General features: G+C 33.5%; 2 protein-coding genes across 2 annotated transcripts; both read right to left on the bottom strand.

Moving 5' to 3' along the window:
* Positions 1-4,138: 4,138 nt before the first annotated feature.
* LOC149572573 (uncharacterized) lies at positions 4,139-31,984 on the bottom strand. Its single transcript, XM_089813672.1, has 3 exons — positions 31,582-31,984; positions 31,399-31,504; positions 4,139-4,831 (listed from the first exon to the last, which is right to left on the bottom strand). The coding sequence occupies exons 1-3, from the start codon at positions 31,765-31,767 to the stop codon at positions 4,749-4,751; spliced, it is 375 nt and encodes a 124-aa protein (XP_089669798.1). The 5' UTR covers positions 31,768-31,984; the 3' UTR covers positions 4,139-4,748.
* Positions 16,214-18,415, bottom strand: LOC149572574 (uncharacterized). The gene is made up of 2 exons (XM_089813671.1): positions 17,693-18,415; positions 16,214-17,583 (listed from the first exon to the last, which is right to left on the bottom strand). Exons 1-2 carry the CDS (start codon positions 18,011-18,013, stop codon positions 17,236-17,238), a joined length of 669 nt encoding a protein of 222 aa, XP_089669797.1. The 5' UTR covers positions 18,014-18,415; the 3' UTR covers positions 16,214-17,235.
* Positions 31,985-64,702: the final 32,718 nt, after the last annotated feature.

Here is a 64,702-nt window from a genome sequence, read left to right as displayed (position 1 = left end):
AATAGCGATAGCTTGTCCGACAGGCAGTCGTCACCTTGACAAAATTACCGTTGCCATTGCGACGACAACCACCAACGGCTGGTCATCGCTCCAACAACATTGTAATCGCACACCCGTCATCATTCCAACGTCACTTCGGTTGAATGCCCATCGGGCCTGCAACAATGTCATTGGACCTGCGACTGCCAACTAAAGATGTAGGTCATCATAGTTACAATGGTATACCGTCGAACCTTCGACGGCTTTAAGAGGAACTCTTCACCTTTCTTTTTTCAAAATTGTGCCTGCTTTGTCCATCACAATTTTGTGATGGAAGCCCACGTCGTCGCAATTTGCAACAGCAAAAGTCTAACACCCATCTGACAAGGCTCAATTCCAGTTACTGTCGCTCATCCAATGGGTGACCATCGTAATTGGGGCCCAAATGTAGTAGTGCCTCTTCTTTGAATTGAATGGCAATGACTAATTCTTGTGTTTATTGGAAGTGGTTTTACAATGAAATTTGAATGTATTTATTACTTATGGCCATGAGTGATAAAGTAGTATAAGCTAAGCTATTTTGAAGGCTTTTATTTCCTATATAGATGAATGGTATTGAACTCTTGGATATGATGCAATGACTCATAGTGGTATTTATTGGAAACTACTAGATAAGAAGTTTTAAAAGGAGATGTTAATTCTCTTTCATAGATATAAGAATTTCTTTATGTAAATGGTGAAATGCTTGAAGAAATATCGGTAGTCCTTACAAGTGTGTATTCCTGTAAATTAAGGATTATGAGATGTGTCTTCATTACTCATTAAATTTCCTTGTGTGAGAAATTTTGTGTAGAATATGGAATTTAAAGGGAAGAAGTATACTTTTGTTTAAATTTTTCTCTTGTAAAGTACAAGTCCAATTTATTAGAATGTGATTTGCATAATTCTGAATAATAGATGTTATTGTTTGCACCCATAGCAGTGTTCGTCTTCTTTGGATAAGATAATTAGAAATAATGCACACAAAATTTAGCCTTGTAAAGCTTATTGACAGTGTGGTCATTATTTAGGTCTATTGTGACATACATTGAATTGACCTATGGGTCACTGTGAGAGTGATTGAACTATCTGATTATTATGAAATGAAGATTGAACTACTTGATGAAGTTCTGAAATTGGAACAAGTTTTTCTTATCTTGTGATACACTTCCTAATGGACATATGAGAAGGAAAATATTGGGTCAAAAATGTTTTTCTGATGGAATTGATTGAATGTGTTTTCTTGCATTGGCTTTAAAAGGTTGTGTTACTTACCTTGCTGAACTTTGAATGAAATTTTTTGATTATATTAAAGAAAATGTGTACACAACTCCATTACTCTCCTCTTAGTTTTGCTTGTTTAGTCTTCTTCGATGCAAGGTTGGGTATCTTTCATGTCAGGAAAGATTCCTTGGAAGCTTAACAACTTCGTGGTAGAGTGGTATCTCGCCCTTATGTTCTTAAACAGGTTCTAGAGCTTTTATCAAAAAGATCGACATAATTGGTTCTTGGTATTATGGCAATTGAATTATGGTTTCTTTTAGGTTTGAGCATATATGTATATCTATCATTTTTGTTAGCTTTAATGATAACTAATCAACTAATGTTGACTGGTCAATATTCAAATGACTTTGACTCTCCTTGACTTTTGCATATTATGGCGGTTGTTGATGTGGCATTTTGTTTAGAGGCAATTCTCACAATATGTTAGACCTAAAAGTCAATAAAGCTCATATTGGTAGTGACAATTTAGATTCCTACGAATATTGATCAATATAATTGAAAAGAAATCTCAAATGATAATTTAAAAAATGTATATTGTACTTCATATCCAATTGTTTGTCATGTCCTAATATCTTAATCCTGAGATAAATTGAAAATACTTGACAAAGTCGTATGAACATTCAATAAGAAATAAGTATAATTTATTTATCAAAAATATAGAACATGTCATGTCCACAAAAATTAAAACTACAAAACATAATAAAAATTTGAATTTAACCATTAGTTGTAAAACTACTTGGATCCAATTATTTTAAGGTATTAGTTTTTTTCAAGATTTATTCATCCCAATGTAACTAATATCCACAATTTCAAAAGCATGCAATAGATCCCTTTGAAAAAGCACAAATAACAATCGTGAAAATGATAATCATTATTAATCACATTCTGAGTACTATACCATGAAGACATACCCACTAGTCATTAAAGGTCTTTCTTTGAAGGCTTCCTATTTACTTTGAGATGCTCCACTTTCTATATTTATTGCATGTTTCAATTCAATTATGGGTTATCTAAATCTATCTTCTTTCAATCAAAAGCCATTGACAACTCTTACAATATATTGCTATAGAAACTATTTAATTTTAAATGAAACTCGTTGACCCATGTTTCATAACTAGTGATTTACAACACATCTCTCATGAGCATGAATCAAACAATTAGCCCTCATTGCTTCCAGGTGTTCCTTGCAAGAATGAGCATCAAGCCTTCTTGAGAGGTCACTCATCACAATATCACTCCCAACTCAAGCACACTATAACATTGAGTTTTCTCCAAGGTTAAGCTCATCTAGCTCGCTACTTCATTTGGATAATCTTCAACATGTATTGTGCTTTATGAGCCATCCATTAGCCCCTTTGACTCGACAATTGATAAGTACATAAATTCTACAAGATTCAACTAAGTAATTTTCAGGTGTCATGTGTCATGATTACTAGGTAACAAAAACTCATCTCCCATAAGAATGAATGAAACATGTACAACTCGTTACATCTAGACGAATTAAGAAGCTATTAGTTTGTTAAGAACAAGTCCAATACAAATTAACTCTATATTTAACCAACAAAAATATGATGCTAACACCTTCTCAGCCTTGTCCTACAAATTATCAAGCTTAAAACAAACTTCAATATAGAGGGTTATCAAGATCAGATAACAAATGTTGTTTCATTACTATTTTTTATCAAAATTAAGTTACCAATTATTTTTATCAGCCTTTTTCTCTATTATTAGGTATACATACAAATATTATGTATTTCACTTCGTAAAACAATCTCAAAGAAAAAATGCAGCACAACCAAAAAAATTAATATTACAAAAATGAGTATAAATTATGAATCTCACTTACTTATCCCTTATGCATGTGCCTATACATAAACACATCAACAGCAGTTTTATAAGCAATATTTAATCCCATCCCAACTACTAAACCTGCAATACATACAACACTCGTTAAACAATGCCAAATTACAAAGTTTGGATGAAGGGATTCATACATGATAACATCAAAGTAAAGTTGAGAAACTCTCTTTTCTAAAGTTTCATTTTTCAGCTGATCCCAACTAAAATAATACTGTTGATGTTCATGCAAATAGTTATACATTTGCTTGCAAAAAAGATCATGCGGCCCAATGGCAATACAGCTTAGCGATAAGCATTGAACGATGCTTATCGTTTCTCTCAAAAAGTTGTTCAAAAACATATTATTAGCAAAATTTATACATGTTCGAATTGGTTGTTAAATTGTGATTAACTTATCCAACAAATGCCTTCAAATAAGAAGTGGTCCTCTCCTTAAATCTTTATACACTTACTGTCTGCATTTCTTCTTATTCACAAGTTAATCTTAATTTTGAACTGTCGCTTAGAATTGTAAATAATGTTTGAGTTGCTCCAAACTTTGTTCATGACCGACCTTATTAACACATATTTAACAACTTTAGAGCCTCAATAGCTTCAAGGACTTGACCTCGACTCCTAAAATTATACAGAATATATATGATAACACGTCTAAACTAACATGATGTTCATTTGCATGCTTGTCACATTTTTGAAGTTGACAATATGCATTTTTCATCCAACAGAAAGGCAAATAGTATTTTATTTTACAGAAGCACTAACAAATTTCATTGACATTCTTAATAAGTTCCAAATCCTCAAGAATTAATCACCCTCTTTCATTGAGAAGACTAAATACATTTACATTTAATGTTTTTTTCTCATAAAAAATAAATCATGGTTTGGTAGCAGCACATGTATGCTATTGATTAGAACTGAAATTTATTGCAAACAATGAAACAGCGGTAGTCATCACTGGAGCTCATATGAAAAGAAATAATTGAAGCCTTAATCTCAAACACTAGTCAAAGCATTTTATAATAAGCCAATGTCTGATAAGTCAGAGAAACGTTCATTAAAAACATGACAGTAGAGTTGGAGAGAGAAATAAGGACCATAGGAGAAAGGAAAATGCAATCGCAGTAAAACAAGCATAAGCACAAGCAGTCTCACTCCAGTAGAACATGCTTTTCTAGCACAAGAAATCTCATCTGGCAAGTTTAACCCAACTTTTACAAAAGCCTTAGATGGTAGTAACTTGTAAGCACCACTATATCCATTCCAAATGAATCCACAATAATGTGGAAGTATATGGAAACTAAAAAGTGTTCTATCCATCACTTTCTACCCATCACTAAGAGCAATTGTATTTTACAGCATCCACTAAATGTACATTAGCATTCAGGCAATGTCTGCCTCCCAAGATTAGGATCCATAATTACAGTCATTCACTGAAGCCCAGAAGCTCACTGAAGGTAGGAAACAACAGGTACCTTTTCAATGTATATGTAATATAGAATATACCTCGAAATAGGATACGGCAATATTCTTCCAATAAAAGAACATAGCAAGAGAGGAAAAATATATGGCTTTGTCAAACTCCCATTCATTTATCCTGATTTGAACAAGAGAACTGCCATCTGATCCAGATAAAAGTAGATGAAGTGCTTTGTTTCATGAGTAACATAGGAGCCTGAAATATCATTATCTTACACCATGTTAGAAACTTAAATGCTCTGTCTGTGAACAAAAGATCTGAACAAATCAAAAGTGAGGCTGCAAAGAGCAACATCTTTGAAAAGATTCCATAACATCTGCTAAAATTTGATGACCTAAGAGAAGCAGTTGGACCAAACTAAAACAATTATCTAGATGCTGACTTCCTCGTACCAAGAAGAAAATTAAACCAGTGTGTTTGTGAGGAAGAAGAGCTTACATAAAATAAAGGCTGCTCCAGAGAGCCAAGACTTTTTTGAAAATCTTAGCATTTCATTAAAAACTCATTTAAAAAGAAACAGCTATAAGCCCTTAGATTCCTCGTGCCAGAGGAAAAATTACATATGATAAGGCACATACAATAAGATGATTAGACTCGATCCAATACTCAGGTGAAAATGAGTGTGAAATGATAATGTATAATTATATTTAGGAAAAAGAAATGTCCAACGGAATACTTAAAAGTTACGATGAATAATAATTTGCATATCCCATCAGTCAATAAGATATTATTAAACAAATAACAAACCAGATGATTCATATTGAAGATCAAACAAGTTGGAACATTTAAAGAGATACTACTAAAACCGAAGGACGAACATTGATTGTGTATTAATTAATTCTACAAAACCTAAGGAAAATTAACGCCAACCTTTCCTTTTAATAGGAATTACCTGCAAACTGCAATATCAAGGCATGGGTAAACTGTTCTACCACCAATTCTGATGTTTACTCTTCCTATCAATGCATAAATTTCAGGCCTTTCAGCAGCATTGCATCAGAAAAAATCAGAGTATCACGTACAGATTAATAAATCGGGAGCATAAAACATGGAAGAGGATTCTTCAACACCCAGAAATGGCCATTACTATGTGCACAAAACCTCTGCGAATAGATGCTCCACTGGTCCCCTCTTGGGCATCTTGGGAAAAGGAAGGAACACAAAAAGGAGAGGCCTAAAGATATACCCAAACTCCTCAAAATGATATTTGGCTTTGAGAATAGCTTGCAGAATTGCTTGGAGATTGAGATGGGAACATACACTGTCTGTGTGTGCATGTGTGTGTGAAGTGTATATAGAGTACAGTTACAAAATGACACTTGGCTTTGAAAATAGCATGGAGATTGGGATGGGAACACAAACACCATGTGTGCATGCGCCTCAAAATGATATTTGACTTTGAAAATAGCATAGAGATTAGGATGCGATCGTTGGCAGCATGTGCATGTGTCCAGTTTCAAAATGATATTTACCTTTTAAACTAGCATGGAGACTGGGATGGCAATACAAATGTGTATCTGTGACTGCATGTCTGTGTATCTGTGTGTGTGTGTGTGTAGGAACAGTTTCAAAATGGCATTTGGTTGTGTGTGTGTGTCTAGGTACAGTTTCAAAAGGATATTTGGATTTGGAAATAGCATGGAGATTGGGATGGGAACACAAACACTGTGCGTCTGTGTGCATGCATGTGTGGACATGAAAATTGTGTAAAGTGTGTGCAACTGTTAAGCAATTATAGCACAGCTTTGATTAGCATACAAGAACCATTGCTTGTGGATTATAAAACGTCTCTTATGACAGTTGCAGAGACTTAACCCACTGTAGGCATTGTCTATTTCCATTCCTTATAGCGAACAGGATAGTTTAGACATTAGACAAACTGTTTGTGATTGTAAAACATGCACTGTGAGGTTAGAGAGACTTGAATGACAGGACAATTCAATCCATGAATGAGCATACAAAAAGGTAAATGTAATCTGAACCACAAGCAAAATCCATATTTGAATGCAAAAGGAAGCCAGCAAAATCCCAAAGAAACAAAAGCATCTAAATAGCTGTCCATATTTGTTGTTTTGTGTTTGATATGGATTAGGAACCAATTTGTATTCTGAAATAAGATAAGAATGAGGGATTGTAAAAGGCTAAAAGCACAAAACAACAGGCCAGAGCATAGTATAGGAGCAAACAAAAATCTGCAGTGATAAAGTATTGCAATTTGTATTCTGAAATAAGATAAGAATGAGGGCTTGTAAAAGGCTAAAAGCACAAAACAACAGGCCAGAGCATAGTATAGGAGCAAACCAAAATCTGCAGTGATGAAGTGTTGCATGCTATATTAGAAAATTGAGAGGAAAAATTTTGGAGATAACCCCAAAGCATCAAGAAACAGAACAATTCCATTGGGATGACATAAATGCAATAGATTTTGCTTTTGTTTATTTCTTTGGTCTTTTAGTTCTTTTTAGCTTCTTGTCACCTTCTCCTTTTATTTTATTTTCCTCTTTTTTCCTTTTACATTTTTTGTCGTCTTAATTTATCTTCGTACTTGGTACTGTTAGAATCTGAAAAGATTAATAACCCAGAAAACTAGTGCAAAGAGTAAATATCTAAACTATGAATGCAAATGATACAAAATCAAAATAGCATCATAGAGTTAGTCTCCAAGAGAGTAATGCAAATGCTGGAAGCAAAATAGCATTAAGAGGATGCAAAAATAAGAGATACAAATACAAGCCAGGTAGCATGCTTATATAGGCAAGGAAGAGAGAGGAGGTGGCAACACCAACCAATGAGGAGCAACCATCTATCGGACTAAAGATAGGAAAGTATCTTCCCAAGATAGCTAATGGATGCTCACATGTAGGAAGGTGACACCTCACAACCATTCACCTAATAAGACATGCTTTATTAACCTAAGCGAGATTATTAAAAGTGTAGGAAAAACCTAGCAAAATAGGAAAAACTAAAAAACTACACTAACACCCCCCCATAAGCGAAGCTTAGGTGGATGTAGAAATGGGTCCCGGCAACGAGGCCATGTTAGGTACCCAAGTACAATGCAAGAAGATGCAACCTCTGAAAGCGGGGAAAGAGAGAAAACCACAAGGGAAAAACCCTCCCCCAAAAAGAGGTAAGAACCTAGTGAAGAACTGAAGAAGTCTCCCGCTAGGGAAATTGTCCCCTAAAATAGGAACAAGGAGTGATCATGAAGAAGCAGCATCACTGAAGCATGAAGAACCGCAAAACTCTGTCAAAATGCTGATCTGTAGAACCCCCATGGAAATAGAAGGCACGAACCATCAACCAAAGGAACCTCCATGTAAATAGAAGGCACGAACCATCAACCAAAGGAACCTCCATGGAAATAGAAGGCACGAACCATCAACCAAAGAAGCATAGAACAACAATATAACCTCCCCTTAAGGTAGGTGAGGTGACAGGCAGCTGAAAAGATGGGCCAAAAATCTCTTACAACACAGGAGCCAAACTCATCAAGAGTGAGGTACAAACACAAATAAAGGCATGTGTCGTCGACACTGCATGAGGAATTAGAGAAAGAGAGCCTATAAGCGGCAAACAACTATCCCCCCCATGGCACTTTATATAATAGTGCGAGTACAACGAATCACAATGATGAAAAGGATCCCAAAACGCAAGAGTGGCACTTTATTTTAGTGCGTTGCATAAAGATGCTTACAGTGAATATCAACAATGATCAAAAAAAACATAAGGCTAAAACAACAGAAATTAAAGCCCAAAACGAAGCAACTGAAGCAACAAAATCAATCTCCGGAGCTGAAACAAACAGAATATCCACCAGAATGCTAAAATGCAAAAGACTGAATAGAATGTGTCTGGAATAGAATCTGGAACAACAACCAGCATCACTAGAAAGAGCACAGAAAGAGCTTTCCAACAATATAAAGAAGTCCAAAATTGGAGATCGAAAGCTCAAGATACGCCTCCCAGAGTGCAAAATAGAACATCCGACTTCGACTGCCATAACAGGCAACCAAACTGAATCAAAACTCAAAAACACTTGTACCGGCATCTCCGTCTCAGAACCAGCTTTCTGGTGCTTTTTTCGGATCGGAAAAATACCTCCATATGCAAAAGTTATGGCCAAAAAACCACAAGTAGGTCTTGATTTCAATGCATTACAAACCCTCATGAAGAGCATATGTTAAAAGTGAAACTTGGGCACAATAATCAAGGAAACGAATAGCACCACTGCGATCTACTCGAAAAATCATGCACTTTCAAAAAAAGAATCGCCTCGATATGAGATCGTATGAGAAAGTTATGATCCTCCGAAGTTTCCAAAACAAGAACTGTGCACAGTCACGGCTGAGAATCTGCAATTTCTGAAGAATTCATGCATGAAAATCAAAAAATAACTCCAATAGTGGATAGAGCACAAAAAAATAGCCAAGTTCATAACAAGAATCATCAAAATCGGAGTCCGTATGAGCAAGAACGAGACATTTGAAAACTGCATTCAAATCTGTGGCTGCCAACGGAGAGAGGTATGGCTGTAGCTTTGCATGCTCGATTCTGAAAAATATACAGCTTGCATGCAAAATCTAAAAGATACCCAAATGGTTTTTCGGGGCTGCGAACAAAACCCAAAAAGCGTTTTTCTTCCTGATGAACAGAAGATGTTGCTGTAGTGTAAATCAGATGCCTTTAACAGAAAAAAACGGCTCCAAAAATCAGAAAACGACCCCAGCAACCAAAATTTGACATGCAAATGTTGGATCAGCTTCTCAAGTCCATCAATGGCATGCTGGAACCTGCAAAACTGATTGAAAACTCCAAATATGCAAGTTGGTTGTCAGATTTGAGATTGAAACCCCAGAGAAAAATTGTTTTTGTCAAAACTTTTCTGATTCTCAAGGTCATCCAAAGATGCAAGAGAAGAGCATACTTCGTTTTTCAAAAAACTAAAATAAAGTTTATTTGCCCCCCCCGAATCTCTCAAATAAGGAAACTAAAATCTACTCTTGCACATAGAAAAGCTCTGATACCATGTTAGAATCTGAAAAGATTAATAACCCAGAAAACTAGTGCAAAGAGTAAATATCTAAACTATGAATGCAAATGATACAAAATCAAAATAGCATCATAGAGTTAGTCTCCAAGAGATAAATGCAAATGCTGGAAGCAAAATAGCATTAAGAGGATGCAAAAATAAGAGATACAAATACAAGCCAGGTAGCATGCTTATATAGGCAAGGAAGAGAGAGGAGGTGGCAACACCAACCAATGAGGAGCAACCATCTATCGGACTAAAGATAGGAAAGTATCTTCCCAAGATAGCTAATGGATGCTCACATGTAGGAAGGTGACACCTCACAACCATTCACCTAATAAGACATGCTTTATTAACCTAAGCGAGATTATTAAAAGTGTAGGAAAAACCTAGCAAAATAGGAAAAAATAAAAAACTACACTAACAGGTACGTCCTCTACCAACCCCCCTTCCCTTCATAACATTTCTTGGTCTGCAATCTTTCTACTTTCTCTCTGCAGCTCTCTTATCCTGATGCTGGAACAGCCACTTGATACAAAAACTCTACATAGCTAAATCCAAAAGCTCTGCACATTAATTGTTGTCGACTGAGAAAATCTATTGTTTAAAACTAAGTTACCGATTTGGATGCGGATTCCGAAGCGGATACGAGATGCGGGGATTTTTATTTTTTAAGGATGCGGATGCGAGAGGAAACGTGTGTGTGTGTGTGTGTGTGTGTGTGTGTGTGTGTGTGTGTGTGTGTGTGTGTGTGTGTGTATATATATATATATAAACATATGCAAACAAATGCATCTGATTTAGCTCAGGTGAACAATATACGAAAATAGATAAATTTCTAGCATATTACACAGGCCCAATTGGGGGAAATTCGAATTAGGAACTGAGGCGTTAAAACAGAGGAAGCAGAATAATATCAAAAATTGATTTTTTTAGTGACTCAACATTCAACATAAGGGGAGAGTTTTCCAACTGGAGTTTACGACAAGAGGAAAGTAAGCCCAATCTGAACCTGTTATAGAAATGATGGAATTTGGAGGAAACCACCTTGTGAATGTGGAAGGACCCATTGAATGGAGGAACAATCAAAATCATGTAAGATTTGTTGGAAACAACTCGACATGGAACTAGAAGCACTATTTGCGGGAAAAGAGTCATCATACCATATTAAATTCGGTCAGCAGGAAAATACTTACAAAGATCACATTAACATAGGGACCTCAGAAATTTGCGAAAGATGGAGATAAATCCTATAAACAATCGCAAGGAATGGGGTAGAGAGTATTGAATATATTGAGGAGTTTTGTTTTTTAACAAAGACAGGAAAAATCGTACATGCTCAAATACACAATCCATGCTCGGATGCTCACGGATTCGCCCGGAAGCCACCCGCAGGCATCCGGGTGGCTTCCGGTCAGCACCCGTAGTGCATCCGGAGGCTTCACGTATCCGTCCGCATCGGATGCGAAAGCCAGGCCCGACTGGCACGAATCGGTATCTGAGGTTTAAAATGATATTATAGTCAAATTAGTATAGGTAGCATGTTGTACCATGAGCTAGCTCTGCAGAAACAATCTACCCAAACTTAGACTAGATCATAACTTTGACACTCACTATTCTCAATGAAGAACAAGAGATCCGGCAACTGCATCACCCAAACCCTCCCCCTTCCACAGGTCAAGGTGACAAAAATGTCTTGTATAACGTTTGTTTCCCTTGTACAATATTTGCATATAGTCCCACTCCCTAGATTTCGCCAAGATGATGCATCACATGGTGACAAAAACCCTCTTAATTGAAAAAGAAAAATAGAAGAACCAGATTTTATCTTCTTTTTCAGTAATACAGAGCAAAATCTCATTTCTTAAAATAGGTCAAAGTCAATTCAATTAATCCATATCAAGGTTGCAAGGGGATGGGGGTACTTGGGGTACTTGGGGTACCAGTACAGCTATTTTTCATAACAGGGGATGGGGGTACTTGGGTATCTCAAACTTTATTTTTAATTATAATTTTATATTTATAGAAAATCTGAAATTATGCGTCATGACAATGATTTTTCAAAACAAAAACAGTGATAAAGTTTGCAAATGTAATATGTTGTTTTCAGTTTCAGATTTGCTATATGTTCGTAATAATAATGTATGATAAATGTTTAGATGCATAACAGAGAAGGCAGACTTTAAACATGAACAAGAAGATCATAAAACATATGAAATGACATATTGCAAATGATAAACTTCTGACTTGAAGAGTGACAAAGTTTATTGTTTTAGATTGAGATAAAAGCAAGTTTTGAAGGGGCCCCGAAACCCTTTACATCAAAAAGAAAGATAAACCATTAAGCACAACCACGTTTTAAAAGGACCTGAAACCAACTAAACAACTAAACCAGGTTTTACAGAGACTTGAGACCAATAGATGTGACCAAAAAAAATAACCATAAAAACACTGGAACCTGGAAAGACAACAGACTAGAGCAAAGCAACCTGAAAAGCCTCCCAAACCAGTAACGCAACCAATTCACCAACAGAAAAAAACCACTCAACATAAGGGAACATAAGATTTTCCTTTTGATTTGAAGTTTCCCTTACGCGATCGAAGGGTCATATCTAAAGGGGGAGCAGAAGGCTTAGCCTTCTTTCTTTTAACCGCAATCCAACCGTCCTCATTCTTCGTTGCCTCAGCCACCCAAGCCTCAAAGGGCAAAGACTTGTGGAACCCAAGGGACACAAAAGTCGTAACAAACTCCATGTGACAATCAGACGACGTCTGGCCCCTAGGAGGATCATCCAAAACAGGGGAAGAGACCAAATCCTCAACCACCGACTCGGAATGATCGCCATCCTCAGCCACAGAATCCGCAGGAGCATCCAAGGAATGATTCACCAAAGCAACCTCCTCAACCACCGGCTCAGAATGATCACTAGCCTCAGCCTCAGAATCCACAGGAGCTTCCAAGGATTGTTTCACTGTGTAGTGTTCAGAGGAGGCCCCTGACCACCAAGAAGGTGATCGCCTAGATTTGGATTTCCCAACAACACAATGAGCAGCAATGTGACCCGTCAAGTGGCATTTCTTGCAACGAAAAGGGATACCCTCGAAATCCAACATTTGTGTCCAAGAACCCCTCAGGGAATCCAAACAAATCGCCTCAGGAAGGCCCTTAGAAACATCCAAGTCTACAAAGAAGCGTGCACAGGTTGAGTGGAGAATATCTAAAATGTCAGCATCCACCTATAAGAAATCCCCAATAGCATTCCCAATAGTTTCAAAAACCGAGTCATGCCAAAGATGTATCAGAAGATTAGGGAGCCGGACCCAAATAGCGAACTTATTAAAGGATTCCGAGAGTGGATTAAAATCCATATGCCACGGTTTGGCCATAAGTGGATATTTGCCCAGCCAAGAGAAATTATTGTGACATAAAATAATCTTCCTGTCATTGAAACTTTGAAACTTAGCTATAAAAAAAATTTTTGCACACAGGAAAATGTGGACATTATTATCTATCAGTGGCATCTAGTTCTTGGAGATCCAGTCATGTAGATCAACAAGAGAGGGCCAATAGCCACGGAAGTGAAAAATTGCAGCAAAAGAAGAAAGCTCTTCTACCGTATGGAAAATGTCTTCAACTGATTCTAGATCAAGAGAAACCTTAATAGGCTTTAAAGCACTTACAGGCGAAACTTGAGAGGGCCCAGATAAGATGGCTTGAGGGAAAGCACCATGTAACCCGGCTTCAAAGGCAGCCACATCAGCAAAAGTCCTTCCCCCAGAACCAAAAGAGCCTAAACTAGGAGCAGGAGATCCAGAAGCCGAACGAGGGGCAAACGGAACCCTACCCCCACCCACAAAAGAAGTCGGACGAGGGGCAGACTAAACCCTACCCCCACCCGCAGAAGAAGCCCCACCCACAGATGGAACTGAGAGAACGGGAGCATCTCTAGCAGCCACCAGATGAACTCTGGAACAAGGAGGAAAATGGGGAGATGCAAAAGAACCGTCGCAGGCGCCTTCCACCATGCTCACAGATGCAAACAACGCATTTTGAAAATGCGCCTGGGCGAGAAAGCGGGCAGAAACCATTCCTGATATCAAGAACAAAGTTATCTTACTTGTAAATAAAGTTTGTTGACAAAGTTTATTGTTAATCAATATTTTATCAAAGTTTCAAACTGATTAGGTATTGAATAAGCTTGATAAACAACAAGCTGATACACGCAAACAAAAAACCGAAAAAAATAATCAGAAATCTTAATCAAGGTCCTTAGCTCTGATGCTATCCACCGAGTACCTGGACTTGGGATATGTGCACCCAGTACTTGGGTACATAGGTACGAGTACGAGGAGCGTGGGTACGAGTACCCATGCAACCTTGATCCATATAAATCAATTTATATTTTTCTACTTTTATTGAGCAACTCTTGAATCATAACCATAGTTGGAAAACTCTGACTTGGCAACAACTCCCAAGGCCCAAAAAGTTTTTTCAACAAAAACTCAACTAGTTTTTCAAAAAATCTCAAGAATCTTAAAAACCACTTAAATTTAATTAAAAATACTTTTTTTTTTTGCAAAATTCAATAAGAAGATGTGTCTAATGAGTTAATTAAAGAGAACACAAAAGAAACGAGCAGATTCTATATATATAAATGCATAGTGGGTACAAAATTGCATTCTCATGTGGAATGCTGATGGTAGGAAGCAAAATAGTAAATAGTTTGTGTAAAACTAAAAGTAAATACATCATTACAATTACATCTCTCTTCCCAGCTCTACTAGCATACCGTAATTCTCTATTTTATATAATATATATATAGGCTTTTTGCCTTTTGATTTTAACCCCAAAAAAAAAAAAATTAAAGTTTTATAAAAAATTAAACAAAAACTTATAAAAAAGAGCTTTTCTCAAAAACTTGCGGAGTTTTTACACTAGTTTTAAGGTAGCTGAGTCGCGATTTTTTCCGGCAAAAACTCTGTGATTAGTAGGAACTTGCCGATTACTGAGCGATTATGCCAACTATGATCATAACAACTATAACAAAAAAGAATACGTGCTTTGGGATATTGCATCAACAAATTTCTTGTGTTTTCTAATGCGTTTTCCTAAAAAAATGTGCTCAACATCCTCTCCGACACTCCTAGACACCTCATATTTTTTTCAGTCATCGTTATCATCACTATGCAACACTTGCCGCTGCAGTTTATTGTGAAATCCACCTTTTCTATTGAACCCAGTACATGTCACTGAAAGGGAGCTTCAATATGGAAAGTATTGCAGATATAGACTTCAATCCCATACAAAATATGAAATAGCTGAGAGAGAACAGTAACTTACAAAAATAAGATCTAGTGTCTCCTCCTGAACACAATGAAAAAACAGCAATTGTCTTAGATTGAAGCTCCTGAAAAGTCCATGCAAGAAATCATGACAAACCCTGACGGTTTTCAGAATGGAGCACATCAATACAGAAGATAGTGGCATGTGTTGTATCAAGGCATGTTGTATAAATCTAGGGACTATGCATCCATGGAATGGTAAATTGAGTTATCCAATAACATAAATTTCATTTAATACAGATGTCACATCAGCCTAGAATCTGAATAACATAAGTCCTAGTTATGAGGGTGCAGAGAAAGCCCCAACATTGTGGTAAAATCAAGCGGGCAATCCAGGATCCAGTCATTACAAATGTTCCCTCACCTTGAAAACCATGATAAAAGGATTGTTTCCCCCACTTTGAAAACCATTTAACAGCAATGAGTCTTCTCAGCGGCATTCAAGCTTATCCCAGCTAGGCATTAATCCACTGAGCCCGGTTTTGACAGTGCCCACCATTGCCCACTGAGCTCAATCTGGTTTGTCTGGTGTTAAATTTGAATAGGCGGGAAAAAGTTAATTAATCAAATTCCAGGTGCAACAGGTCCAGAATAACTAATCCAGAATATCAAATCCGAAATATCAAATCCAGAAACTGACAAAATCTGGAATAGCAAATTCCAGCAGCCAAATGGGCCCTAAATGGTATGGAATCCAGCAGGAAATAATATGGTGTATGGATGAGTGATGATGCAGGATGTCAAATATAAATTCTAGCAAACTGAACAAAAACAAGTGCAGCTAGTGTATGATGATGAACTCAGCCACAGCATATTCAATGACCACTCCAATTCCCTAGATGTTTCCTATTCGAGAAGCAAAGTTCATGATATCTCTAAATTGTTCATTCAACCACCTTCCACTCCAACCTCTCACAAATGCTTTCTATTAATGTTGCAAACTTAGGATAACTATAAGGAGTGGGCAGGAACTGAAGCTAAGAAGTGGCTGAATTTTCTCATTTAAGGATTCACAAAGCATTTCAAGCCACACCTCAAGTCCTACATCCCTGTCCAATTCATTAATGATACAGAAACACAGTTCACGTCCCTGTAGGTGCAGGCATGTTATATGTTTTGCAGTACAAATTCAGCTGGGTGCATCCATGGATATGCCCCAGGCAAACCAAAGCTGTAAAAACACAAAACTAAAACAACACAAATTAGAAAGAATTTTTAATCTTTAATGTCAGTTCACTGTGTGATGGCCATGCTGGAAACCCAGGTGAGCATGGCACAGTGGTGTGGCTCTCTGTCACTGTGCAATGAGGTGGCAAGTGCAACCACTCAACCAACCCAATATTCCGCATTATTAGTTGACCATCCAGGCTAGTGCCAGGGCTTTTGCTTGGCCTCCATGTCAAAGTTACCCCATGGGACAAGCTTTTTTTTTACGCTCTATGTGCAGAAGGCCATCTAAACAATAGTTGTTGGTGTAGAGTTGGTTTGCCCTCTACAAACTTTAAGCACAATTATGTTCTCTGCCTTCTAGGAGTCCTGTTCATATAGTTGGTCATCCACATGCAGGATATCCTGCAAAACATCAACTAACCTACTCAGAACAACCTACATTATAAGACACCAACAGAAAACATCATACACAACTTTCCAGGCACCTTACAATTCAAGGTCACATTCAGAGACCATTTAAAGCATGACATTATAGGATTTAAAAAAAAATCAACCATAATTTATTTGATTCTAAAAAGTCAAGAGGTTTTAAACGACTTTTACTGTAATTCATTTTAATTTAATCTGTTGTGGTAGTTTTAACCATGTCATCTACCTTAATTCATATTTGATTTCACTTTCATGCTAAGTAGCCAAATCGGGTACGGGAACGGCTACGGGTACATGGGTACGAAACATTGGTACAGCAGAAAAAATTTTAGGGTGTTGGGTACAGGTACAGGTATGTCCACATAGATATATAAAAAAATTATAATATATATATGTATATGTGCTGCTATAAAACATACCAATATCAAAAACAAATTAAATTTAGAAATCACATACCAATACATATGCTGGCAGTTAAAACAAAACCATTACAAATTTCAGATTTTGAAACATATGTAATTTAATTTAAAATTCAGTTTTCGATATCAAAATGATCGAACTAGTGTCATGAAATATAGTCATTGTTTGAAATAGAACTAAATACTAGAAATCACTGATCAGCTCACTAATCAGAACCATATGGGTCATCATCAGTATCAAGATTGTCATCAACATTGACATTAGACGATTGAATCCCACTAGCACTTGCACTAAAAATATGATGGCTACTTAAATCCTCCATTGGTAAAGTTGATGCACCAATAGAAAGATCCAAATCAGTAGACTCCAGTTCTACATCCCATAACTTTGCTGCCCCTTCCTTGTACTCATCACTTCTGTGAGTAAGAAGGCGCAAATTTGAATGTGCATAGACTAAATCCTCAACTTTGCTTGATGCCAACCAATTGTGCTTCACTGAATAAATGAAGGAGTATATACTCCAATTTCGTTCAGCTGAAGATGAACTAGCAACCTAATGAAGCAAAGGAAGATCTCAATGGAGTCTCTAAAATTTAAGTAAATCAAATGAGTTTGTTAATTTCAAAATGACAACCAGATTGTAAACAAATTCATAAACTTACTTGTGATAAAACTTTGATTGCTAGAGTTTGGAGGTTTGGGGATTTGTGGCCATTGAGGTACCACCAAGAGTGAGCATCATTCCAATACTTGTCATGAATAGCAGCAAGACTATGACCAGTGGATGATACAAAATCAGCAAATTCACTGGTAATTGCATCCTCCATTTCAATATCAGGAAAGAGTTTAGCAATAGCTTTCCTAAAACCTTCACCTACTTCTACATCACAATATGGTGGCACCCTTGTTGGCAAAGCAAGAATCTCTTCACTATAATATTTGGGACTCAATAAGAAGGCAAGAAGATGGAGTGAGGTGGTCATTTTGTTCCATCGCTCAACACAAATTGATCACACCTCTTTGAAGAAAGTTTCTTCAAGGTTTTTCCCTTTTGCATTTATAATGGATCTCATATTCTCAATTATAGGGTCTATTCCATTATAAACCTCCCCCAAGCATGGCTTATCGATGTCAGTAAAGCGTATCATACTTAGGATGGGCTCTCTTGATGAAGAAGGTATTCTGCACAATTCTACCAAGTTTCATCCAGAATTCTTATCCTGATATTTGTTGCCCTCTCACTATTGGACTGCCTCCATATGTTCCATTGTTGGCTGATCACCATACTAGAAAGTGCATCTCGAACATTCACAAACCGTCTCAACACAGTTGTATTCGATGTGAATCAAGTCTCAGCAACCTATTTGAAAATTTAAAAAAAGTAATGAAGAATAAAAAATATGTACATATGTAATTTTGCTGAAATAAATAACTAAAGTAAACATAAATTGTAGTATTTGAATTTTGAATTACCTTCAATAGCTCCAACAGCGAGAATGATCTCATTTTAGTACCCAACTTTTGCAGCTTGAGGTTGAGTGAATGCGCGGCACAAGGTGTCCAAAATATATGTGCGAATCATGTCTCAACTAACATACCAGCTGCTCTGTAGTTCTTTGCATTGTTTGTTACAACTTGGACAACATTCTAAGGGCCTATCTCATTAATGCATTGTATAAGAATGTTAGCAATAAATTGTGCACCCTTCACTTGGCCCTCACAATCTACAACTTTTAGAAACATTGCCCCTTTAGGGGACTTGCAATCACATTAATTAAGGGTCTATTTTTGCATCCTTCCACCCATCAGAAATAATGACACACATGTTTCTTTCCATGAGGCCTTAATAGGAGCTAATGCAGCTTCTATATGTTTGACCTCCTTTGTCAATAAAGTGATACGAACCTTCTCATAACCTGGGCTTGTGTACCCCTTTGGAGCTTCATTTATTTTTCTTACCATGTCTTGCCAATAGGGTGATCTAGCAACATTGAATGATAAACCATTTGCATAGAGGCATCTAGCAATCGTTTCATCAACAATATCTCTAGCATCATTATTAAATGCCATCTCCAATGGTCCTCTTGCTCTCTTTGGATTACTAGTCTCATCTTCATTTCTCCTCATAAATGGATGGCTTTCTACCACAATATCAAGAGCAGCACTAGGTGTATGACTATGAGATGATGAAGCATGCAACTTCTATGAGCCCCTTCCTTAGCCTTTAAGCAACAGATGCCCATACCTACTTCCAACCCTTGCATTTGCTTCCCCTTGTTCCTTAATATATGTTGTTACTTTAGAAGCTAGTATAGGTACATTATCTTTTTTTGGACAAGATTTTATTCCCTTTCCAAGAATTGCACACAAATGCCCTTTCACCCGACTATACGAACTTGCATACTGCACATCACACCTAGGACATATCCAAATACATGTCCCTCCACCAAGAACATGCTCTAAAATGTTCAAATGCCTCCATAATGGTGAAGTTGGGTCCATAGTGAATGAAGGAGTAGTGCTTGCCATAATAACTACTAGAACAAGAGCATCCTACAATTATATAGAAAAGCTTTTAGAACAAATAATTTCAATTAAATTTAAATGATTATACTTAATAAATTTCTGATATTAAATGTGAAATTCAAATATTATATTTTTTACTCTTAAATTCACAAAAAAACAATTCTTTACCATTTAAATTTACTTAAATTTATATTATCTACTTGTTTCACTTATCAATTTAAATTTTAAAATTATATATAAGAATTTTTTTTTAAATTAATACTTAAATAATAATAATGATAACAAATATTAATTTTAAATTAATTATTTAATAGATACTATTATTAGAAATTAGAGGGTATAATTTTTTCAATTGTAAATTTAAATGAAATTTAATTTACTAACATTAAATAATTTATATTTAAAAATTAAACTTAAAAAAATATATAAGTTGCAATTTATTTTGTTTTCTATTTATTTAACTAAAATCTATAACTTAGTTTTAACTTTTTTAAACTTAAAGCTTATGAAATAGATAAAACAAATAAAATAACTTTTTAATTTTAAATCTTCTTAAATAAAAAAATGACCTACCTTAGACCTTTGTGGCAGGCACTGAACGCAATCAAGAGCAACGACAACACCATCGTCAGAGAAGCAAACGCAAACACCACCAAAAACGAAGACGACAACACCATTGTTTGTGCATACACAGCAAACCACCAAAAATGGTAACATGAAACACCACTGTCTGTGCAAACCTATCAAAAAGTTGAAAACAACAAGTGGAAACACTGTCTGTGCTTGCACATAGAGCCGTTGTGGGAAGGAAAAGCAAACGCAGTGAATGAAATAATAACTTAAGTCGCATTATTGAAAAAGCCAAATTTTAGGTTTTCCTTTTTTCGTCAAAGTCAAATACACATTAGAGTCGACATGGAATCGCCACGTCAGCAACCACAATACTCCCAAAACGAAACCAAAAAGGCAGAATCGTATTTCATTGTAAAATTAGTACCCTAGTTGATTCCACAGTCGATTCCATATGGTTCCCAATTCAGAATCAATTCATTTTCGGGTACAAATGGCTTAAGGTGACAATTCAATAACATAGCTTTCATGATAGGTCTTTATTTATAAAATATGACAACAATTGTTGATTAACTAGTTCTCTGAACTATACTCCTATTTTAAGGCTAAAATATCCCTATATTTGTACAAGTGTTCCCAAAACAACCCAAACCAAGAACTTAGTAATTCCAACAATCAATATTCCATTGGTTATTCACATAGCTGTAATAAAAACGAGGTGTTATATTTTGCAACAACTTTCCATATAATCCCAATCATATCTTTGGAATTTTGAACAATCTTCAAGATTTTCCGAGGCTTTTAAATGTTGTAACATTTTTTGTGTATAATTTAAAATGCTTAGAAGTTTCGGCCCTTAGTTACCGATTAGGGATATGAATCCAATTCAGGCAAGTGAATCGGATTTGTGTATTTGTGAGTATGTGTGTGTGTAATGTGTATATATATGTATGTCCATATATATACATACATATATATACTTAGATATATACATACATACATATACATATATATACATACATATATATAGATATATATATACATACATATATATACATACACATTATATATATTTATTCCAAATTTGGCCTATGGGTCCTTGGGGATTCATGAAGGATTTGTGAGGATCCGAGTGGATTTGTGCAAGATCCTTGTTTTGAACTGTGGATTCGTCTGAATTTGCAAGTAAACAAGGATCCTACACAAATCCACACGGATCTGAATCCGAATCTAGCCTCCTAGTCACGAATCCAATAACTAAGATTCAAGACAAGCATTATATCAAAGCAATCAAACCTATTAAGTGAACGAAAGGGCAGGCAATATAAGAAAGAACATTTCTGCATGAAATAAACACCTCAAGTCCATCAACATCCATAAATAACTTGTGAAATCCTGTAGGCTGAAAAAGCTTTATGAAGCACTAAAAGAAAACATTCCCTTTTTCTTTATATCAAAATTCAAATCTTACCTGGTCCATGCAGTTACCATTAAGAGTTTGAGTAAAAGCATGGTGGAAATGCCCAATCGTGGAATTGTAATATCCCCTCGGATAGTAAAACATAATCAATAAATAGCTAACGGATTCTTAGATATAATAATTTATTTTTAATAATTAGAAATAAATTATTGTCAATATATATCATAAAAGACATTTTATATACTGAATATACATGTTCAATATTAGAACATAAATACTAATTCATTTTAAATATCAAATTATAAAATAAATATATAAATCATAATGATATGACATAATCAAACATTACAAGTACTAAAGTAATGAGTTACTACTTAAACACATTGCATATTAGCCAACGAAGTGACAATTTTACTTATACAAATGAGACGTTGTGACTCATCAAAACATATATATACTTGATTGTTAGAAGTGAATAAGGTATTGGGGAAATACATTAAAATGGGTGGCAAAGTGATTTTAATAAACATCGAGATATGGAGAACGGCAGATCAAACAGTGCGCAAGAAGGAAGAGCAGGTGTGAAGGACAAGGCAAGGCAGGGGTGAGGGACAAGGCAAGGTGTACAAACCCATCCATTGCATACTAGACACACCCAGTCAAAGTATTGTCAAGACTAATGGCACAACATCAAGAAAAGAAAAATCACAGCATTCCATTTGTGACTTTGGAAATATTATAATTGACAGTCATTTGTTCAAATAGCAGATAGCTCGTGTATCACTATTCAGCCGACCATTTACACACAGCAACTATTGAAAGACAACACAAGTCATTAAGATAAGGAGAAGAAAGTATATTTTTAAAGGGCAATTGCAAATCAATACAATGGAGGTGTCCAGAACGGAATAGGACAGAAGCATATTTACCTTCACCTTGAAATATAATCCACAGACCCGTCAATGTGTCCTGCGTGGATTCCACGATGGAAGAAAACATTGAAGACCGATTTATGTTATATGGACTAATCTGGCATGAATAAAAAAGAATATTAATATCATCGTGAATGGAAAACTGTGGATAATGAAATCATACAATAGATCACTATTCGTCAAAACTGTGCCATAAAGTCCACGCAGATCTGAGCCCATGCATTACCACGCCAGCAATATATTGCATGTAACTATTCATACTAGGTGGGCCAGTGGATTCCACGACATAACAAGCAAAGCCTTGATCGAACATAGTATAAACATTGGGCATCAACGATGGGATAAGGAACATAACCCAAGGCATTCCTTTGATTCAACCCTAAACATACCCATGTTGACATACCTTATGAGTATGATGTTGTCAGCCAATGAAGATATAAAGATCTTAATCACATACATTATAATTGAGTAGATACTATATATTTTAGGGTCAATGTTCAATATCAATCTCATTAATGATTTTTAAGGTATTTCTTAACATCATTATAAATGACTATTAAATATATTCTTATATGATATTATATAAGAATAACCTTTCATCTTTCGATCATAAATACAAAGAATATATATCATTTGATAAGTAACACTTATTATAAACATTACAACTCGATATAACGAGATACAAGCATAATGGACCCGATCAAGGGACATTAATATATATATATATATATATAATTTACTATCATTTCTTATCAACATTCAGTAATATGGTGCATTCAGAAAAGGAAACTAATAAAATGGTGATATCAAATTATTATACCTTTAATCACTTATCCTGGATTCTATAGAGGATGAATGTAATGTTCATTAGAGATAAATTCTCAAGAATGAGTTGGGACTCCATAGAGGATGAGTGTAATGCTCATTAGAGATGGATCTCGATATCTTTAGGGGGGCTATCGATGATTGTCATGGTCACCATAGTCTCAGGGTTCATGCCCAAATTTAGGCAGATATGGTTACCATATAAAATGAACCATATATTCATTAGAGATGGATTCCTATCTAAGGGGGATTAAAAGAACTTATGGTTTCCCTAATCTCCCATAGGCAATATATATACTGAAACCCAATCATATGCATATGCGTAGGCTTGGATAACGATGTCCGTATCCAAGAGATCTTGGATTAGTGTTCTATAGAAAGACGACATGATGCCCGATCTAGAGGCAATCCTAGGATCAATTTCCCTTACTAACTTAGAATAGATTACATTTCTTACTCATATATTTGATGTCATGCTATACTAATACTGGTTTTGCAAGTAATTTGTGAGGAGAATATCCAAGGACATTACAGGAATGCTTAGAACCATTTGTTAAAATTATTTTTTCAAAATAAAAAAACAACTATGCATCTACAAGGTTGTGTCATGCCTATGACACCAATGACAAATATGTTCATCATACGCATGTAGCATGTCACTGTTGATGCGAGTTTTGTATCACTTACAAAACATATTAGGATTTGACTATTCGATATGGGATATCAAACATGCAACTCCTCTCTTGAAAAGTTATTGCTCATAAGACATGAGTATAACTCCAATGTTCCTTACACTGTTGGATACTTGCTTAGTTTTATCGATGGGATTTGTTGATAATCACATAGGCAGCCTTACGCTATTTATTCAAGGATGATTTAGACTTTGGTGGGATGAAGGTGATGGTGGCTTGGTTTGTGAAATGTGCGGAGGCAAATAATGTTAATGGTGGTGGTGATGGAGGATGTGTCTGCCAGTGATGATGTTGATGGGAAAGCGATGGTTGTGGAAGGTGGATGGATGTGCTCTGATACTTAACTTACTCCTCTAACTCCCTCCTCTAAACTTCGACTACCCAACTACTCACTATTCTACTCCTACTCCTATGAATGGAAGGTTAGCAAATGGATGGGGATCGAACCTAATGAGAGCTAACGAGCAACCTCACTTCCACAGGTGCAATGATTCAAAGGAATAATAAACTAGTTTACCACACAAAGCTTCTCAACCAACCGCTAGGATGCTAGTGGTCTAGTACTGATCTCTATCAAACATTTACCAATGCTACCATACAACTATCCATCTACTTCACTCCTACTTAGCAACTTGAAATGAAACCAACTTTAACAACTTGAAAGGAAATCTAACTAAGTGGGAGTAGAAAACATGCAATAATACCCTATGTTCTTAATCAACATGCAAATCGCAACAATGAAAAAGAGAGCAATTTTGGTATTATCTTCGCAACAATTTCTCCAACCACTTTACAAATGAGAGCAAATGGCCTTTTATAGGGGCTAGAAATACAATGAACGATGGAGATCAAAACAAGATCAACGATCCAGATTGGATCCTCAAAACCCTAATTAGGGTTCCCACCCCATCGGCCAATGAGAAGTTGCCACCTCATCAATGGACCAATGAAAAAAGTGCAAAAAGTGGCAACCAATGAGAAGGCACCAAAATGGTGGCCAATCAGAAATAGACACTTGTCCTATTCTAAAAGAAAGAGAAATTTGCCACTTGGGCTTACATCAAATGATCTTCTAATATAACTCTTCCCTCTTCTTTCATCTTCTAAGCTAAGGCAATGAACTTAGCTAACCTTTCATTAACTTCTTCCATAGGAGGGCAAGGTGTGTGCTTTGCCCTAAGTTTCGTTGACTTCACCTCGCTACTTGTTGTTTGTAGTATCTTTTCGTGGTCCTTCTCATATTCCTTCTCAAATCCAATAAAAGCATTGAGAGAAGAAAGGGTGCCCAAATGCTTCTTCTTGATGGCAACCTTTCCTAGCTCATCCAATCTCGATCCAAAATCTGTCTCATTGATATCCTCTTCTCTTTGCCAAGGGGGATTGTCCTTCTTTCAATCTTTCCCTCATCTGTATCATGTCCACTGTACTGATATTGGTGTCGGTTATTCTCTTCATTTTCGAGAAGAAGGGAGTTTTGGGCATCATATCCTCTTTGTCTTTCTTAGTGTTTGCGCGCTTGGGATTCTTACTTGCACTAACATCCTCCATACTCGTCACCCTATTACAGGATGGTAGAGTGGTGGCCCAGAAGGCAAGTAGAACCAAGAGGAGCAATCCTTAGACTAGAACGAAAGAAGGATGTCAACTTAAGGACCCCTTGCAACTCTAGATGATGAAAATTCACCTTAACCAATAATCTTATAGCGACTTTTCGGAACTTAGGATATGACTTCAAGAATTTCAAATCCCTTTGCAAATCAGAAATTTATCATGCAATTCACCTCCAAATAAAATTACCCAACCTAGCGCAAAAATCGCAACCTCTTGAAAAAATCAAAATTTTATCTTCCACAAAATTCGGCTCCCACAAATTTCGGCTCCCACAAATTTTGCCTTCCACAAATTTCGCCCTCCATAAATTTCGACTCCCACAAATTTCACCCTGCACAAATTTTGCCAAGCAAGAAGAGTGCAGATCTGCTCTTGCAAAATCACCAACACCTTGAGAAGAAGTGAGAAGTGAGGAAGAAATGGGAGAGAGGCCTCCTCTTATACCCAACTTTCTTCTTGGACCCTAGGAGAAAGAAAAACAAATAATTAATGCAAAATTATGGCCCACAATTAAATACTTAACCAAAATTAATTTTGCCATGATGAAAATTAACTTTCTAAATTGCCAATTAGTTCTAAATTGCAAAAACAAATTAAATAATGCCTTGAGGGTGTTAAATATTTCCATTTAATGGGGGTTTAGTAATTAATATGTCATTAAATTTGGATTTTGGCTAACCAAAAGCCATTTTTTCAATATTAAATTACCAATTTCATTAAAGGCAAAAAGTTTTCAAGGCAACTTTAATCTATTAAAACCAATTTTTTTGCAATTTCTCTCCAAATCGATTTAGCTAAGCAATTTTAGCTTTTTAACACAAATAAAATTATTTCTCTAGAGCCTAAAATCGATTTTGCAATTTTATTTCACCATCACAAAAATTAATCCTTTTCACAAAAATAATCAAGATTTTCCAAAAGACCAGATCTAACAAAATTTTCATTTTTTGAAAATTATCCAATTTTATACAATTATATCCAAATTTTCAAAAGAAAACGTCTAAGTACAAAATTTATAATTTTATCCTGCCAAGTGTTGCTCTTTTAAAATTTGTTCGACCTAAGGATGAAGTTGGTGGCTCTGGAAAATCAAGTTGAAACTGGGTGAAAATAAATCTAACCCTCTCCCCACTGGCCCTGAAGGTGTCCAAGACGTGAAATCTTCAAATTTGAAACCTCTGGACCGAAAATTGCTAAGGCAATCGAAAAAAAAGGAGATCCCCAAAATTTTGGGGCGATGGTGTGAAAACCTCACAACGGTCACCTCTGTTCAATTTATCCCAATGTTTCTCCAAGTTTCAGGTATTGAGGGGCGGATGTGAAGGAGGGCCAAACAACCATATTTGGTGACACTAGAAATACAACAAGTATAATGATATATAAAATTTATATGCAAGTTTTTTATATTTAAATAATTCAAAATCACCTAAATAAAATAATAACTTGGATAAATTCAAAGGAGGTTGAAATTCCAACAAGACAATAATAGCAATCTATTGATTTCATGCATCATAGCCCATTGAGAGACTGAAAATCATAGACATATTGTGGCATATGATTTATAACGAGAGATGTCTTAAAAAGAAATATTGCATCAAGGTCAAAATTTAGGTCAATCATATTTTGGAAAGTTGCTCCTATCTTCTTCTCCTTCTCCTTTCCTCTTGTCCTCCATTTTACTCTTCTTCTCCTTCACTTTTCCTCTTCTCCTCCTTTTTTCCTCCTCTCCTCCTTTTTTCCTCCTCTCCTCTTCTCTTTTGATGAATGTATGGCAAGCATTGGCATGAGTTTTATAAGTTGATTTGAGTTGGGGTGATTGAGGGCCAAGGAGGATAAAAAGAACCAGTGCATCATGGTACAAGTAAACACACCTGCTTAAATTGGGGACCACATCCACATGTAGAGATAATTTGTGTTGATCACAATGCACTGATTGTTTTCAGACAGCATTGGCAAGCTACCCTTGTAGAGCTTTATTCACTTCAAAAAATTTATTTTTACTTGTTTGTTGTTTTTTATGCATTTAATGTGGACAATAGCGATTCATAAAATGGCCAAGAGGAAGAAGGAAGTCCCTAAAATGACCAAAAAAAGAAACACTCCTTTTAATGACACATGTCATGGATGTCTCCTTCGAGTGCCCCTGTCCCCTGTACCCCTATCCCCTGTACTTCACACAAATCCATGGAACACTGGCTTGTTAGAATTTATTTGCAACAACCAGCCATGGTACTCTTTAACATGTAGATTTGTGTCATTTGGATTCTAAACTCCATGCAAATCCAAGGAAGATGGAAAGTGTTCCTATCATAGTTGTCAAAGGGCTCTAGTCATTGGAAGATAATAGCCCTACTAATTTGTCCACTAAGGAATTGATCTTGAGGTTTTGCAATGGTGATACATTGTAGATATCGTAGGGTATCATTTTTTATTTTACATTATTTCTTGCTAGGAATTAGTGGTGCCTTCTTATTCCCATCAATCTCAGAGCTTTGAGTGTTTTATTTGCACTTTTTGTAGAGAGAAGGTATTTCAACTAGGTTGCATGGGTACGCATACCCACACACTTGGTACGTGTACCCATGTACCCAATTACCAGGTACACATAGCTCGAGTACTAGGTGCTCAGTGGATAGCATCATAGCTAAGACCTAAGTCACAAAAGATGTCAAATTTCATCCAAAATTTTTGAATTTTGGCAAGTTTTTACCCTTCCCGAACTCCATCTGAATTTTATGATATTTAATATAATACTATTATTTGATAGAATATTATTTGATTTTAAAATGATAAGAGGTATTAGTTAAATTCTTAGTTACCTAGTTCTCCCCTTGGCCCTTCGAGCCAGGTGAATATCAACCTGGTTCTTGGTCCTCGTCCCAATTCCTTTTTGGGTCCCACTTGGGTTTGAACCCAAGCAAGTTGGTTCCTTTGACTCAAACCTAGGTCAAATTAGGGCAGACCAAGGTAGACCGAGTGCAAACCAAGTGCAATTCCATTGAGAACATTCTATAATTTAGTGCAAAAAACAATTATTACAAAATTTTAATTAAAATTTTTAGCATTACAAACAAAATTTACTAAAGTTCAAATATTTATTACATTAAATTTTTTATATCAATTTTTTTATAATGGCCCTTGTCCGAATAATTGCAAGCTCTATATAGTGATAAATCATTTTTGAAACATTAAACAACATCTTCAATAAGTGAAGGGAGTTGCAAGCTACTTATATAACATTTTTCAGGTAGGATGTTAATCACAAACAAACAAGTTATTTGAACAATGAAAAAGTAGTAAGCGTTGGACAACTTTGAAAGCAAGAATGTTATTAGTGCAGTTGATCACAGTAACATTGACAATGTTTGTGAACCAACTAATGCCTTTGATGAAGAAGAAGATGAAGATTTAGAAAATCCATTAGATGATTGAAACTTTGCATAAAGTTAAAATTGTTGAAAGCCTAAACAATGCTACTTTAACTCCATATTATTTTAATATTTTGGTGTTGCTAATAGATATGATGCTAAGATTACAAGTTTATAGTGTTTTTATTGTTTTTATGCTACTATGTGGGATTCTAATCTTAATTCATTTTTCTAGGCTGCATACATGTGTGTGTGTATTACATGTTTGTACTAACAAACCCAAACCCCATTTCAAGATTTTGACGTACTAGCGAATCGGTTCTTAGAACCCAAACTCGAACCGGTAACTTATGTTAAAATATTTAACCATGTTAAACTATTTTGACAATTTAGTGGATATATTACAAATATTTAAAAATACTTAAATATATATAACTTGAATTTAATGTCAATTTTATTTTCTAAATCTTTACCCTAGTCGAATTTCATTCAAATTTTATGATCCATGAACTCGAATTTGAATTTGAACCTTGTGAGTTAGGCTAAGACCCTGATTAAGATTTTGGTTTTTTGTTTTGGTTTTTTGTTTGCATATCAGCTTGTTATTTATCATGTTTAATTCACTACATAATCAATTTGAAACTTTGACACAATGCTCATTAACAGTAAACTTTATCACTGTTCAAAAGTCAGCAGTTTATCATTTGCAATATGGCATTGTTATATGATTTGTGATCTTCTTGTTCATGTTTGAAGTTTGTCTTCTCTGTTATGCATCTAAAAATTTATCATATGTTATTATTACAAACATATTGCAGATCCAAACTGAAAAAATTCATCACATCTGTAAACTTTATCACTGTTCTTGTTCTGAAAAACAATTATGACTCGTAATTTCAGATTCTCTATAAATATTAAATTATATTAAAAAAATATTTGACGTAACCAAGTACCTCTATTTTGAAAAATAGTTGTACCCTAAGCACCCAAGTGCCCCCGTCCTCGTGCAAACTTGTATTTCAGTTGTAATGGTGCAGAGCTTAACTATAATTAGCTCTTAATTTTTAATACATATTTTCATTAGCTCACTAAATGTTATCATCCCTTTTTTTTCTTGTTAAATGTTCAAATCTAATATATTTCAAGTTTTCAAATGTTAGCTTACACAACAGAGACATGAAAAAAGCACATCGGTAAAAAGATATCACCAGGAGTGCCTAACCATATGTGACTGCGTATGCATGTATATTACAAATACATGAAATAAATCAAAATACAGTCAGCAAAATCAAGAAGCAAAAATGACCAATTATTATGGTTGAAAACTATAATAATGTTAGCAAAAATATGCTAAGCTGCCACTGTAGAATCAGGTTGATGTCTGATCAAGCTTTTGTGATAGAAAACTGTGTAACTGATCTATTTTATACAATTTACTCACACGGTCCTTTGCTACATGCAACATCCATCATCCAAAAGAGAAAGGTAAATAGTCTCTAACTAACAAGCAATATGTGATGATTTCGATGATTAAGCTCTAAAATCTCACAGTTGAAGTTTAAAAAGCCATAAAAGTTCTATCCTTATTAAATGAAGGTCCTAAAAAAACATATGCAGTCCCTAATAGCGCTTAGAAATTACTGCCAACCAAAGTTTCAAATGAAAAGTTTGAAAACCTAATTATTAAATGAAGGTCCTAAAAAAACATATGCACTCCCTAATAGCGCTTAGAAATTACTGCCAACCAAAGTTTCAAATGAAAAGTTTGAAAACCTAATTACTAAATCAGTGGAAACCAAAATAATTCTTTGAAACCCTAGCTAATAATCAGTGGAAACAATATGCACAACCTGTCTGTGAATGCTTTTGTAACTATAAAATTGAACCACATGTTAAAGAATACCATTTTTAACTTTCCAATAAATCTACTTCTTAAACAGTAACAAGCAATGACGATGGAACTCTTAGGGCCCGTTTGGTGAGCGGAATAGGAATACGTATTCTGGAATACGTATTCCAAAAATGATGAATTCCTTGTTTGGATGCACCAAAACGGGATTGGAATACGAAGCAAAAATGGAATACGTATTCCATTTTTGGCTCAAAAATGGAGTTTTGCAATTCTACCAAAATAGGTGGTATTGGAATACGTATTCCTATTCCATTTTTTTTATTTTAGAAAACATAAATTTTCGGGTCCACGAATTCTCATCAAATATTGGCTGAACCAATCGGAAGAGAGGAATACGTTCTATTCCAGAATACGTATTCCTATTCCGCTCACCAAACGGACCCTTACGAAAAACAGATCCCAAACTAAGTTCATGATGGCAGTGCCCTCTGGTGAGATAAAATTACCCAAAATCCCAAAGCGCCTGACAAACACAAGAAACAAAACGAGAAAGCAGAAAAGCGGAACAGTACCAAAATTTCGGCCCACAATGCAGTGCCACGTAGGCGCATGCCTCTTGTCAAATTCCTTTTTGATATACGCTGCAACGTCCTTCTCTACAGTGTGGACGTCTAGGGCCTGCACAGATCAATAAATATACTTGTTAAAGAACAATAGGGCATCAAATACTGAACAATGCAAAGCTATAGAGAGACCTGAGAAGCGCATTGAATGGCTTCCTCCTGCATTTCCTCGCTCATGTCAGCGCTCTTCACGATCGCTTTCCGATTCGGCTTCTTGTGCTCAACTTCGTTTTCCACTATGCTCTTCTCATGTGCTCCGCCTTTCAGCATGATCTTTTCCTCTGCGCCGCTTTTCAACATGCTCTTCACCTCCGTCATTCTGCAAATGCTCTGTTTCGAGCAGGGGTACACCAAGTATCAGAAAACGAGGGTTTCAGGTTTCTGGGTGATCTGTGAGCTCTACAAATGGATGGACTGGATGAAGACGTGCCAGCAACGCAAAGAAAATAACATTTGAAAATAATTATACCGCCAATAGTTTGATGTATGATGTTCGAATGGCACTAACGTAGTCGGTGCCACGTCTATATTCGGAACGGTTATCATCAGTCTTGCACCACCAATTCCTTGAAATGAATGAATGAATGTTTTTTAATGACGTCTACAGATCAAAGCAGTCAAAGGGATCGAAGAACAAGCACACTAGATAATTTCTGAATTTCTTTCCATTTCTAATAATTAATATGGATCTTAACCAAAAAACTAACAATCTGCTTTATCTTGTCCCCTTCAAATGAGGTGCAATGTCCATAGTAAGATATACACTAGCACTTGCACCAAAAAGAGGTGCAGGGTCTGTTGATAGGTTTTTTTATTTTGGAAGCAAAATTAAAGATATATAAATAAAAGAAGGATTAAAAATTGACGATTTATAAATTAGTTATTTTTTTTAATTGGGTCATATACACACTACTAATCTCTATAGAGGCTCAAAAATTGTACAACTTAAATATTTTACATAACGAATGACATCTCAATTCAATAGTTGGTTTGAAATGTACAAATACAGAAAGAAACATTTTTGCATGTAAATGCAAATATTATCTGAGTCATATTCATGGCCAAAAAATTTAGAATTATTGTAATGTAAAAGACATTGAAAAGAAAAATTGACTTACTTGAAATATGTGTGATCATTTTTTTGTGTGAATCTTCTTTGAATTCAACAAATGCCAATCTCTATGATGGAGTAATGGATTACTTACAAAGCCAAAAAATAAACTAATAAATGAACAAAGAAAGAGTTTTAGAATGTCAAACTTTACCATTCTCTGTAGAAGTAGCTTCATAGACTTGGTTTGTATGTGAGATTAACTGCAAAAGCACTTTCTTCTTTGTTCTTAATAATTTTGTATGAGTAGTTTTGCATCTTCGAAAAGCACAAAAGAGAAGAAAGACCTATACGAAGTCCTTAGATGGATTTGACTCTAGAGATTGTTGTGAAGCTGAACTTTCAATAAAAAATTGGTCATTTTGTAAAATGAATTTCTAATGAAGGTGAATTATAGGTAGTGTTATAATGTACAGTCACGTGGGGATGGAGGATTATAGCAATTGGCGGGGATAATTGTTATTAAATAAAAGGAAAGTTGTTATTAAATAAAGTTGTAAGTTAAGGCTGATGCAAAATACATTCATTGACTTGAAAGAGAGCGTGAAATATCTCATTGAAAGTAGAAACACTCGGGGTTGAAGTAGAGTGTAGATATTAGTTTAAGCTTTTTACAAAGACTAATTATTTAATACCAATTCTTTATAATTTATCATGTAGCTACAAGATAAATTATGGCTGACCGGTAAGAGAGCATTCATATGTCACCACTTTATGAAATTTTCATTCAAAATATTTAACTCAAGGAGGCCCTCCTCATGAAGCATGTCAAACACTTATAGCGAGATAAATTTGATGCATGGCATAGAGGAAACAACCAATTGCCACCCATGTTTGTATTATCGCCATGTTTACCGTTGCCTTTACCCGCCAATTACCACTCATTAAAAGCCCCAAAAAAGATTGCACATGTATGAATAGTTGATTTTTTTTAGTTTTCTTGGTTGTTGATTGCTCTATGTGTGCAAAGGGTACTTTTTTGGGGGTGAGCAACTATTGGGGGATCTTAGTGGCGTGAATGTGTTAAAATGGCACTTTTAGACCACCTCACACAATACGAGTTCTTTAGAGAGCTCTGTAAATGTGGGAAGCCAAAAGGTTAGCTTTAAGCTCTTCAACTACCTACGGAGGTTCATCGTAAAAATCAACAAATTTTGACATATGGATTAGAAACTATAGTTGTGCCAACTTAGCCTGAGTGACTACTAAGTCATTTTGTTTCTCCTAGTGCATCTAAGATAGGTATTTTGGATATGGGTTCAAGTTGAGTGTGGCAAGATCTTATGGGCCTTGAACGAATGCTAAGCATGTTGTTGTTCCAAGAGTAGAGGTGGGTACACTTCATATGGACCTACTCGATACAGTGCACCTAGCTATGGGAATGGTGTGGGATATGGTCTATCCATTGATGGAGGTAGCTATGGTAGTTCTGGTTTTCAAAATAACCCAACCGATTCTACTAGCACATGGGGCAATTAGGAGAGAGGACCCAATAGTTGAGCGGGGTCCAATAGTCGATCACCTATCATGAACATAGAGTCCAATCTTCCAACACATTTTTACTATATATTGTAATTAATTGATCTATTTGTCAATATATATATATATATATATATATATAAATCCAAACGTTGATAAAAATATATACCAATACTTGAACACATGAAAACTTATAAATGTTATAGAAAAAATAGATATATGAATTCATTAATGAGTGAAATAAATAACTTTTTGTCTCAAATAAAATATCATAGGTACTTCATATATGTTTGTCACTCAAAACATAATATTCTCAATTTAATAAACATTGATATCTTAGTGTATAAATACTATTCTTATGTGTACAACTATTGGGGTAGCAATGTATATGCATAGAGTAAATCATATCAATAATATGTCTCATCACAAATATAAAAGGTGATTACTAATAAATGCCTTGTATTTTCTTATGAAACGTGTTCAACTAATGGTCGCTTTGTGTTGGTTATAGGTTGCATTTTATATAATAATGTATTATTTTTATAAAAACAAATAATAATAAAATTGTTGAAGTATTTGTCCTTTTGTGTTATATATAAAAGTTATAACAAATGTTTATGATTAATAATTATTATTTGGTCCATTTAAGTTACATGTATGTTACATGTCATATAGTTATACAATATTCTATTAACAAAAAATGATAATTTTAAATTCAATTATTAGATATTTTTAGGTTAAGCTTTGGTCGAATGTTTAAAAAGTCATTTTTTGGACACATCTCACTAGGTGCACTATTTTAACGAGTTGTGTGATGAGTCACAACTTCAAACATTAGTTGAAGGTAGTTCAATGTTCATTTTGCATTTCTAAAAAAAAATTAAGGTGATATCTCATGTAGTGGCTAGATGTTGATGAAGTCAGCCCTCGCGACTACTAGTTCCTCTCCCCTATGGAAGAGCTCACTCTGGCTATGGAAGTCCCGGGTATGGGAATCTAGCAACCAAAGCATAAAGGAACGAAAACTATTGGATACCAAACGCTTTAGAAACTTTGAAGTAAATGCACATGGTACGTGTAAAGTCATGTTTTTCCACCTTTCAAATAATGGAAAATACAGTAACAACACATGTAAATTATTATGTTAGCATACAGAGAAACAAAAGCATATAGAGAAATAAACATGACCGTATTGCAAGAACACAAAGGTTGTCATTACATAATTTAAACACAGTTCATGAAGCTATGCCAATAATGATGAGTTTGAACACATAAATATTTGAAAGACTTGAAATAATTAAGAGACAATCATATCAAAGACGCCCTAAAGCAAGCTATAAAACAATCAAATCATATCAGAGACTCTCTATCAATTGCTACTTCTTAACAACTCTTTTATCTATTATTTCAAACTAAATAGGCATCCATTTATTGCCTATGGAAACTAATATTCAAAAAGTGCTACAATTAAGGCATTAAAGATAAAATATATGAAACAGATTGTTCAATTACAAACTAGTAGTTGGAAAATTAAGATAACTTGCTAACATATGTCTCTTCTCCTCCTTGATCTTCCTTGTTCCGCATGTACCTGACAATGAAAAAGGCACGTAGAAGATGGGAATTAATTGGAAAGAAACATGATGCACGATATAGGTGACAATGATAATATAATCATGAAGCAACCAATGCAAGGATTCTGGGGTACTTACATATGTGCTCAATAATTAAATCATAATCAACAGGCACACTAGACATCTAAAACTAGGACACCTGTCTTGCTCTAAATAAAAAGAATTTAAGCACACATAAGTGTTTCTTTTGGTGAGTGATCTAATGAGTTTGTGTGCAGAGTCAGATTTGACTGAATAAGTTATTAAAAGTTATGCATGTCATGAGTGGGTCAAAGAATTACCGGACTTTGGAAGTAAGATTTTGTAAGTTGTTACTATGTATGACAGGATTTTTTAAGGAAAACTTTGCCATCAACAAGCTATGCCAGTAAATAATTTCAGGACAGATCATGAAGCTATGCCAATAATTAGTTTAGACTGTTCAGAAATCTTTCAAAGACATGAAATAAACATTATATTAATGTACTTATCTCATTAGGGTATCAGAGCCCGAGTTTCTACATTGGGAGCTCTGGGTATATTGGAACGCCACTAGTGTTAACTAGTTGAACTGAAACATTATGTAAACTATTAATTACCTATTTTTCATACTTCAACACTTAGGCTTCAAAACTGAAATTATACTTAAACTGAAATTATAGGTAAACTGAAAATTGAAAATATCTTGTTTGCAAAACATGTGTCTTTTATTTATGTGTTTCAGTAGTATGTTTCATGGTTATTTTAGCATCTTGTGTCTTGGATATTATTGTAGGATGGTATCTGGGACAAGATCTTCCGTTAGAGGCCGTAGCCTTGGTCGTGGACAAGGCAGAGGTATTAGTGTTCATGAGTCTATCCACGAGAGCCCCATTCAGGAAGAGAATAGGGAAGAGCATGTCAGTGAGCATCAGGAAGAGAACCATAGAGAGGAGCATGCTGACTCGGAGGAGGTTGACATGAGGCAATTGATGCGAACCATCATTGATCGCCTACCTCCTGTTCTTGAGTAGGATAGAGCACATTGGGCAGGACATGAGCATAGACCTAGGTCTAGGAGCCCTCTGAGGGATCGACATAGATCCATTGTATCTTCACAGATGAAGGACCTTCAGAGGTCCAAGGTCAAGCCCTTTAATGGGCAGGGTTCTGGATATGTAGCTGAGCAGTGGCTTATTGCCCTTGACAGGATTTTTGCTATGCAGGACTTTGACAGTAATGTCAAAGCGAGGTTTGCTATCACCAACCTAGAGTTCTTTGGGGCCACCTAGTGGACTATTGAGGAAAAGAAGTTGGGCATTAGCATGGGTAGTGTCACTTGGGAGATTTTCTTAGAGAGCTTCCGTGAGCGATTCCTACCAGAGGAATGGAAGCAGCATAGAGCAGATGAGTTCCATAACCTGAGACAGTTCACTATGACCGTTATAGAGTATGAGCGCAAGTTCTATGAGCTCATGCCTTTTTCGGGATTCAGTGACAACCCAGCACAGTTGGCACAACATTTCATTAGAGGCTTGAACAACCGTTTAATTGGGGGTGTTAAGGTGTTTGAACCTAAAACCCTCAAGGATGCGGTACATCGAGCCGTCCTTGTAGAGCAGAGTGTGAACTTAGGACATGGGGGTTTTGTAGGAGCACCTTCAGCATCAGGATCGAAGGGTGGTCAGGGAACAGGTGGCAATAGGAAACCTCCGACTGGGGGTAATCAGCGGCAGGAAGGTACTTATCCTCCAGCACAGAGTGGTGGCGGTGGTTCCAATACTAGGAACTATCACAACGCTCAGCGCAACAAGCACATCCAGTATGATCAACCATCTCAGAGTGTTCAGTCTTATCCTAGTGGGGGTAGTTTCCAACAGTCTAGTGCACTTAGAGTTCAGAGGAGCTTCAATGGAGAGTGTTTCTCATATGGACAACGTGGACACAAGTCGCCTCGTTGCCCTCAAGGGAAACCACAATTCTCAGGCCAGAGACCCGCAGCTTCAAAACCTACAGTTGGTGGCATGGATAGAGCCCAGAGAGTGTACTTAGTGGAGTCTTATCCTCCTACGGGGGGGAAAGGGTCCAATGGGACCCGCACAGTGAGTCCTTAGCTTTTCTTTTCTTGTAGGCTTCCAGGAGTAAGCCTAAGTCTAGAGGGGGGTGGATGTAGTGCCTGCCCCTAAGTCGCATTTTAGTCTTCATTGCCAAACTCTTTTAGGCCAGTTTTATACTTGATGTTTAGTAGCATTACTTTCAGATTATTAGATGTTGTTTTACACTCAATTTATTATATGATGAGATGACTTGGTACTCTATATTTCATGCATGTATGATGATTATTCAATGTTTTCAATTATCAATGATGATTAGTTATATGGTTTATTATCACACGTGCTTTCTTATGGATACTTACCCCATACTGCATGTGTATGGTGTGTGTGTTTGTTTTCTTTATGTATGGTGTTTCTGATGTGGTTAAGGAAGGGAGTCGTAGTCACCTGCTAGTCGGGATCTACACGATGCACCACTTCCTGCCATTGTCTGTTTAGCTTAGAATATTGTGTCTGTACATGCGTGAATTTTATGCAGGTTGCAGGTACCAGGTATCGACTTCCCTGAATTGCCAGGATGAGTGTACCCTATCGCATTATCTCAATGGTAAGAGAGGGGAGATAAACTCTTAAGTCCAAATCCTAAACCCTTTAGCCAATTGTCCTAATTGATAATTAGAACAAGTATCTGAGTTAAGTACCCTCCAAATGCATCAAATGATGTTATTTCATGATTATAACCCTTTTTGTTTGATTTAGTATGTGTTCTTCTATGATGGGTTTTCATATGTTGCTTTATGAGTCCTTGATGTATTTTCTATTAATTAAGTTTAATTAAAACGATTAATTAATGATTTAATTTAATAGAAAATTATTATGATATTTTAATATTTAATTATATTTAATTAATTGAGAAATTAATTAAATAAAAAGTATTAAATTTGGAAATAAAAGTTTTAAGTATAATTTTAGAATGTGATAATATTTATTTAATTTAATAATAATATATATATTTAGAGTTCATTTTTAAATAAATGCTAAATATTATTATTAATTGAATTAATAAATATTTTATCAATTAAAGTTTTTTAAATAAATTAAAAGTGGAACAGATATTAAATTATTAAAGGTTTCTAGATCGCATGATCTAAGCATGAGTTTAAATATAAAAGAAGTTTAATTAAAAGGATTAATTAATGATTTAATTTAATAGAAAATTATTATGATATTTTAATATTTAATTATATTTAATTAATTGAGAAATTAATTAAATAAAAAGAATTAAATTTGGAGATAAAAGCTTTAAGTCTAAATTTAGAACGTGATAATATTTAGTTAATTTAATAATAATATATTTAGAGTTCATTTTTAAATAAATGCTAAATATTATTATTATTTGAGTTAATAAATATTTTTATCAATTTAGTTTCTAAAATAATTTAAAAAGTGAAAATATAATTATTTAATAAAAGATTCTAGTTCGCATGACTTATGCATAAGATTAAATAAAAGAAATTTATTAAAAGATAAAAATAAGTGAAAATAATAATGTTACTTTAATTTCATAAAGTGCGCATGGGTTTAAAAGTAATATAGATTAAAAATGGAAGTCAAGTGGATTATTAAATAAAGTTATTTAATAAATCAACTTAATGTGCATGAAAGATGAATGCAAAATAAAAGAAAAGATAATAAAGGTTAATTTGGAGTTAACTGAGTTATGCAATGAGTCTTCTCGGGTGAACGCACAATTAGTGCCCCGATTTGAGGAGAATTTGCTTATCACAACTTTGGGGGTTCATTTTTGAGGGACACGAATTGGGACACAAATTTGGACAAGGAATTTGGGGAAGACAGAAATTTTGGGAGACAACTTTTGGAAGCGAATTTCAGAAGAGGAATTCTAGGAAAGATTTTTAGAGAAAAGTAATTGAAGAGGAGCAAATTCTCTCACAGTTTTTCGAGGGTTTCATGTTAGCATCAGGACCAGGTAGGGTCTTGTGCTTTGATTGTTGATTAAATACGTAATTTCTCTTTCCTGTCTTCTTCGTGTTTATGGATTGTACATTTGAATTCTTTGTGATGAAAGCTTCAATATTTCAATATTGTAAATTATTAAATGCTTGTTAATATATTCGACATACGTAGAGATTAAAAGAGTGATCAGGAATCCTTGTTCGATAGATTAAAGAAATTTAGATTTGAACGGAGAAGGGTTGAATTTTAAAAATAAAAAAATTTAAAAAAATTAAAAAATTAAAAAATTAAAAATAATAATAATAATAATTTTTTTAATATTAATGGGAGGGGGCGGGAATACCCACACCCCCCCCCCCCGTACCTTTTTGGCAACTCTGCCGTCCCTGCCCGCAGAGTACTGCGGCAGTGGCGGTACAGAGTACTGCCGGCGGCCGCAGGCCTCTGCGGCAGGCCGCAGGCAGCCTTTATGAATAAGCCGGTGGGCTTAAAAAAAATACGCAACTTTTTTTTTATATATTCGATTTTAAATTAAATTAATGTTATTCAAAAAGGTTTTATTAATATTTAAAACTTTTATTAATATATTTTAATATGTTTTTTTAAAATTTAATAATGTTTTAATAATAATCTTTATTAATATTTAATAATTAAATATTAATGCATTTAATATAGTTTTTTTTGTGTAAGTATTAATTTATTAATAATTTTTGGATAAATATTAATAAATTAGTAATTAATGGAGATATTAAAATAAGTAATTAAGAACAGTAATTATTGATTAAATTAATTGAAATTAGTTTAATTAAATTTAATTAATAATGAAAATTGTTAATAGAACTGTAGATTTATATAGGATTAATTTTTAGTTAAATTGAAATTTCTTATTTAAAATAATAGGTCATCATTTCAATAATTAAATAAATAATTTCCTTCTAATTATATTGATTAATTGACTTAGAATCAAAAGTAAAGTAATTGTACAATTTTATTCGAATATCTATATGGGTTATATTTATATGTTAATTATGAGACGAATGGGTTAACGTGTAGGTCAAACTGTGAACTTATTTTCGTGAAAACATACATTAAACTAGAAACAAAAATATTACACTTAACCTGATTACATATGTTCAAATCAATCTAGCAGTGAGAATATGAACTATATTGTTTTGTTATATTGTCTATGTTTTGAGGTTTTGGGGTTTGTTCTAGTATTGACCAGTTTAGGTTGTTACCAGAGGCTCGGGGTTGTGAATGTGATGTTATGATGATTTGGTCTCGATCTTTCTTAACCCGACCATGGTAGTGTGATGGAGTGCTCTATGACATGATTGTATTTACTAGTTGTTATTGCTTTCAGTCTTCTTGTGTGAAGCTGAGGTGTATGTTTATGAGATACCTGACTTAACCATTTTCGAGTCTCGATCAGTTATATTTGATAACCATTTTTGAGTCTCGATCAGTTATACTTGGATTTCTTTTCGGTCGCTTGAGAGGACTGAAGTGGTGGTTATGTTCTTGATGATGTCATGTTTTGACTTGACCATTTTGGAGTCTTCGATCAGTATTGAAATTTACTATTGGGATACTTTCTGGTTGCTCATTGGAGAACCATTGGATTTTGTGATTTATCATTGATGCCTTCAGTTGCTGATAGAGAACTGTCGTGGTCATATGATTATTATTTGGTGCTTATCTGTTGCTCATGAAGAACTGATGTAAGTTTTGTGGCTTATCTTTTATGATGTCTTTTCAGTTGCTTGTATAGGACTGAGGTGGTTTTATTATGATTCTTTGACTTATGGTTTCATGAGCCTAGGGTAGGTTATCTATGTGTAGTGTCGGGAAGTGGCTTACAATGGGGATCGGGGCCCTAAGAGGCTGCCTGGAGTAACCCATTGTAAGTTGTTTTAATAAGTGAAAACATTTACACTAAATAAGGGAAAATGAACCTAATAAGATAATTGTATGTTCTCTCCCATGTCTTGAGTGCTAGTACAGACTAGGATGGGGTAGAGAGAACGCTTGGTTATGACCTTGCATTCCATAGTATGCCTCGTCAGTACGAGAGGATACTAATGGCCGCAGGGATCAGTAGGGACCCGGGATTCCTAAGGGATTGCTCAGGTAACTTCTACGTGACTTTTGCGATGAAACTTTCCCACTTGCATATCAGGTTTCCTACATGTCTTGTGGTACCTCTGGGATTTAGATGTCGATCTTTTTAGGAACCCTTGAGTTAGCATACTTATAGGATTTCCTGGACTTAGAGAGTATTTATGATTATAGGTTTTGTTATCCTATTTGGGACTTGAGACTATCTCCTCAGCGCGGTGGGAGTGGACCATTTAGGTTCCACGCGATCGGGTGGTAGTGCTTTTACTCTTACCATTGAGATCCGTTCCGTGGTCACCGTGGCTGGAGTTTTCGTGATTGGCATTTACCTTCACTATGTTCTTGGATTATTATGATGGATGGTTAGATTTTATGATAGATGTTTTATCATTATGGATGTATGGATGTATCATGTATGGTGAATAGTTTTGTATATATCTTTACTGTACTTTGTATCATGGATTCATGGAGGTTGATGTATTTCTATTATTACATATGTATATTCTTTTAAGCCTTTCATACCCTGTGACTTGTACAGTGGATGATTGAGCATTCCGAATTAGTTTGCCGAGAGGCATTCGGATCAAATGTATATTATGGAAATGGGACTTTCTGATTATTCTTTCATATGTATGTGATAGTTGTTAGACTTAGATTTAATTAAATTTAAACGTGACTCAACGTTTTGGGATCTTTAAGAAATGTAACTTGCAATGTATGGTTGTCGATTATTACATGTTATTGCTTCCGCTACTATGTGTTTGATGTGTATGTTATACATTCTTACTTTAAAAAAAAAAAAAATGTTTAGCAAACTTAGTGAAACTTTAGGTTAATTCTTTTGGATCCCTTGGCGGGGCATTACATAGGGTTACTCATTAATGTATTCAAGACATGGTCTCTATTTCTTATCTATGACTAGAAAAAATATTACCTATTGATGTGACTATATCTCAAATGGTGTTTCCTTCATATGATCTCCAATATTGTAGTAGCTATTTGTTTGTTGGAACAAATAAAATTTCCCTATTTATCAAACATATACATAGGAGAACAGGAAATGCACAAATGAAAACATGTTGCAGAGACACAATGTTGCCAAAAATTAAATGCGCTCAGACGCAACTAAATGTCTCAACATTTGAAACTCTTAAACTGTTCCTATGCATAATTGATAGTGGCTAAAGTGCAACTTATATGCACCAAGACTATTGTTAAATAGTCTTAAGTCTTTTTTATACAAATTAAATACACTCAAAAGAGGTGCAAATAAGTTGCACAATAGACGGTGCCATGTTTAATCAATCAAAAAATGGCAATGTTTATGATAGGAAAATTGATAGTCGATGTGTATACTCTATGATTATTATATTCAATGTTACTAATCAAGTATTGTATTGTAATCTGTGCTGTTAGTACAAAAAGTATTGATATCGAAATGAAATAAATTGCTCAATAGCAAACAGAGACCACTTTAGCAGAAACCTAAAACCATTTACGACGGTAGTTTACAAGTGTGAGTCAATTTGCAGTTGCAAGCAACCTGACTTGAGGGAATGCCTATCAGCTAGAAATGCTCAAGTGAAATCTTATGGAAGATCGAACACAATCTCTGAATTAAAGTTTAAACATAAATGATGAAAGATTTAGTTAAAACTAAATGTCTCTTCAAATCATTCTAGGGGCATTAGAATTTGAATTGAACACACGATAGTAAGTTTTGATAAAACTAAATCTTTATTCAAATCATTATAGGGGCATTAGAATTCGAATTGAATATATGATAACAATTATGATGATATATTATGGTTAAAAAATGTACTTTTGATCATTCAACACAATTAAGATTACATAGATTGAAACCATTTATGAGTGAGTCAAAAACTATTTATCAATAGTCATTTTCCGGCATGAGTCAAATTCTAAAGAGTATCGGCTAATTACAAATCAAAAAATTGACTGATAATAATGTATAATTTTGTTGTTTTGTTTTTTTTGTTTTTTTGTTTTCTTTTTAAATGCGAGTTTTGAACCATTGACTTTTTAGAAGAGAGGCAAGCCAATTCACCTCTGAACACAGTATTACATACCACACATAAATTGAGTTCCTTCTCATGAGTCTTTTGGGATTCTTTATACAATGTGTTACTAATAAAATATCAATAGTTATTATGTTTAAAGTTGTCAACTAAATAGGAACCATTATTGTTCCATCTCTCTTTTATACTTTGATGAATATCTATATCCTATTTTAGAGCTCCCATTATAATACCCACTAAAGATACTTGCAATGTTTTTGGAGTTTGGCTTCACTCTTAATTGTATTTGGCTTTGGCAATTACAACAACTAGCAAAAATCCTCTATCCTCTATATTTTGATGGATGCCCATGCCTTAGTCCAAATCCTCAATTTAATACATATAGGGAGCTTGTAGAGAAAAATTAAAAAATTATGAATTCCACATTTTTGCCTTGGTATGTGCCTATTAGAACAACTACAATCACTACTTATCAATAAAAAATAAAATTTAAGGCAATTTAAATATTGAAAAGATAAAATAAAATAATTATCAAATATTATATATTTTAAAGTTTTAAAATAGTTACATATTGTTCACAATTTATTTTAAACAAAAAGTATTAACATCTCTTTAATAATAGGCAAGAGGCTACAATGCATCGGTAAATTGCGAGCTTCTCATCAAGGAGGTCTTAGGTTTAAATCTACTCGAGATTAACAACAAATAATAATTAATCTAACAACAATAATATAAATGAATGATAAATAATCTAAGCTTCAGTCAATTACCTGTAATAAAAAAAAGAAAACAAACATTTTTAAAAATATTTTTATTTTATATAACATTAATTTAATCTTCATTGACACTTCCTATTAATTGTAATCTAAGCTTTATTTTATAATGTGGTCCTTGATTATAAGGAACCCTATCATTGATATTAAGTTAATTAGTTTATATATTTAATATTTTTAATTTAATTTTGCAATGAGAATATTTAAGCATAAAATTGTGTTGTATTTCTTTTATATAACTTCCTTAATACAACTCTTAAAGTTGAAATTCATAACATTTGTTATCAATTAAAGTGATATTGAAATAAAATAATAATTCATCATAGAAAAGAAGATATTATAATTATAATAAAATAAGTAATTAGAAAAATATTTTTGATGAAATATTATGATATAAATATAGATTGGTTATACTAATTATTATAAATAATCAAACTTGTCTTAATTTAAACTATTACTTCCACTATTAATATCTTAAATAAACAAAAGTTTTATTTGAGCTTGAGTCCTGCCTTCAAAAATAAAATACCCCTCTTAACATATCAACAAAAGCAGATTGGGAAACTTGTTATAACACATATGCTTTACACATTACATTCTTTGTATTAACATTTATATCTAACTAATATATATAATGAGGGAGAGAAAAACATGAGTAAGTTGCATATGCAATTTGCCATGAGAATTAAAAAAATTCAATTTTTTGAATATTTCTAAACATTTTCCAAAAAGATAAAGAGGTGCAACTAGCTTTATATTGAACCCCATTAGTACAAAGTCATGCACATTTGATTCTTATCGATAAATCTTGTAGGATCAATTTTAATCCTTCTTGAATGAGGTTTGAAATTAAGAAATTGTCATATACCTAAATATACATAACTTAATGCCACAAAAAAATGTTCAAAACAAAACAAATGGCCTTTTGAGTCTTACAAAATACAAAACGCATATAGAGATCTTACATAAAAATATTAATATAACTAATTTATCTATTAGAAGTAGAAAAATTAAAACTGCTCCCAGAGAAAGTCATCCAAAAAATTATTCTTTAAGTGTGTCTCCTAGTATGTATATTGCTAATTTACCTATATTTGTAACCATTGAAGTCCCATAAGATCACAATTTTGGGGATATATATGTCAGACAATTTATACATCGTATCTAGGCTTCCATAATACCTGAGGAAATCAAAATTTAACTATATTTTATATCCATGGCTTGCTACAAATCTCCTCTTTTAGCATAGTTCGATGGGACGATGTTGGAGAAGACTAGCTTTACAAGTGTATATGCATCCAGTGCATTTGCTTAGTAGTTTCTCCATTTGGTGCAATATACTATCCATTTTACTATTCACCAATACCATCACTCTGTACAATCCAACTTGTTAGTTGATTGGGCTCCATGATCTTGCATTGTATTGTTATTGGTGGTCTCTAACAAGCATTTTTATGCATTAAAAAATTGTACAATAAGTGGTTGATTAAAACAATCTTAGAAAGAAGATCTATATAGTGCTAGAAATATCCAAGATAATCAAACAAAAGGGGGCATGTACATTTATAAGTATATAAAATATAAATTTTATAAGATATGACCAACACATAAAATGTGCAAATTAATGCGAGACTAGTATGAAGCTAAAATCAATTACTTCTACTAGTGTTATTTACAGTCCATGTTCAAAACTGACAACTTATGCATGAGAAAACCTTGAAAATCCAAACACAAGAGAAACTCTCTGCCACTAGTATTCTTACTGATAGAAATACTTATGACCATCGAGTCCACTCCCACCAAGATCAAAAAATAGAGTGCATAAAAATTCTAACTGAATAGAGAATCCAAATACAGGTTTCCATTATGAGGAAATAAACATGAAATCTAAATAACACATCAACAAGATATAAGGAAACTCAAACTTCAATAAAGGAAGAGCCACATACAAAACAAGAAAAAAGATGCATTCTTCCATGATTGGAGTAACATAATTATTTTACATTCATATCTATATTTGTATGGCCTAGGCTATGCTCTCGACAAAATGCACTCAATAGTCAAAAGTTTTTTAAAAATAATCTACAAAAATGCAATGATTTTTTCCAGATTTTGTGATATTCTCACATATTTATCATTGAAACCAACATGAAATTACACTAAGAATTTTGTAAAATTCCTTTGTGTTTTCGTAATTTTGAAAAAAGTCAAAAGTACATTTTGTTTGGAAGATAGTCACGTCTTATTTATATTATGGATGTTGCGAATGTATTTGCTTTTTTCAAATTTTCTTTACTCAGTTAAGAGTAAAAAAGGGAGAGCCTACATGAACAAAGATATTTATTATGTTTGGTGAAATTGTTTTGATTGAACTAAAACTCATGTAGTGTTCAAAATTGTGCATGTGATGAGCTAACATCATATTGGAACATATTGTATCGTACAAGAAGGAAAGATTTGACATGTGAAAAACCATGTCAGAATAAACTCTTCTTTTTCTATGATTACTAACAATGCATCTCCATTTCCAAGTAAGGCCAATTTTCAAAAAAATAAAATCAGCAATCACATTGTTTAAAGAGGAAAGACTCAGAGTAGCAAATTTCGCAATAAACATAGAAGAGGGCAAATGGTTCAAGAGTTTCAACATGTTTGTGCAACTTTGCATTATTTCCATTTATAAGTCTTGAGACATGGTTAACACATAAAAATAAATAGAAAATTTAGTTACCCTTAATTTGCAAAATAGAAAATTTGCATCCAAAAATGTATACTGATTTTTTTTGGATCACAGTCATAACTTTGAAGGTTCTTGTGACTTATTTTGATTCAACACAACCCATGTAGAAGAAAATATAAATATAGTGTACTAACACAATTATATATTCTTTTCCATCTATAGCTTGAAATATTTCATCTGTTCCTTATATTGGGATTTCCAAAACATCTATAGGCCCAGAGGATGGTGATGAGGGTGGTGGAGGTGGACTCCAATTCGCTAATTTTGTCCTAATTATTGGTGTACCATCATGCATAGTCAATTTTACATCAATGCCAGATGTATTCCAAACTGCCTTTGTAGGGTGTTTTTTTACATATTCCTTAAGCCTTGACACATAAGGCTCATGTGTAGCCTTTTCCCAAATGACATGAGTGCTATCCTTTTTTCTATATTCCATGTCAGAGATTCCTAAATATCAATGAATAAGAGGACTTGCCTAGGACACGAAAATACTTATATACAAGGATTGGCTTTACTGTATGCTAAAATTGATCCCATTTTTTTTTGGGAGGGATGAAGAAGACCTTACTAACGTAAGAAGAAAGAGGGGCGAGTCAGTGGCAAAGTAGAACAAAACTTGTTTGGCAATACAGTAGATGAATTTAACAACCACATTAGAAAAATATATGCCTCTCAAAATTAGAACATTTTGCCCAAACACAAATATGAGTGAAATTAAAACATTTTTTTAAAAAAATATTTTTAATTCTAATATTGGAAAAATGCAAATCATACTGGAGATATCATAACATTCTAGAATTTGACCAATTACTGGCTTGTTTTAAAAATCATAAAAGCATACAGACAAAACCTTATATTCAAATAAATGTTGTAAATGCTCCTCGAGCATAAACATACAAAACCTTTTGTTCAAAGAAATGTTGTAAATACACCTCTTTGTTAATGAGAAGCTGATAGAATTTTGCAAGATTCATTTTCAAAAAAAAAATTGTACTGATAAAAATTCTTCATGTGCAAAGGATTGTTGTGAATTCTCACTTTACTTTGAAAAAAGTTGGAAAGAAAAACCCTTTATTGTGTAAAAGGATGCCCCCACAATCTGAAGAAAGTGCTCAAAGTTGCATAGAAGTCTACTACACAAGTACATAATGATTATGATGGAAGGTAGGAAGAGAGTGAGTAATAGGTAAATGAATGAGCGAAAACCAAGCCTAAAGTAGATAAAAAGTATGGAAATTGACATATGAACATATCTAATACAAGGGGGGAAACAACTTGCAATCTCCTTGTAACATCATTGATTAGAACTGCAGGTAACTTGCAAATAAAGTTTTACAAAATAATATGAGGGCTCCATGTGTTGATGTCATTTGCCTATCAGAGTAGTTGCCTGTGAGAAGCAACTCTAAATGCTTTTACGACATTAGTGCATCCCCACATTCCCTTTTGTATGCAATTTTTGTTATTATCAGTTGCGTCACTCACCCATTGAAACCTTACCCATCCTCTTCATCCTCCTCCTTACTCCACTTATTGCTCCAATAATATGGGGTGCACTATCATCACCAGACTGCTGCTATTCTCAAATTGTGATAATGGCCACTACGATTACTCTTACGATTCTGCATGTAAAAATTATTTGAGTTTATATGTAACGCCCTGCCAAGGGATCCAAAAGAATTAACCTAAAGTTTTACTAAGTTTGCCAAACATTTTTTTTTTTGAACAAGAAGAATAACATACACATCAAACATAAAGTAGCAGAAGCAATAACATACAATCATTTATAAGAAGACATAACAGGTTACATTCCTTAAGGATCCCATGATGATGAATCACATTTAAATTTAATTAATACTAAGTCCATCAAATACCACATCCATATAAAAGAATAATTAAAAAGTCCAATGTCCATTTAAATAATATGTACATTTGTTCCAAATGCCACTTGGCAATAAAATTCAGAATGTTGAATCATCCACTGTACATGTCACAGGGTATGAAAGTCTAAAAGAATAAACATTTGTAAAAATAGAATTATGTTATCCTCCTCGGACTCATGATACAAAGTGCAATACAATAAATGAAAGCATCCACCATAAAAGATATATCCATCCATCATAAAAGATATAAACATCCATCATAAGATATAATCATCCATTGTAATGATACAAAGATAGAATAAAAAGGAAATGCAAAAAAGGAAGCTCTAGCCATGGTGACCACGAACGGATCTCAATGGTAAGAGTAAAAAGCACCACCACCTGACCTTGTGGAACCTAAATGGCCCACTCCCACCATGCTAAGGAGATAGTCTCAAGTCCAAAACATGATAACAAACCAAATATCAAAAGTACTCTCTAAGTCCAAGAAGTCCTAAAAGTAGTCTAACTCAAAGGTTCCAAGATAAATCGACATCTAAACCCAGAGGCACATAAAGACATGTAGAAAACCTACTATGTAAGTGGGTAAGTGTCATCGCACAAATCATGCTAGAGTTACCCTGGCAGCCTCTCAGGACCCCGGCCCCCTAGTGATCCCTATGTGGCACTAGTATCCTCTCGTATTGACAAGGCATACTAACGATGCAAGGTTACAACCAAGTGTTCTCTCTACTCCCATCTTAGTCTGTACTAGCACTCAAGGCATGAGCGAGAACATATAAAGACTCTTATTAGGTCCATTTTACTCTCATTTAGTGTAATGTTTTCACTTATTAAACAACTTACAATGGGTTACCTTGGTAGCACTTAGGGCCCTGACCTCCATTGCAAGTCACTTCTCGACATTACATATAGATAACCTACCCTAGGCTCATGAAAGTATAAATCAAAGAATCATATAAAATCACCTCAGTCTTATACAAGTGACTAGAAAGCATCAAAAGATAATTCACAATAACACATTAGTTCTCTACTGTAACGCCCCGCCAAGGGATCCAAAAGAATTAACCTAAAGTTTTACTAAGTTTGCTAAACATTTTTTTTTTTTAACAAGAAGTATAACGTACACATCAAACACATAGTAGCGGAAGCAATAACATGTAATCATTGACAACATACATTGTAAGTTACATTTCTTAAAGATCCCAAGACATTGAGTCACGTTTAAATTTAATTAAATCTAAGTCTAACAACTATCACATACATATGAAAGAATAATCAGAAAGTCCCATATCCATAATATACATTTGTTCTGAATGCCTCTCGGCAAATTAATTCGGAATGCTCAATCATCCACTATACAAGTCACAAGGTATGAAAGGCTTAAAAGAATATACATATGTAATAATAGAAATACATCAACCTCCATGAATCCATGATAAAAAGTACAGTAAAGATATATACAAAACTATTCACCATACTTGATACGTCCATACATCCATAATGATAAAACATCTAACATAAAATCTAACCATCCATCATAATAATCCAAGGACATAGTGAAGGTAAATGCCAATCACGAAAACTCCAGCCACGGTGACCACGGAATGGATCTCAATGGTAAGAGTAAAAGCACTACCACCCGACCGCGTGGAACCTAAATGGTCCACTCCCACCGCGCTGAGGAGATAGTCTCAAGTCCCAAATAGGATAACAAAACCTATAATCATAAATACTCTCTAAGTCCAGGAAATCCTATAAGTATGCTAACTCAAGGGTTCCTAAAAATATCGACATCTAAATCCCAGAGGTACCACAAGACACGTAGGAAACCTAATATGCAAGCGGGAAAGTGTCATCGCAAAAGTCACGTAGAAGTTACCCGAGCAATCCCTTAGGAATCCCGGGTCCCTACTGATCCCTACGGCCATTAGTATCCTCTCGTACTGACGAGGCATACTATGGAATGCAAGGTCGTAACCAAGCGTTCTCTCTACCCCATCCTAGTCTGTACTAGCACTCAAGGCATGGGAGAGAACATACAATTATCTTGTTAGGTTCATTTTCTCCCATTTAGTGTAAATGTTTTCACTTATTAAATCAACTTACAATGGGTTACTCCAGGCAGCCTCTTAGGGCCCCGATCCCCATTGCAAGCCACTTCTCGACACTACACATAGATAACCTACCCTAGGCTCATGAAATTACAAATCAAGAATCATAATAAAATCACCTCAGTCCTATACAAGCAACTGAAAAAATATCATAAAAGATAAGCCACAAAATTACATCATTTCTTCATGAGCAACCGATAATATCAAATAGTAATCATATGATCACGACAGTTCTCTATCAGTAACTGAAGGCATCAATGATAAGTCACAAAATCCAATGGTTCTCCAATGAGCAACCAGAAAGTATCCCAATAGTAAATTACAATACTGATCGAAGACTCCAAAATGGTCAAGTCAAAACATGACATCATCAAGAACATAACAAACACTTCAGTCCTCTCAAGCGACCGAAAAGCAAACCAAGTATAATTGATCGAGACTCAAAAATGGTTATCAAATATAACTGATCGAGACTCAAAAATGGTTAAGTCAAATATCTCAAATACATACACCTCAGCTTCACACAAGGAAACTGGAAAGCAATAATAACCAATAGAATAATCACACATCATAGAGCATGCCATCGCATTACCATGGTTGGGTTTAAAAAGATCAAGGAAAAATCATCATAATACCACAATCACATAACCCCCGAGCCTCTGGTAACAACCTAAACTGGTCAACACTAGAACAAACCCCAAAACATAGACAATAAAATAGTCACATAGAAAACAAAATCACACATAGTTAGGTATGAACGATAATACATAATTGAGTTAATGTAAGGTTTGAAGTTCCAGTTTTAGGTATGTCTCAAGTAATAAGTTTCCACAATGAGCCCTTACAATTAACCCATTGCTATATTTAAATGATTGCACAATTACCCTATAAACAATCTAAGGATACTCTTTTATTTATTAAGTTATAAAAATGATCCTTAATGATTTTAAATAAAACAACTGCGAATTTATTAAAATCATTATTTATAAATTTTTAACATCATTAATTAAACCCTCGTTAATAACTTCCATCTAATTCTATAATTTTATCAAATAATACCCATTTATTAATTAACTTTAATTCAATTAATTTTGATTAATTAATAATCATTGATCTAAATTCTTATATCAATATCTTCCTTAATTATTAATTTATTAATATTTACAAAAAAATTATTAATAAATTAATATTTACAACAACTATATTAAAATGCATTAATATTTAAATTATTAAATATTAATAAAGATCATTAATAAAACATTATTAACTGACATTTATTAAATAAATATTGATAATTAATTAATTAATATTAGTAAACTATTAATAAACTTTATTAATAAACATTATAAATTAAAATAGTAATTAAAATATTTATAAAACTTTTAACAAATTACTTTATAAGAAACTTTAACGTATCTTGCTTTAATATAATAAAACTTTATAAAAACTTTTAAAGTATCTTGGTTTTGTTAAAAGTTAATAAAACATAAAGCATATGTCATGCGATTAATCGTAGGCTTGCTGCTGTTGTACCGCTGGCATAAAGGCCACCGACTTAGAACGGTATGTGGGGCAGTTTGTGTATGTATATATATTTTGACTTTTTCTTTACTTTATTTTATATAGATATGTTATTTTTTTATTTAATTCTATTTATACCAAATTTAATATAACGAATTTCTACTCAAAAGTCATAGTTTATTATAATTTCCATTTTTAATTAAAAACTTTTTAAATCATTCCCTTCTAAAAGTAATAAAGTACGTATTATTATTATTTTTATTTATTTAAATTTATTACAACTTAATATAATTAAATTTCAACATTACCCCTTTTAAATATATTTTATTTCAAATGTTTTTTTTTTTTTTTTAAAAAATTTTTAAAAAAAGTTTTTATAAATGTTTGCAATCATAGTCAGATAGGAGAAATTCGACTAACCAATCGAATTTCTAAATTAAAATTTTCTTTTCCTAGATTTCAAACCCTTCTTGAATATAACTATAATTCTCTTTTACCTATGGATGAGGTTCCAAATTGAATTATTTTTCTTTCAATCCTATTATACAGACGAGATACCAAACACATAGGACAAGAGAACAAGAAATTCACACAATGAAATCTAGAGACTTGATTTCAACAATCACAAAGAAGACAGGAACATCATCTTGCTTAATTCAATCAGTGATCAAAACACAAGACCCTACCTGAACCTGATGCTAACATGCAACCTTCCGAGAATTGAGAGAAGATTCACTCCCAAAATTCGTCTCCAAAATCTGTTGTCTCCAAAATTCACGGTCCAAATACGTCTCTCTCAAAAATGAACCCCCAAAGTTGTGATAAGCAATTTCTCCTCAAATCGGGGCACTAATTGTGCGTTTACCCGAGAAGACTCTTTGCACAACTCAGTTAACTCCAAATTAACCTTTATTATCTTTTCTTTTATTTTGCATTCATCTTTCATGCATATTAAGTTGAATTATTAAATAACTTTATTTAATATTCCACTTGACTTCTAATTTCAATCTTTATTACTTTTAATCTCATGCGCACTTTATGAAATTAAAGTAACATTATTATTTTCACTTATTTTATCTTTTAATAAATTTCTTTTATTTAATCTTATGCATAAGTCATGCGAACTAGAATCTTTTATTAAATAATTATATTTTCACTTTTTAAATTATTTTAGAAACTAAATTGATAAAAATATTTATTAACTCAAATAATAGTAATATTTAGCATTTATTTAAAAATGAACTCTAAATATATTATTATTAAATTAACTAAATATTATCACGTTCTAAATTTAGACTTAAAGCTTTTATCTCCAAATTTAATTCCTTTCATTTAATTAATTTCTCAATTTAAATAAAAAATAAATAAATATTAAAATGTCATAATAATCTTCTATTAAATTAAATCATTAATTAATCGTTTTAATTAGTTTCTTTTATATTTAAACTCATGCTTAGATCATGCGATCTAGAAACCTTTAATAATTTAATATCTTTTCCACTTTTAATTTATTTAAAAAAAACTTTAATTGATAAAATATTTATTAATTCAATTAATAATAATATTTAGCATTTATTTAAAAATGAACTCTAAATATATATTATTATTAAATTAAATAAATATTATCACATTCTAAAATTATACTTAAAACTTTTATTTCCAAATTTAATACTTTTTATTTAATTAATTTCTCAATTAATTAAATATAATTAAATATTAAAATATCATAATAATTTTTTTATTAAATTAAATCATTAATTAATCCTTTTAATTAAACTTAATTAATAGAAAATACATCAAGGACTCATAAAGCAACATATGAAAACCCATCATAGAAGAACACATACTAAATCAAACAAAAAGGGTTATAATCACGAAATAACATCATTTGATGCATTCGGAGGGTACTTAACTCAGATACTTGTCCTAATTATCAATTAGGACAATTGGCTAAAGGGTTTAGGATTTGGACTTAAGAGTTTATCTCCCCTCTCTTACCATTGAGATAATGCGATAGGGTACGCTCATCCTGGCAATTCAGGGAAGTCGATACCCGGTACCTGCAACCTGCATAAAATTCACGCATGTACAGACACAATATTCTAAGCTAAACAGACAATGGCAGGAAGTGGTGCATCGTGTAGATCCCGACTAGCAGGTGACTACGACTCCCTTCCTTAACCACATCAGAAACACCATACATAAAGAAAACAAACACGCACACCATACACATGCAGTATGGGGTAAGTATCCATAAGAAAGCACGTGTGATAATAAACCATGTAACTAATCATCATTGATAATTGAAAACATTGAATAATCATCATACATGCATGAAATATAGAGTACCAAGTCATCTCATCATATAATAAATTGAGTGTAAAACAACATCTAATAATCTGAAAGTAATGCTACTAAACATCAAGTATAAAACTGGCCTAAAAGAGTTTGGCAATGAAGACTAAAATGCGACTTAGGGGCAGGCACTACATCTACGAGCAACTAGAAATCATCCCAAAAAAATTGTTCGAAGACTCAAAATGGTTAAGTCAAATATGTCATAACATGACATCAACAAGAACAAGAACACTGGAAAGCAATACCAATCAATAGACCAACACACATCATAGAGCATATCAGACACATTACCATGGTTGAGTATAAAAGATCGAAATCAAACATCATAATATCACAATCACATAACCCCCAAGCCTCTAGTAATATCCTAAGACTGGTCAAAGCTAGGTCACACCCCAAAACCCCAAAGCATAGACAACACATAAAAAATAGAATAGTCTCATAGTTTGGTTTGATTTGAAAACACGTAGTTGAGTTAAATGTGAGTTTTCAATTTTTGTTTCAATATATGTTTCAAGTATATAAGATTCTCAGTTTACCCCACAAAATTAACCCATTCATTTATTCAATTAAAATATAGAATTACCCCATTATATTTTAAGTCAATTACCTAAAATATTCTAAGGTTAATCATTTATTTAAATTATTAAAATAATAATCATTAATTTTCAATAAAATAGTCTATGATTTTATTAAAATCAGTATTATAATAATTAAATAAATTTATAACTTAATTGCACAACTTCCATTATTAATTAATCCTAACTGAATTACATTAAATTAAATTAATTAATAATTACATAAAATATTCATATATTTTCACAATTCACGATTCTAAAATCATTTTAATAATAACTTAATTAAAAATAATAATTAAATGTTATTAGATCACTTAATCATTATTAATAATTGTTTATTTAAAAATAATTTATATTAAATTATCACTAAACAATTACTAATTTATTAATAATTATTATTAATAATATAATACTATTACTTTCATTTAATATACTAAATTTATTAATATTTAATATATTAAATAACATATAACAAAATTAATATTAATTAATTATTAATAAAAACATATTATAAAGATAATTTTTTTTTTTTAAAAACAATATAATACCGTAGGCTGCGGAAAGGCAGCCGCGGTCTGCAACAAGGCAGTCGCGGACTACCCTTGGCAGCCACGATCTGCTTAGCAGACGCGTTCTGCCAAGCCACAAGTGAAAGGAAAGCGGGGTGGGGGGGGTGGCCCTCGCCTCCCACTTAATATATATTATTTTTATTTGTAAACAATAATACCCCCTCCAAAACGATTTTAAATATATATTTTTTTACTTTTAAAATAAATCCCCTCCCTAACACACACACACACACACACACACACACACACACACACACACACACACACACACACACACACACACACACACACACACACACACACACACACACACACACACACATTTTTAATTATTTATTTATAAAAGTTCCAATGGTATTCTAATAGAAGAAAAACGATCAACTTGTCAAATTTATTTGCTAAAATTTTGATTTCATTACAACCCTTCCCTGTTTAATATTCAAATTTTAAAACTACTGAAGGAGTATTGTACTGATACTTTCAATCTTCCCATTTACAGATGAAATAAACATGCATAACAAAATTTTCAAAACTACCAGACTGAAAGATTTGTTTGCAATGAAATACAAACAATTAATTCACAGTCACGAATAAATAATGTAATCAACTATGCAATTCAAGACAAAAATATACTTGGATTCTGATACTAAAATCGCAAACACCCAGAAGATTTGTGAGAGAAATTTATTCTCTCAAAACCTTCTCTCTTTCGAAAATTCTCCTTCCAAAATTCGTAGTTTCTTCCCAAAATTTCGGTCCTTTGAAAATGAACCCTCAATTGGTAATAAGGAGTTCTTTCCTAAAATCGGGGCACTAATTGTGCATTCACCCAAGGACTCCTTGCTCACTAGACTTTAACTCTTTATTAACTTTTCTTTATCTTTTCCATGCACATTAATTGAATTATAAAATAATTTTTTAAAATTTCACTTTACTTCTTTTTTTTAATTAATTTATTAAATTTTATCTCATGCACACTTCATGCAATCTTAAAACTTTTAATAAATTAATATCTTTTTCACTTTTTAATTAATTTGATATACTTTAATCTCATGCATACTTTATGCAATTTTAAAACCCTTAATAAATTAATATCCTTTCATGCTTTAAATTATTTCCAAAATGTTGATTAATAAAATATTTATTAACTTAAATAATAATAATATTTAGCATTTATTTAAAAATAAACTCGAAATATATTATTATTAAATTAAATAAATATTATCACATTCTAAAGTTAAACTCATAACTTTTATCTTTTAAATTTAATTCTTTTTATTTAATTAATTCTCCAAATTAATTAAATATTAAGATACCATAATAATTTTTCATTAAATTAAATCATTAACTTAATTATTTAATTTGACTTAATTAATAGAAAAATCACCAAAGACTTATAAAACAAAATACGAAAACCCATTATAGAAAGCCACATACAAAATCAAACTAAAGGGTTATAATCACGAATTAATGTCATCTGACGCATTTGGAAGGTAAACAACTCATATACCTATCCTAATTTTCTAGGACAAATGGCTTAAAGGTTTAGGATTTGGACTTAAGAATTTATCTCCCCTCTCTTACCATTGAGATAATGCGATAGGGTATGCTCATCTTGGCAATTTAGGGAAGTCAATACCCGGTACCTGCAATCTGCATAAAATCCATGCATGTACAAACACATATATACTAAGCTAAACATGCAATGGTAGGAAGTGGTGCATCATGTAGATCCTGACTAGCAGGTGACTATGACTCCCTTCCTTAACCACATCAGAAATGCCATACATAAAGAAAACATACACACATACCATACACATGCAGTATGGGGTAAGTATCCATAAAAAAACACATATGATAATCCAACTAACTAATCATCATCAATAATTGAAAAACACTGTAATAATCATCATACATACACAAAGTATAGAGTGCCAAGTAATCTCATCATATATCAACTAAATCTGAAATAATATATGATAATCTCTAAACAATGCTACTAATCATCAAACATAAAACTGGCCTAAAAGAGTTTGGCAATGATAGCAAAAATGCGAACTATGGGCAGACACTACATTATATTTAAACATAAATTTTGATGTGATTAATACTCTGCTATCTCTACATTGAAAAATATTTGGTTGGCGGAAATGTAACATGCATGCCACACATAGCCACCATGATACAACTAAGTTAACATGCAAGATGCCATCTGAAACCTCTCACTAATGGCACGTCCATTTTTTTTTTCTCAATTTTTTTTAATAGAAAATGGAAGAGACTATGGGAAAACTACTAATAGCCAATAGAAAAAAAGGAATTTATAATTCTGACATGTGTTTTTTTGGGATTTTCTTGAATACTATAGTTTTTGGTATGAATTTCCCATCTTGTACAAATTTCAAGGAAGAAACTAGTACTGAAAAAGCAGTTGAAAGCTATAGTCTCCACTTTAATGGTGGGAACTAACAAGGCCTCTTGGAGAGCTTAGCATGGTCTTGTGCAAGGGCATGCACATTTGGCTTTGTTGACATCATTGAGCCCTAGAAATTGGATTTCAAACCGTAAAAATACATCTCTAAAGCCCTAAGTAATTACATCAATTGATTTGAAAAATAGTAAAAATTATATATTAATATTTAAAGTAATGTAAATAATCAATGTAATAAATTTTCACTAGAAGTTTTTCATTTTCCAAGAAGTTTAAGTCATTTTATTTTTCTAATATAGTAGTTGCTTTCAATATTTAATTTCTTAAACATGCGCATTCTTTAAATAATTTGAAAAAATTCTTAAATATTCATTTTTTACTTTTTTATATAATTTTCTTCTTTTTAATATTTTTTTTAAGTATTCAACAAAATAAATTTTGTAAGTGAGAATATAATAATTTATTACTTAAGTTTAATTTTTAAATTAGGTTTATTATAAAATATTTAAAAATTTATAACCATTTTATTTTTTAACCGTAAGTACTAAAACTTACTTCATATTGACAAATTACATAGATAGTAGACTATAAATGTAAAAAGATTGTGTTAAAATAATGCTACAATGTTTAAAATTGCTATTTTTATAAATTTAAATTAATTTAATAGTAAAAAATATTTTAAGTAAAGCATACATTTTTTAATGATGGAGAATATTAGTTAATGTCATGATTGTTTGAAATTTTATTTTAACTAAAACATATGAAAATATTAAATAATGTGATGAATGCTTGAAGTAAAGCATATGATAGAAAATATTAATTAATGCAATAATTGATTGAAGAAAAAAAAATATTACTTTGAGTTTTGTGTATGAGTACATTCCAATATGTTCTTATGAATATCATGATCCAAATAAATTTTAATTGAGAATAATATAGAAAACAAATAAACAAAAAAAATGTGGTGGGGGCACCATTGTACATCATTTTCAGCCATGTCAAATTTGCCTGCAATTTGCATTTCAATGTGTTGGTAGGGAGATAATTGTTCTAGATTTGTTGGTTATTGTCATTGTGTTACTGCTATATGCATTTGATTGTTGTCATTAGTGCAAATATAGAGAGTTCAGTGAACCCTGACACTAAACAAATATGGGTAATCAAGATGAACTTTAAGTAATCAAGCATAATGAGTATCGAGTGTAGTAGTAATCGAGCAATACATGGATACCGAGTACAATTATGATTGAGCATGTGTATTACTGACGGATAACATATTACCAAGAAAAGAAGATGTGATAGTTACATGCAATGCACAAAATTTTATTTAAAAAATCCTACCAAGCTAAGAAATGGATTACGAAGATCGAGGCAAAGGTCATACAAGAGTTATTGAGATTGATGTGTGATTTTATGGATCCTAATGCAAGAGTGCAAGCCATTGAGATTGATGTGTGATTTTATGGATCCTAATGCAAGAATGCAAGCCAATGAAATAAATGAATAATGTTCTCAATGATTAGGATGAATAGGAATGATTGATTTATTTGATCATACATTCCATAAGTTTCCAAATAGGTCACGTATGATGGAATCCACAAAATTCCTATATAAAGAGGGATCGAGAAAAAACTAAAAATTCGGAAAGATGATAATTTGATTATCAGGCTATGTTATATCATAACAGAGCTACTAAGTAGTGAATAAGGGAAGATTGGGTGAAATCTATCATAGGAAGGTGATTTACAGAGCAACGCAAATTGGATTTGAATTAGGAAAGGTAAGTTGCATATTGTCATATCACTTTACTATTACTTTCTTACCATTATAACAAAAAATCTCTTAATAGAGTGGACCTAACAATCTTATTGTAAAATCTCCTAACTGAGTGCACACTTGAAGAGTGTTGCTAAAATTGTTTCACAAGGTAGACTTCAACGGGTCTTTGTGTTACTCCTAACATGGTAAGCACCATAGTTGATATCATTGTATATTCTAACTGAGAAACCTTTATGTTGTAGTAGTGAAGATTTGTGGGTGTTATCCCCACTACAGTTTTTTGTCTAACCAAGGGTTTTTGCATGACCAAATCTATGTGTTGTGTGTTTGTGAATGCATGTGATGTCATTATTGTTATTGTTATTTGATTTGGTTATTTTCATTTCAAGTACTTAGTTATTTTGAATATACATTCAAATGAAAAGCATGTAATAATGTTCAAAGACTAAAAATGTTTTGAGGAAAAGTTTTGAAGGTACTGATTCACCCCTCCCCCCCACTCTAGTCTCAACACCTTACCTTTCCTTAACATTCCAACAATTGGTATTAGAGAACAATCTCTTAATAAGGAGTAACCACTTGAGAGAACAGATCTGAAGAGATGGAAAGGTATAGGCTTCATAAGTTGATTAAGAATTAGAGGTTGGAACTAAGGATTGTCCTAGGTCAAATCAATGAAATGAATGAGAACTTGAAGGATTCCTTAAGCAGAAGACAGGAATTGGAACATCAACAAAATGACACACAATACAAGAGGAAGATTTTGGAGAAATGTCTAAAGGAAGTATATATGATGAATCTAAAGCTATCATATCAGATCTAATGGAAAAAAATCATACCTTAATGATGAAGGGTGCTCCCCTTAATACCATAAACCATAATAGGAAAAAAAGAAACAACAATAATGCGATAAGAAAATATGGACTTCTTATTTGCACCACCAATGCAAAATTAAAGAATTCACAAGTGCAATATACTAACCCACATGGGCACCTTCATTACAATAATCTACAAGACAAGCTACGAACTATCACCTAGAGCTATTATAGACAATGTTCGGGCCTTTCTTAAATAGATAATTTTATGCCACTTGGGAAGGTTCTAGACATTGAAACATAATACCTAGGGCTAACAAACCCTAACAATACATATAGAGTCAGCCAAATACATCTTTGACAATTATTTAAGAAATTTTAGGTAGCCCAACTTTGGAAGGTAATAACTCTCAAACCGTTGCTATGATTGGCTATTATAACCACTTTTTGGAAATGCCATCTATAGGCTCGAAGCAATACACGTGCCCTTTCCTCAAGTTTTTAGACCTCATCAGGGCACTCTAAGGCTTCCAATAGTGAGCCTGAAGATTTTTTTACAAATTTTTCCACCAAAAATCTGCAATAACTTCTCTGATACTTAAGCTAGAGCAATGAAATTTTTATGGCAAGCTTATAACTCTAAAATTAACCTTTGTGTAAAAAATGAGAACATTCTGAGCTCGTATGAAAAACTCACTAAAAATAGCGAGCTCCCACAAATAGTAACCACCTTATCTACTAGCTCTTATTAAAATATAAAAGACTAAAAAAAAAATTTTTTTGGGTGATGCAAGATTACCCTTACACCCAAGATGCTCTTTCATCACACACCTAGGGTAATTTGAGAAGTGACCCCATCAAGTCTTATGTGTTCAGAGGAAAACCAAGATGGTTAACCTCCTCCCTTGCTAGCCATGATGAATCCTCTACTGGCCTCCCTTTCCATTTGACTAGGTATTCCTCATAAGTTTTGTTCTTGTACTTTTTCCAATATGACTATCTAGTATCTCCTCAAACTACTTTGTAGCTGAACTAGCCACTGGAATACTCCACTACGCTTCTACAACTTCATCTCCATCACCTCCTTCATAATACTCTATCAAAACTGAAATATTAAATATTGGTGAAATATTCAATTCAACAGGAAACTCCACTTCATAAGAATTTCTAGAATCATGCTTTTTCACTATCTTGCAAGGTCCAAACTTCTTCATCTTCAGCTTATTATATGTACCCATTGAGAAATACTCCTTGCTCAAATGAACCATGACTTCATCTCCAATGTAAAATTCCTTATACCTCCTTTTCACATATGCCTTGGCCTTGTACTATGTAGTCATCTTTATGATGTGCTTCCTCACCTTCTCATGGATGTTCCTCAAATGTTCAACAAATTCTTCTACTTCAGCACTACTTATCTTTCCTTTATCCAACTACCTCAATTCAAAAGCATTTCTAAGACTACTCCCATATTCAATCTGGAATAGTGATTTACTCGTACTCCTATTGACAAAATTGTTATATGCAAATTATGCCTATGGTAAAATTAGATCCCCATCCTTTTGGCTTGTCTCCAACCAAACATCTTAGCAAATTTCCCAAACTCCTATTCACCACTTCTATCTGTCCATCAGTTTGTGGATGATGTAATGAATTGAACTTCAACTTTGTCTTCAATTTCTTCCACAATGCATGCTAGAAATACCCAAAAAAATTGATATCTTGATTTGAAACTATACACTTGGGCAGACCATGTAGTCTCACCACTTCTTTGAAAAACAATTCAGCCACATGAATAGCATCACTAGTCTTCTTGCAAGGAATAAAATGTGCCAGCTTTGAAAACTTGTCAACCACCACAAAAATAGAATCATGCCCATGTTGTGTCCTCGATAATCCAAGAACAAAATCTATGCTGACATCCTCCCACGATTTCTCTGGTATAGGTAATGGCTAGTATAACTCTATATTCTGCCTTACTCCTTTTTCCATCTGACATACTCTACAACTCTATACAAACTTATTTACATCTTGCTGCAATTGTGGCTAGTAATAATTCTTAGCAACCAAAGCTATGATTTTATCTCTACCAAAATGTCTAGCCAATCCTCCACTATGCTTCTTCTTGATGAGATTCTCTCTCATTGAACTTCTAGGAATTCACAACTAGCTTCCTTTAAATAACATACTATCTTGGATCATGAATTCTAGCCACTTTGTCCTGTCAAGTGTAACAGGTTCTGTACAAGCCTTCCATGCTTTGTAGTGCCTCTCCCATTTGACTTATGCAAGTCACCCTGATGGATGCAACCTTGTTGATCTTTTTGATAGATCATGATTGTGACTATGAGTGGTCTACACTATTGAGGTGATTTGATTTATGTTTCTATATCAGTTGCTTTGATTATGCTTATGACTGATTTATGAGACTATGATGTGATTTTTGGTTCACTAAGGTTTGTGCCAGTGGTTACCAAGATCGATGTGGTATCATGAGGTTGTTCTGTAATTACCCTGAGATGTGTGTAGAGATTGCACTGTTTACTATTACCATGCTACATTGGACTAGGTTCCTATAACAGTGGTTAGTCATGTCTATGACAGTGTTCGCTTATGTGTTTTAAGTGCCTTTTCATGTTGTTTTGTACAACCATTATCAAATGCTTAAATAATTAGAAATGTATTGTCCATGTTAGATTCATTGGTTATGTGCTTTAGATATTTACCTTGTTATATTTTGATCTGAGAGATATTTGTTACTTATGTTATGCTTTACTTTTGAGATGACCTGAGGGTCGGATGTGATACTTTGATTTCAATTTCATAGATGTTAGACTTCTATGTTGTTTAGTTGATCATATTGGAATAACGATGCCATTTTGAGATGACAGTGTGTTTTATGATGATATATGGTTATCCGATATTTGGACATATCACTAATTATGTTATGTGATAAATTTAATGCTATGGTTATTTACTTTATTCCTATGTTGTTATGCTTTATGCGAACGTGAGTGATGCAAATAGATTATTTGATATAATTAAATGAATGGTTAAATTAGGGGATTTAATGCATTTATTGCTTCGGCTATGTTATTATATGTAATTGCACTTGATTGTGTTGTTTAGTTTGCAAGATTTATATCCCTAGCAGTGGCACATGGAGTTAATGATTCAGCTATTCATATTTTACCAATGTCATCCCTATATGGTTGACGTATCCTTATTTTAATTGTTAAATTAAACCTTTCGGTGATTATTAAATCCGAACTCATTTGCATTATGTGATTAGACCAGTGAGCGTGTCTGTGCATTTATA

Source organism: Cupressus sempervirens, chromosome 2 (genome assembly GCF_028749045.1).
Source record: "Cupressus sempervirens isolate cs-2001-9-10 chromosome 2, ASM2874904v1, whole genome shotgun sequence".
In the NCBI taxonomy this organism is placed as follows: domain Eukaryota; kingdom Viridiplantae; phylum Streptophyta; class Pinopsida; order Cupressales; family Cupressaceae; genus Cupressus; species Cupressus sempervirens.
The sequence above is the reverse complement of the archived record's forward strand: the minus strand, read 5'-3'. Positions and strand labels throughout refer to the sequence as shown.

What these genes read in the sequence shown, in the direction of transcription:
- LOC149572574 (XM_089813671.1), bottom strand. Translation starts at nt 18,013, where the DNA reads ATGACCACCTCACTCCATCTTCTTGCCTTCTTATTGAGTCCCAAATAT. An exon ending in CAATCAAAGTTTTATCACAA is followed by an intron (nt 17,584 to 17,692) that starts GTAAGTTTATGA and finishes TTGCTTCATTAG; the next exon opens with GTTGCTAGTTCATCTTCAGC.
- LOC149572573 (XM_089813672.1), bottom strand. Translation starts at nt 31,767, where the DNA reads ATGACGGAGGTGAAGAGCATGTTGAAAAGCGGCGCAGAGGAAAAGATC. An exon ending in CCATTCAATGCGCTTCTCAG is followed by an intron (nt 31,505 to 31,581) that starts GTCTCTCTATAG and finishes TGATCTGTGCAG; the next exon opens with GCCCTAGACGTCCACACTGT. An exon ending in CATTGTGGGCCGAAATTTTG is followed by an intron (nt 4,832 to 31,398) that starts GTACTGTTCCGC and finishes ATGATATTTCAG; the next exon opens with GCTCCTATGTTACTCATGAA.